Source organism: Neofelis nebulosa, chromosome 15 (assembly GCF_028018385.1).
Source record: "Neofelis nebulosa isolate mNeoNeb1 chromosome 15, mNeoNeb1.pri, whole genome shotgun sequence".
NCBI classification, from domain to species: Eukaryota; Metazoa; Chordata; class Mammalia; order Carnivora; family Felidae; genus Neofelis; species Neofelis nebulosa.
The window spans coordinates 41,407,303-41,477,354 of NC_080796.1; the positions used below are offsets into that span (position 1 = coordinate 41,407,303).

Genomic DNA, 70,052 nt, shown 5'->3' on the forward strand with positions numbered 1-70,052 from the left:
TGGATCCAAAATATGAAACTGGAAAATCAAAATGAACAAAAGTTTTCTTAATCGTCTACGAAAGGTAAACTCGGCCAACTTGTAAACCACAATTCAACTCTTTAACACTTTTATAGAAACGTAATAAAGTTTGAATTACAAGAACCAAATGAAGAATGTACTTTAAAACTCAAAAAAATGTTTAGACCTTTGCCCTTATTTTTTTTTTTTTAATACCAAAGAAGTCTATTTAGCATGGGATGGGGGGGGGGGGCTATTTTAAATTGGTTGATATGACATGGAAGGGTTGGGGCTGGGGTGGGACGATGTCCCATGGTGAGGGTGGCCATAACCTAGAGGTTTATAAAGGGTCTGACAGAGCCTCTCACTCTGGATCTTTCTGTTGCACCCTCCACTATGTGCCATGTAGGTAACTTCTCCTAGCACCAGCTTATGGATGAAGCAGGGGGCAGAGACACCAAGGGGTAGCCAAGAAAGGCTAGAGCTTTGAAGATACTTGATAGCTCACCTCTATATGACTGTGAGGAAACATACGGCAGGGGCCCCAGGACGGACTTGTGTCCAGTGGCCTGCCTGAACCTGAGTTTGTGGGTGGTTGCCGCAAGCTCGTGTGTGCATGAAGTGGTGAGTCTCAACGACCTTGGAAAATAGGAAGGGTAGCCAGTTATCACCCAGTGTCATAGTTGTGGTGCAGACCAGAGAAGAACAGATCCGGTTTCTTAGAAGAAGGGATGGGTCAGCCTCCCTTCCCTACACTCCTATTTTTCCTCTCTGAAGGTAGCCAGCCACTTTGCATGGAGCATGTCTTCATTCTAAACTAGGGCTTCTTGAACTTAGTGTGCGTAAGAATCACGGAAAACGAAAGGAGACAAAAATACAGATTTGAACAGGTACATGCACCCCAGCGTTTATAGCAGCATTATCAACAATAGCCAAACTATGGAGAGAGCCCAAATACCCATCAACTGATAAATGGGCAAAGAAGATATATAAAAATATATGTAATAGAATATTACCTAGCCATCAAAAAGAATGAATTATTGCCATTCGCACCAACGTGCTTGGAGCTGGAGTGTATTATGCTAAGTGAAATAAGTCAGTCAGAGAAAAACAAGTACCGTAGGATTTCACTCATGTGTGGAATTTAAGAAACAAAAGAGATGAACATACGGGAGGGGGAAAAAAGAGAGGGAAACAAACCATAAGAGACCCTTAAGGATAGAGAAACTGAGGGTTGATGGAGGGAGGGTGGGGTGGGGGTGATGGGCTAGGTGGCGTTGGGCGCTAAGGAGGGCATTTGTTATGATGAGCACTGGCTGTTTTATGTAAGTGATGAATCACTGAATTCTGCTGAAACCGATTTTGCACTGTATATTAACTAACTAGTCTTTAAATACAAATTTGAAAAGAAAAAAAAAAAAAGAATTACGGAGAGTACCTATGTAAAGTGCAGATTCCCACACCTTAACCTTCATTCTGTGTAAGCCACGCTTTGAGAAGCTCTGCTCCAGAGCTAGTTAAGAAATTCAGGTGCTAGAAACAAACTCTTTCCTGTCTTCTGGGGCCCAGCTAGGGCAGACAAATGGCATTTGAAGTAACGGAAAGAAACTACTAAGAATGAAGGAAGATCCACACTGACCAAATTGGTTTTCCTATCTAGCAAGGATTATAACTCCACATTTTGTTCACAACCTCTGGGTGTGAAGCAGACCTAGTCTCCGGAGCTGAGAATGTTTTTTTTTTTTGTTTTTTTAAAAAAAATTTTTTTTTTAATGTTTATTTATTTTTGAGACAGAGAGAGACAGAGCATGAACAGGGGAGGGGCAGAGAGAGAGGGAGACACAGAATCTGAAACAGGCTCCAGGCTCTGAGCTGTCAGCACAGAGCCCGACGCGGGGCTCGAACTCACGCACTGCGAGATCGTGACCTGAGCCGAAGTCGGCCGCTTAACCGACTGAGCCACCCAGGCGCCCCATGGAGCTGAGAATGTTGAGGGGGAGTTGAGAGAGGGGTTGGGAGAGGAGCTAACCTCTTTTCTCTATTAATTGGGAGTCCCAAGGACAAAGGCCTGGTTTAAACATGTATTTTTCAGCTTTTTCTGCCCCTAGCTCCAGGCCTTTGAGATCTCACAATGTGGTCAGATCCAAATCACCATTTGCACTTTAAGAGAGATTCATACCCAAATTTGCATCTTAAGCCTTTGGTTTTATTACGTGATGAAAGGCTTTGTTTCGTATTTAAAGAAAAGTTAGCCAACAAGATCGGAATAGAGAGCTTTGAGCTTTGTTTCCAGACCTGGGTCCATTTCTCTCTCCTGTACAAACCAAATAATAGTAAATCAGAGAAGGACCATAAAGATAAGTCTGCTTTCATGATGTTAGGGAGTCTGCAGACAAATAACTCAGGAAAGATCAGAGGGGGCTGGTCTGACCTTCCTTCCTCCCAGCTTGGGCTGTACAGGGTGCATATCATGGGAGAGACCCGACTGGGTGTTAGTAATCCTGTGATTCCATTCAGGATCTCAGAGCATGTTCGCAGACTGTGGCTTCCCTTACCTGCTCCCTGGTGCCATCATCTCCGCCTCCAGCCCCTCTCCCCTCCAGCGTCTTCCTCCCCCATCCAATCCAGTCTGCCGCAAGGCTGACAGCCCAGCTCAGAGTTTCTGCAGTTCAGATTACCAACATCTAGAACAACTAGTGAGGAAGAGGGAGCTCCAGGATCGACAGGTAGTAGAGGGTGGGGTCAGGGGAAGTCCTTTTCCTGATGAAAGAGCTGGACAAAGCCTATAGAGTCTCAGACCCAGAGCTGGAGAGGAGGTGACGGGAGAGAGGGTGTCCCAGATGCCAGGAGAGTCCTTTGTCTTTATGGCGATGGTGACAGGCTCAAAGTACGTGGAAAATTAGGAACGGTCACAGGAAAAACCCCTCCAAATTAACACAGACACATCTTGCAGGGGAACAAAGTGAAAAGAAAATCAACAAGGATGGTTTGGACGGGTGAAATGAGTAATTACGGTTATTTATGTGTCCTGCTCACTCTTCATGCTTCATTAACATGCAGCACAGTCTCTGGTGTGACTGTCATTAAATGCATCAGATTGGGCACGGGCTACGTTTTTACCTGATTAGCAAAATGCTCACATTTGTAAACTAGGGTCCTCACAGTAGAGTCCTTTGGCAAGATGGTTCTCGGCTCAAAAGTTAAAAATAAAGGAAAACAAAAAGGAAAGAAAACACACACACAGGCGCGCGCGCGCGCACACACACACGCACACACACGCACACAGAACTCAGAGGAAACTCGCCCCCCGCCACCGGCCAGGCTGACACAAAGGGGTTAAAAGTTGAGTGGAAGTCGAGCTTGAAGGAGTAAGACGGGGCCTCTATATAAAGTTGAACAAGTATCTGGGGCCCGCACAAACCTCCACCTTTTTTGGCCTCCACGGCGGCAACCCCAGCCCCTGCTAACGTCCTCCGCCTGTGGGACCAAGTGGGGAAGCTCACGGTTGTGGCGGCCAAGGAGAGGGGCCGGCCTTGCCAGGAATATAGAGGGAGGGGAGGGGAAAAAGCCCGATCGCCCACCCCGCTCCCGGGCGGAGGGCGGGGGCAGCGCGTCCCGCGGGCCGAGCGCGTCTCGGGCTGTGCGCATCTCTGCGGAGCGGCGCGGGAAGGATGCTGGTCGGCAGAGGCGCGCGCGCGGGGCGCGGGATGCCGCGGGGCTGGACCGCGCTCTGCCTGCTCAGTCTGCTGCGTGAGTACCGGCCGCGCGCCCGGGCGGCGGGGAGGGTCCCCGCTCTCCCGGAGCCGAGCGCGCAGAGCCCGGGGGCGCGCAGGGAAGGGACCCCCCCGCCCCACACACACAGCTGCCCCAACCCACGCCCCGCGCCCACGGCGGCTCCCGGCTCTGGTGGGACCGGGGCCCCCCTGGGACCGGCGCACCACCTGGGAAGCGCTGGGGTGGACGGGGAGGCAGGGCGGGCGACCCAGCCGCGAGTGTCAACCAGCCCAGGTGTAAACCGGGCGGAGCTCTCTGAGCTTCCCGGTAGTGGAACAGTGCGACTCGTTCGCATTGTCTCTAAAGTACGGCGCTTCGAAGATGCCAGAGGCTGTGGCCAAAGGTCCGGAGCGCAAAGTTGGAGCCAGAGCCAGGAGAGGGGAGGACAGAAGCAGGAAAAGTTTTGCGCCTGGGGGTTGATTGAGAAAGCCCAGGCCGGAGCGGGTGCTGGGAAGAGAGCGCAGGCGCCCACCGACCACCACCACCACCACCACCACCACCACCACCACCACCACCGGCACTGGGCGAGCCCGAATTTAAGGACGGGAGCGAGGCCAACCTGGGACAAGGCCCTAGCTCCAACGCCCAGGAGGCGCCGGAGGCAGGCTGAGTGAGGTGACCAGGGGGTGTGGAATGAACAACAGTACGGGAAAGAATGCTTGCATTTAAGATCTGAAAGCTAAATTACAACTCCCTCTTCCGACACCCACACCCACTCCCCTGGAGAGAAGGTGGCAGCGGATGGGGTCTGTTGTGCGCCCTGCCTCCGTCTCCCCATCGCCACCCCCCTCCCCGACCCGGGCACCAAGTCCAACCTGTTACATTTGGGGGCATTCTTCCTCTTCCCCCTCCAAGTTCTAGAACTAGGGAATATGTCAGCAGGCTCGTGGACACCCTTCCGCTCACCCACACTTGCTCCTACTTCTTAGGATCTTGCTCTCTCACTTTGGTAAAGAAATCATAGACAGTAAGTATTTATTCTTAATTGCTTTCATTTGGGGAGAGCATTCTCTATCTCCTCTCATTGCCTTTAGAGGGTTTTAAACATTGTAAGCTGTTCTCCTTTTTGCTCAAGATTCTGCTTCCAGCCCTCTAGGGCCCCCAGTTCCTTACACGTACTCATCCTACAGGCCACCCACTATGGCCCCACAGAGTGACCTGGGCCTGCCAGCGGGACTCCTTTGCTCTCAGTGTCCTCTGGTGTCAGCGTTGGGCCCACTCAGTTGGAGAGAGACTCCGGGCTTGGGAAAGCTCTAAGTTAGGCTCTGAGTTGACCAGTTCGGCAGCCCCAGACCTGCCCTCTGGGGCAGAGAAAAAGCTGTGACTTCAATGTGGAAACACTAGGATAGGGGAACTCCCCTGGGTGCTAGACGGCACCCTCATAACACAGTGGAGCCGATCAACAGCCGATCAGATGCTTCACTCTCCTTTACACAGCTCGTGATGACCTGGTCCTGGGCCGAGTGAGGCCCACCCTTTTTTTATTTCCTCAGCTGGTCAGTCTCAGTCTCACCTTGGCCCGTAGCAGGGGGTGGGGGGAGCGACTTAACTCCTGCAAAATCTGGGGCAGATATGCTGAGAATCTCACTGTCTCAGCTTTGGGGGTGACAGCTGGGACATGGGTCCCGACTCTCAATCTTGCCAGACTACTTGAGCCAATGTGTAGCCTTTCGTCTTGCCTGAGAACTTTCTAGGGTTTGTTTCTTTCTTTAACACCGGGAGTCATTTTCTGTCCTGGTCTACATTGGGGGATAGATGAGTGAGTGACCGTACCTTGAAAGGCTGACCGAGGGACATTTGCAGGAGTTCCGTGCGATTATTACAAACTTTAGGGCACCGGGGGTCTTCTCGTCATGTACACTGACAGAAGGCTTTGTTCTGGGAAGGTCTTTCTGTGCTCTGTGAGAAGTTGGCGTAAAGATGGGCACGGCGGTCCGACCAAAAGTAGACTCTTTTCGTTGCAGATGAAGCTGCTTTGGGGGGCGACCAGACTCAGAATGAGTCGCCAGATAGCACTCCCCTGCCACCAACAGGTAAGAGAAGCCTTTCAGGTTATTAGGAAGCCCCATTTGTGGGCCTCCGGGTATCTGTCCCCTCCAAGCCCTCCATGGCCTATCTCCTTCCTCCCTCTGTAAGGACACCCCCCCCCCCAAGGCCCGCCCCTTCACATTCCTCTTCTTCCGTCGTGCATGCTGACCCCACACCCATATCCTGTCTGGGGCTACATGTAAGAGGGGAAAAAAGAAAAGGGAAAAGAATTTTATCAGATATTTTCCAGAGGAGAGAGGACTCCACCCTTTGACTCTCTGCCATATGGCGACCGACGAGGAGCAGCCTTGGGGACCTCTGACTAATTCAGTGGTCCCCAGTGGTCCCCCTCGTCGGGCCAGTCCAGCTGGCACAACCTTTGCAAATGCAAGTCTTCCACGGCCTTCCCGTTTGACGGATAAAACACTTCTGGGCATCTTTTTCTTATCCCTTTAGCTCCACCTCCTGGGCCTCCTTGTTCACTTGTCCTCCTGTTCTTCCTACTTTGAGTCTTTGTCTCCAAAAGCTCGGGGCAAGGGAGTGCCAAGCTGCAGCAGATAAACTCGGGCGCAGAGTCTTACAAAAACAAATAAAAAAGGAGGAACAAATTCCACTCCGTATGGTCTCACTGCCTGATTTCCTTTAGACCCTGGGCAGGAGGGCCTGGGCTCACTTTCAGGGCTGGATGGCTATTCGGCTCCACCCTCGGGGGGCCCGGCCTCCCTCTCTCCTTGACTTTGCCTGATCTAACTTAAATGGCCCCCGAGTGTGGAGAATTCAGAAGGTGAAGGTATGGAAACAAGAACAAAAACACCACCCTCCCAAAGAAAATGCTCCAAGTTGCCAGGGCAGAATTTCCTATTTGTCTGGGTCTTGACTTCTCTAATGAGAACATTCTCTTCCCTCCTCGGCTATGAAATAAAAACACATTATCTACAATTTTTAGTCTCCATGGCCCCTGACTTTGCTAAGGAGAAAGATGCGTTCGTCTTGGGAGAGTGAGAGGCCAATGAACGGGGGACGGGCCAAGGTGGACTTCTTAGCACCTGCACTCTGGGACCCACCCCAGGGACCATTCGCTTCCCTTTGGATGTGAAAGAAAAGGCCTTTGGGCTTAGTTGGCTTCGTCTGCTTCTTCCTGGTTTGGCGGGGAAAGACCCCAAAGAACCCACAGCTGGTACCTTTTAGTGGGATGGCATCTCTAGGTAGCGAGTTCTGTTGTTACAGAAAATGCCTTAACGAGTCTCTGGGTGAAAGTAACCTGGACCCCTGGACGGGCCTTGGAGGTACAGGGGCAGACAGGAGGTTAATTGCTGGGCATGGTAGAATACATCGGAACTTTGTGTTTGATGGGCCCGAGACACAGGCTGAGGGAATGCAGAGCCCAGAAGGAGTAGAGAGAGAGGAAGGGAGGTGCCTGGACCATCAGAGAGGCAGTGGTGCCTGAGGGTGGAAAAGACCCAGCGAGGAGAAACTCCTTACGGTGTGGCATGCATGCTTAGCACAGTAATGTCTGGAATTTCAGGCTTATGCCGTTGTCTCTTCCGGGCTGGGCTGTAATCTGGCTCCGTGCTCTCAAACCTTTGATAAACACACACCCGCCTGGTGTTAGTGTGCTTTGCGGGGAATAAAGGAACAAGTCCTCGGCTGGCCTACGGTGAAGCAGAACTACAGTGCCTGAGCACAGGGAGGCACAGAGTTGCAGAAAGGGAGTCAGTGGCGATTAGGGGAATGAAGGAAGAGGTGACTGGGAGAAAAGTGGGCCCCCAGAGAAAGCGCAGGAGACCAGGCTTCCGTGGTAAGTCGATGGGGTCCAAGACAAGGTATTTGAATATTAAAGAGAAGTCAGAGTTCGCTGTTCACTCAGGCCACAGACACTTGGTTTACGCTCACGTCTCAGTGAGCCACGAAACCATAGGAAGGCATCAGCCCAGTTCTTTGTTCTGGTCCAAGATGCCCAGACTCGGGGAGACCTGTAACAAGGATGCTTCCTGAATGTTCCCGGAGAAGATGGGTGGCTCATCACCTCCCAAAGTAGTTCATTCCATTAAAAAAAATAATAGTAACCTCCCCCTATTTTAAGCCTTACTTTGTGTTACAATGAAATTAGCTTTCTTGACTCATCTGATCATTAACTTCTATTCTTAATTAGAATTGGCTAATCTTCAGTGGCTTCTAATCTAATTCTCTTCTTTAAACTACCATGGAATTAATATGATCCTTCTTCAAGACAATCCTTAACGATCTTTCTGGCCCCACTAGATTATAAGCTCCTTGAGGACAGGGATTTATTGAAATTGTAATGACCTTAACCCCAAACCTCAGGAAAGAATCTTCTTTTCTTCTGTGCACGGTCCTTTGCACGTCATGGGTGCTTATGACCAATACGAATGAATACGTGCGTGAAATGAATCTTGAAGAAAGTTACTTATTCTCCCTCCCCAAATTCTTCTTTTCTGGATCAGAGGTTAGCAAACTTTTTCTGTCAAGAGCCACATAGGAAATATTTTAGACTCTGGAAGCCATATGTAGTCTCTTAGGCATATTCTACTCTGTTTAATTATACAACACTTTAAGCATGTAAAAGCCCTTCTTAGCTCACTGGCCGTACAACAGACAGCCCGCGGGTGGATACGGTCCGCCAGCTATTTGCAGACCCCTGATCTAGATGAAATAACTCCGGGCCCTCAACCATATGACTTGGTTTCTAGAGCTCTCCTAATTCTGGTTATCCTTTCACGGACACTCCCTAATGTAACAAACTCCCTCCTAAAATACGGCACTGAATGAGTGTGAACATGCCTGACATGGTCGCCATTCAATCTAAGTGCTTTTTCTGAACGCAGAGGATTGTGCTAAGCACCCTGAGAAAACAAATGTGTATCAGACATGTTTCCGGCACTAAAGAAATTTATAATGTAACTGAGGTGACAAGACCTATACTCAGGAAACAGAGTTTATGATTTTGTGCCAGATACGTGGTGGAGAGACGTGTCTCGGGGTCTCTGAGAAGCAGAAGGAAGGGGGCCCTATACTAAAGATAACTGCTGTTTCTTGAGCGTTTACCAGACAGGCTAACCGCTTTATGCTTCTTATCTCCTTTATTCCTCAAAACAACTAGGAGTTAGGGAATATTTTTATTCCCGTTTTATAGGGAATGTTTAGAGAGTTGAAGAAGCTTCCCCCCAAGCCCTCACAGCTACAACATGGTAGAGAAGCCTCTGAACATGGTCTGACTGCAGAGCCCAAGCTCTTTCTTCGGAGGTTTCCTTCTCTTCTCAGAAACATGGGCTGTGAGTTCGCAGCCGAGTCCAGCAGGCTTCTTCTTCCTGCTACTGTATCCCTGTGGGCTGAGACACCCAAGATTTTCTCGAAGAAACTCCTCTCAGGCAGGGCACCAGAATTGGAAAGGAATGGTGGAACGGGGCTAGCTGGCCAGGAGGAGATCAGGAAACAATACCAGCAAAAACACACACACACACACACACACACACACACACACACACACACACAAGAAAAAAGAAAAAACAAAAACAAAAAAAGAAAAAAGAAAAAGCAAAAAAAACCCACAACTAAACCTAAGGGGGTCTTTGGAAAGCAAGACTGAGCATAGGAGAGCATAAGCATTTAGCTACTTAGGTAGCAGAGCATTCTGGATCTCTGAGGATTTGTAAGCCCTCTTTCAGGATGAAAAGATTCTCCAATTTACTAATTGTAGGTAGGAATCTCTTAAGCATGTATTACATTATGCCTTTGCTTCCTCCGTGTACCCCTCAGAAATAGGACTTTAACTTTCACGACTCAGATGGATATGAAAATAATTTAGTTATGGTGCAGCTCAGTGACTTTGTTAATGCTTACTAAGGTGTATATATTTATTTCCTCCTACTGTAAATGATTCCAGACCAGTGTGTGGGTTTTTTTTTTAACATTTATTTATTTTTTTGAGAGAGAGAGAGAAAGAGTGAGCTGAGAAGGGGCAGAGAGAGAGGGAGACACAGAATCTGAAGCAGGCTCCAGGCTCCGAGCTGTCAGCACAGAGCCTGATGCGGGGCTCGAACCCACGAACCGGGAGATCATGACCTGAGCCAAAGTCTGGTGCTCAACCGACTGAGCCACCCAGGCAGGCATCCCATGACCAGTGTGGGTTTTAATACTCATGTCTGTTTTTCATTTATGTTTCTTCTTTTTTAAACTGTTGTTTCTCCTTGATGTTTGCTTCTACGAGTCTCCAATTTTTAGCTTTAACTAGGATATCAGATAACCAAGCTTGTTAGAACTCGGTGTAAAACAAGAATAATTGCCTCTGAATAAGTACCTGTAAGTTAAATGCAAAACTTTTACTCCATGAATTCTGTGACCTCTGTTTGGCGTTTTTGGCTTCTTATCCTTATTCCGCTAACTTCCTGGTATCTTGTCTCTTCCCTTTGCCCCAAGCTCATGAGTTAGGATCAAATAGTATATCTAGAGTCACATAGGGTACTTAGGGGGACACAGTTAATAAAGGTAGGGTGGAAGGTAAACAACATAAGATGGACTTTTGTTCAATTTTAAATTGTACTGTAAACGCCCTGTTGGGTTGGGGCTAACGGCTGTTTGTCTGGAAGGCTCCAGTCTAGAACGGAATGGAGTGGAGGTTTCGTTGATCGTCTCCTAGAATCGAACTGGGAAGCCGCTATTGCTCCCTTACAGAGTTGGAGAACACAATCAGATCAAGAAAGGTCAGCATTTGATAGTTTAATGCCTTGGATGGGGGCGAGAAGCTAGGATAGACAGAGACACGTGGTCGGTCTCGATTCTTATAAATGTTATTCCTCCAAGGCGCAGTCTCTTCGTGGGAGCTCCAGAAAGGGAGCCCTAGAGACTGTGAAATTGAGACACTTCCTGCCTGCTAGTCCCTACACCGCAGCACCCAGGTTGGATTGGTCTCCAGGTCTTCCACCACCTTGTTCCCTCGCTCTACACCCCCTCACATATCCCGTCACATAGCCTTGCCTTTCTGCCCTCCCTCTTTGACCTGTTTCTCCAGGGTCTCAGAGGCTGCCTTGCTCACAGCGGGCTCAGGGCCATGCATCTGAGGTTGGGGTTTCATTTTCCTGGCAGGTGAATCGTGCTACCTGCTCCTCAGCGTTTGGCCCGGTGGTGGGTGGGAGGTGGCTGCGGCGGCTGGGAGCCCGACCCCAGCGGGTCGGTAGCTGGCCTGGGTCCAGAGTCGCTTCACTTCTCTGGCACAGGCCCTCCGCCCTCCGAGCTAGCAGCAGGTCTCTGCTCACATCTGGAAGAGCTCAGAACTGTTTGTCTGGGTGAAGGAGGCCCTGGGGAGGGGCTTCAAAAGCATGACATCACCTCAGTCAGGCGCAGCTTTCTTTGGAAAGCGCGAAGGGCTGGGTCAGCCTGAGCCAGATAGGATTCCCAGGAACTGATGTGTTGGAAGGAAGAAGAGGAAAGGGTGGGCAGGAAGAATGATGTCAACGGGGAGTTCCAGTGGTGCCTTGGAATGGTACCTGGGGAGGATGATCCTTCAGGTCAGTATCCGCCTGCTCCCGCCACCCGCCCCCTGTGGTGAGTTCATAGCTTAGGGGCCGATTGCTGAGCAGGTCCTGTCTAAGGGCCCGGGAAGACTGGATCTGCTTTCCCACCTATTTCATTTTGATAAACCCACCTCCTGCCTAACCCAAGTTTGGAGCCCATCCTTTTCTCTCCTGAAGTGCGGAGGATGCATCCTGGTTCTTAGCAGTTTCGACTCTCTGACCTTCTTGCTACTTCTACTCAAGAGTCAGCTAAACCTCAGTGGCCCCAGTGTTCCCTGCCCTGAACTACGGCCTCCCCTCTTGGCCAAAACCTTGCGTGATTCAGGTTCTTATCTCTAAAATGCAGGTGGTGCCATCATCTCATCCTCCTGCTCACATGCACATAATGTCAAGATATGATTGTTGTCTTCACCATTTATATCCATCTACTTGCAGCAGGTGGCAAGGGAGGCAGATGTGGGACAGTGAGACTTGTCACTGCTTTTATTTTATTTTTTTTTCAACGTTTTTTATTTATTTTTGGGACAGAGAGAGACAGAGCATGAACAGGGGAGGGGCAGAGAGAGAGGGAGACACAGAATCGGAAACAGGCTCCAGGCTCCGAGCCATCAGCCCAGAGCCCGACGCGGGGCTCGAACTCACGGACCGCGAGATCGTGACCTGGCTGAAGTCGGACGCTTAACCGACTGCGCCACCCAGGCGCCCCTACTTGTCACTGCTTTTAGGGGAAGCATTGAAACTAACGCCTAACTTCCCTCTTGATGCCGAGGGAAAGAAGAGTTGTCACTCTACATTGACATTTACCTGGAGACCTCCCAAAATTACAGCTCTAGATCTCAATCAGGAAAATTGAAAGACAAGCTTTAGGGTGGCCTGGGATCCTCAGGGGCCTTTCCTTGAGGGTGGTACTGTGGGTGCTGAGCTCTGGGTACCAAGTCGATCCTATAGCATTTATGGGGCCCAAGCCAAGAATGGAATAGAGGCCCTCATACCATATGTCTAAATACTTCGAAGTTACAATCAGGCCTGTGGGCTTATAAATGAAATGTCCTCTATCCCCTTACCTTGAAAAACATACTTAATGGCCACCTGGAAGGCCAGGTTTGAATTTGGGACCCTCTCAGTCTCAGAATTCAGTGCCACCGTGTGGCTGAGCAGGAAGAGATGGCCCTTGGCTCCAGCCTGTCCCGCTTCTCTTCTTTTTACCCCCAACCCTGGCTCACTGTAGGGGATCTTGCATGCATGCAAGGGACACACCATCCACATGCTTCATGTGTACACCTTCTCCCTGCCACCTCTTGGCCACCCTTGTGCTTTGGAGGTCCCTACCCTGGTACTGCGGTTCACCCTCAGAAGGATGGACTGCGAGAAAAGACCCCATGAAGATCCTCAAGTGAGAAAAGAGGCATTTGGGCAAGAATTTCTAGGAGTTCTGGTCCCCAGTGTATGATCTAGACGAGAGGGTACATCTCTGTTGGCCCCACAGACGCCTCATGGTTGGGAGCAGGGCAGTGTAGGAGGAAGAATAGAATACAGACTCTAACGTTCAGGGAAGTTTCTCCTTTCTGGACGTAAGGGTGGCATTGATAGGTACCCCCAGGAAACACAGAAGGACAAGGACCCTCATGAAGATCTTCAGAGAATAATTCAATCCAGGAATATTATACTATATCAATTTAAGTTATTTGTCATTAATTCTCCCAAAACAATCCATGTAAGGAAAGACCCTCACTTTAAAGGTTGGTAAACACACACACACACACACACACACGCACACACACTCACACACGCACATTAAACTACATAGTTATTGGAAAAGGCAAAACTAAGCTATCTTCCTACATTTGATGAGAAACCAGGCCTTAAGTTCTCTAGAGCGTCCACTGGTCAGAGGTTCTTAAAAGAAATCATGGGGTCACTTACTGAGTTTCTCAACAAAAGGCAAGGAGGACGGGTTTGCAGGCCATGAGGGAAAGACTAGAGTGTGGGAATGGGGGAGTCTTGGACAGATAGAAGATTTTTAAGGGGGCTGAACAGAGATGGCATGAATCTAGTGGCTCTTCCTAGAGTATATGAATGGAATGGCTGCAGGGTGACAGAAAGAGAGACAGATATGTTAAAAAGGAAATCTTCCCCCATACTTTAGATCTTTGCAATGTTTATTCAGATATAACTTGATATTTTACTATTTTATTTAACATGTTCTAAACATTGCCTCGTAGTCTCATGTGGCTTTAGTTTTTTTATATTTCTTTATTTGCAATGATTCTGGTACGTTAAGCGCATATAGCATTTATCCCATTGAGATTCATTTAGTTGTTTGCGACTTTTCCCTCCTGCAAATGGTACTATGCTGGACACTTGATGCGTACAAGCTTTTCCTTCCTCATCTTCTTAGGGAAAATCTAGTAGTGAGAAATTCTCCTGTCCAGGAGGATAGTCTTGATGTCATGATGTCCTAAGTCTCCAGGATGATTTAGGTTCTGACTTTTCCTCCTTGTTTCTCGATAGCCTCTGGGTTCACAAATACACAAACCGGGACCACTGTTACCACAGCGACAGCCACCTCACATACAAGTTCAACTGTTTCCGCAAATGTGTCCAGCCAGGGAGCCACCACACTAAGTCCTCTTGGAACTACCATGCCATACCCTGTCTCTCAAGACCGCAATGGGACCACAACAGCCATCTCAGGTAAAAAGTGTTTGTCTCGGGCCCCAGAGGTATGTGGCTGGTGCTTGGGTAAAGCATTAGGATGCCTGCAGACCTCTCTTAGCCCTGCCTTCCCCCGCAGATGGAAACACAAGTCCTGCGAAGCATGGTTTGTGCATCATGTTTAGGGTGCCCTGAGGTAGACTCCTGACAATTCCTGTAGTGATGGCTTTCTCAGGCCAACAGTTTGGCTGCTGATCCTGACCAGTAACTCTTCTTGTACCCTCTTTTCATGCTGAGTTCAGCTTAGTGACAAAATAAGGATCAGATGAGGACTCCCTAGACATCTCTGATCTCTCTTCTAAGTGAAAGAAAGTATGTACAGGTTCACACTGGTTTTTGACTTCTTCAGGGTGAGCCAGATTCCAGTTCAGCATCAGAATCCTGAAAGCACCTCTCATACATTCTCAGTGATAGCCATGGTTCCAGTAGCTGGCTTGAAATGAGTTTGGTAAGGGTTAGGATATGAAGTAACTCTTAACTCCCCCGATTCCCTTTTCTGGTTTGAAGTCCAGGTCAGTATTGTTATCTGTAAAGTTTTAATTCAAGACAGTGAACTGAGATGTGTGTAGGGGTGTGTGTGCGCGCGCGCGCGCGTGTGTGTGTGTGTGTGTGTGTGTGTGTGTGTATGAAAACATGCGCATGCAAAACATGTGTTTTGGTCTATTTCAGAGACTACAGTCAACTTCACTTCTACCTCTGAGATCACCCCAGTGCCTGGAACGGGGAACTCTTCTGTCCAGCCACAGACCTCTTTAACTGTCACAGCGTTTTCCACCACAACCAACTTTTCAACTTCAGACATGACTTTGAAGCCCAGCATGCTCCCCGGAAATGTTTCCGATCCCCCATATAACAGCACCATCAGTGTGACATCCTCCACTGAGCCTTATGCATCATTTTCTCCCACCCCAAGTACCATCAAGGTAGGTGAATTGGGCCAAAAGTGGCAGATTGCCCCCTTGCTTCGTATGTATGCAAACCCTCTCCTCCCCTCAACCTCTCCTCATCCCAGCCAGTCAGATTTGGGTCATGTAAGAATTAACATGGAAAATATGCAGCTTAAATATTGCTGGCAAAGATAGAAAGGGGAAGGGAGGAGTGGACACAGGTCGCTGACATATGCTGTGGGTGTTTCATTTCTAGGGAGTTGAAAGTAAAGGGGGATTCTTGGGGGTCCATGCAGTCGGCTGTGGTTCTTTCTAGTACCTCTTGGTCTGGGCTTTGACCAGGGCACCATTTCCCTTTGAGCGTATTTGGAAACCATCCTCTATTTAATGGAGCGACTTGCAAACAATGTTTAGGACCACCACCATTTCCTGTAGATGAGAGTTTGGTGGTATGTCAGGTATAGAGAAGCAGTGAAGAACTGGGCAGACCAAGGATGGTGAGCTCAGCTTTGGCGTCTGTGGCTGTCAACAGTTTGGGGCAGGAAGGGTAGAAAATATGAGGGTGCGTGGTGCCTGGGGGCAGGCTCAAGGGACCTGCCTGGTTTCTGTTTTTAAAGGAACCAGAATAGGAATCTGGAGAGCCCTGGGGACCAGGAGGAAAATGAGTGTCACCAGGATCAGCCTGGCCACCCCCATTACCTTAGTGCTCATATGGCCTCACTGCATGTGTATAATCCACCGCAGGGAGAACAGCCTCAATGGGTAAATTTCGTCCCCTCTTCCATTTCTGCACCATCCAAGCTCATGTTTACCAAGGTTGCAAATAGCTACTTGTTGGCAAGCCCAGGCTGGTAACAAAAGTTTTGATTATCTGATGGGGATGGGTGTAAGAAGGAGGAAGAGACTGACACCAATTTATACATCTAGTCCCCTGCCATTTTTAAATTTCCTTTTTCCTAAAACCTCTTAAGAGAGTACCCCACAGAAATCAACCTGGACAAGAGGTGGGGGTAAACATGAGGGGCAAAGATACTGGCTTATTTACTTTGTTTTTGTTTTACTACAGGGAGAAATCAAATGTTCCAGAGTCAAAGAAGTGAAATTGACCCAAGGTATCTGCCTAGAGCTAAATGAGACCTCCAGCTGCGTAAGTCAAACTCCCCTCCACCTCACCCCTATCCTTTCCTCCTCCCTCTTCTCCCACAATCCCTTCCGAACATCCTTAAGCCCTCTTGGACTGGACCAGACTTCGGTGGGGGTGGAGAGAACTTAATTGGTCAGGCGCTTTCAAATACAGAGTTTTGGGTTTAGGGAGTAAGAGGCCCCATCTGGTGGGCAAAGAAGGCAAGGCAATTTTTTTTTAAATTGAGTTAACTTTTTCCCCTCCTCTGTAGTACATTTAATATATACATGTCAGACTTAAGTTTGCTTTCATGTTAAGAAAGTCCTTAGTGAAATACACACTAGTGACCTAAAGTGCCAGTTTGCTTGTTATTTACATATAACTCTTCAATCCGTTTAGAATTCTTTTGGGCTGTAATGCCACATTTTCCATATAACCGTCTTTCCTCACATTGTTTATTGAATGATCCCCTTTGTTGACTGGAATGCTGTTTTTTAGCTTGTATTAAATTTGTATTTGTCCCAGGGCATATTCTACAGAGATATTTTGTTCAGTTTGTCATTTTTTGCCTATTTTAAGTTTTTTAAAATTATTCTACTTTTATATTATAGTACTCTTAATATCCAGCCATGCAGGTCTTGGCTCACTACACCATAAAAAGTTTATTTTTTGTCTGTTCTTTTAGAAAAACTTTAGAAACATCTTGTCAACATTAAAAAAAGAAATGTTAACATTTTCATTGGAACTGCTCTAAAGTCTGTCTCTATTTTTCTGGTCTTCTCTTGTATCATTCAGCATATTGTCATTTTAGTTTTTAAAAACTAAAAGCTAGTTTGTTTGTTTGTTTGTTTGTTTGTTTTTCCGGTAGGCTTTATGGACTTTTAAAGTTTATTTATAATACAGATTTCCCATTAAATATTCGAATCGATCATTGCTGGTATATTATAAAGTTGAAAACTTCCAACTTTTCAATATACGTTTCCAATATATATTGAAAGTTTTGAAAATTTATCTTAGGTTTAGCCATTTTCTTTAACTTACTTGTTAATTTCAAGAGCTCTTTACTTGATTCTTTTTTGTTTTCAAGGCAAGCTCTCGTGTTATCTGCCACCATCCATTGTTTTTCTCCTCCTTTTTAGTAGTTATGCCTTGTTTAAGTTTCACATCTTATTGCATTGATTAGACCATACAGCTCGGCGTTAACTTTGAATGTTGATAGCAGACGTCCTTGCTTTGTTTCAGTAAATCCAATTTCCTGACAGTTACAGTTTCCTCGACGAAGAATGGAATGACGGGACTCTTCCTATTCACTTGTAGGAAAAAAACATTTCCTTATAAGTTGGGAATCCATTTAAGGGAACTATATGTGTGACGTGTGACATGTACACACACATGGGTAGCCTATAGTCTGTAGAGGGCATTCAGTTATTTATTTTGTCCATTCTGACTGCCCATGTCGTACCTGTGATTATCAGTTGGGTGATTCTGACTCACAGATCTTTTAGAATTATGCCTAAGCTCTTTTTTTAACCCAGGACTTCTAAAAACAATGGGAATTGCAAAGACATAAGTTCGCACAATAGAATAAGTGCACGATGCAAAATAGTGAACTTAAACATGAATATACAATGTACAAGTAATACAGGAATTGCAGAGACAGAGGCTCACACAATAGAACAACTAAGTGCAATTTACAGGCTAGTCAACTTCAACATGAGCATACAAAGTATAAGTAATACTCTGTGTGTTTCTGATAGCTATTTTCAACTCTCCTTATTAAAAAAAACATCGCCAAACCCTTCGTTAATCATAGCTTAAAAAACGACTTTTTTTAAATTTATTTTTATTTTTTTTAGTAATATCCTGGTGAAGCACTTATTTTCCTGTGTATCACACTGGTCTGTGCCAAAATGCTGCTTCTGCGTGCCACTGATTTAGAGCCAATTGCAGGGCAATCTAAGTGTCTGTCCATTGCCCTTCAAGAATCACATTTAACTAGGGTCATCATACAAGACAAGTGCCGGAAACTGACCGCTACTCCAGAAATAACTCTTACTGTGGTTGCTTTCTCTCTGTGGTCTTTACTGTCTCGTCATTCATGCCACAGCTGAGAAGGTCTGCTCTCTCGTCTGAGATCTGGGGAGCATCTGTGAGCAGGGACGTGCAAAGACAGCAGTCCCTCCACTATGCTAAAGAAGGCCTCTGCACCGTTCACGGTGAATCAACTCTCTGGTGACCCCTTGGTCGTGCTACTTTTCCGTGGCTCCTCTGTCACCGTTGATCCCCCGTCTCTTCCTGAGGGTTCCTCCTCCCTAGTCCCCAAGCAACAGTGCCTCCTAAGTCTCCCCAAGGTAATTCCCCCCCCCCCCCCCCCCAGGCAGCAATCCTTGTTCAGAATCTCTAGCCAAAGCTCCGGATTGTGTTTCAGATTCCTTTCCCTTGAGTCCTACTGCGTGCTTATTTGATCATCAATCTGTTCCCAAGGCCGTGAGCGAGTGGTGTGGTGCCTCCTAGTTTTCCTTAGGTTGCATTTGCCCCCGGTGTCAGAGGGCCTTAAGGGACTGGGTCGAACCGTGGGAAACTCAAGCCCTACTCACACCCTAAGGAGAAGCATTAAGGATTTGAATTCCCCTAACGTTATGTCCTTGAATACTTGTGCAATGTCGGCATGCTCCTGCCTCCCGTGCACTCCCGTAACGGAAATACGTGTGCATGTTCTCGTCTATCCAGACACTCACTCTGCACTGGGACGTACTGAGTATCCAACCTTTCAGCTCCCACTGTGTGGATTATTCCGCCTGTCTTCTGTGCCTGCATCCTGCAGGCATTCATTTCTCAACTACTCTCCTTTTGCTCCCCCTCCTTCACCTCTAGGCAGAAATCACCCCTATCAGCCTGGGGGGGGCGGGGAGGGCAACCCCTACCCTCTTCTCAAGCACCTGCTACTCCGTCTTGGAGCCCTCATTTGCAGGACCCGTCAGTCTGAGTCTGACTTTCATTCTCTCGGCTGCAGTGTCAGGGTAATTTAGTTTTTGTGGTTATGGGTTCCCAAATCGTTTCCACAATGTGAGGTTACTTTCTTCTCTTATGCTGTCCCCCCATTTATCCAGGGAAATACACCGAGAAATTTTTTAATGGTGGTAAAAGACACATAACATGAAATGGACCATCATAACCATCTGTAAGTCCGCATATAGTTCAGTGGTATTAAGAACGTTCGCATTGTTGTGCAGTCTCCAGAAGCCTTTTCATCTTCCAGAACTGAAACTCTACACCCATGAAACAACTTCCCATTCCCCCCACCTCCTCGCCCCTGGCAACTACCCTTCTACTTTCTGCCTCTACGATCGGACTACTCCAGGTACCTCATAGGAGTGGAATCATACGGTATTTCTCTTTGTGTGACTGGCTTATATCACGGAGCACAATGTCCTCAAGGTTCATCCGTGTTGTAGCATGTGTTAGGATTTCCTTCCTTTTTAAGGCTGAATCCTGTCTATACCACATTATGCTTATCCCTTCATCCACCAATGAACACTGGGTCGCTTCCATCTTCTGCTGTTGTGACTGATGCCGTTATGAACATGGGTGTACAAATACCTCCTTAGCACTCTGATTTCATTTGGGGGGCGGGGGGCACATACCCGGAATTGGAATTGCTGGATTATATGGTAAATCTATTTTTAAATTTTCGAAGACCCGCCATACTGGTTTCCATAGCAGCGGCACCATTTTGCAACCCACAGGGCACAGGTTCTGACATGTCCACATTCTCACCAGCATTAGCTATGTTCTGGGTTTTTTCATAGTAACCATCCTAATGGGCATGAGGTGATAGCTCGTCGTACTGTTGATTGGCATTTCCTAGTGATTAGTGAATGGTGAGCATCTTTTCATGTGCTTATTGGCCTTTGCATATCCTCTTTGGAGAAATCTCTATTCAAGCCCTTTGCCCACTAGTTTGTTTTTGAGAACTACCTTTCTTTAGAGCCACATGTGTTTACATGCAGAGGTCGTATTTCCTCAGCTAGCTCTCATCGCCCTTATTCTGTCGTATTGACTTCATCTAAGGCAGGCTGCTTCCAGCCTCCAGATCATATCCCCCAGCCCACGCCTTCCTTGCCCTCTGCCCAAACACTAAAAGGTCAGTTTCCATGCAGAAAAAATAACTTACAGATGGAAGACAGATGAAGACCATGTGTCTCCTGGTGAGAGCCTGAGATCTGGAGACAGTCTTACTCCTCGCTCGTGGTCAGCTGCTCACCGGTGGGGTGACTTGTAGCAGAGTCCTTCACTCCAGTCTCTAAATGAAAACAGGGTTTTACCTGCCACGTCAAGGTCACACCAAAATAGATAAAATGAGAAAGAGAGGGAAGGAGGGAGAGAGAATGAAAATTGATCCTAAAAATCTCATCATCAGGAAAAAAATCTTTTTTTCCATTTCTTAAAATTTATCCTGAGGGGCGCCTGGGTGGCTCAGTTGGTCGAGCATCCGGCTTCTCCTCAGATCATGATCTCGTGTTTTGTGAGTTCGAGCCCCACCATCAGGCTCTGTGCTGACAGTTTGGAGCCTGGAGCCTGCTTCGGATTCTCTGTCACCCTCTCTGCCTACCCCTCCCCCATTCACACTCTGTCTGTCTGCCTGTCTCTCTCTCAAAAATAAACAAACATTTTAAAAAGTTTATTTTGAGAGAGGGAGAGCGCGAGCGGGGGAGGGGCGGGGAGAGAAGAATAGAGAGAATCCCAAGCAGACTTGGCTGTCAGGTCAGAGCCCAAAGCGGGCTCAAACTCACGAAACTTGAGATCCTGACCTGAGCCAAAATCAAGAGTCTGACGCTCAACTCACTGAGCCTCCCAGGCGCCCCACATTGGGAAAAAATCTTGAGGATGATTTGGAAAAATACCTGTCCCTCTCTCCCTACTCCAAGTGCTTAATGAACATGCTTCCTTAACATGTTAAGAGTCTTGGCAAAGTTTGAGAATGCTGCTCTAGAAAGGTTAGATGGTTTTATCATTGTAGTTATTATTTTTGCAAAGCAACATGTGTGAGCAGATGTGGTTAGGGGCTAACAAATCTGATTCTCATGAGCAAAATGGCAAAGTCTGTGGCTTCCTCCTGCCCACTCTCCCATGATATCTGCCCACAGCCTCTCTGGGGGGAGGATGTTTATTTCAAGCGTCCGGAGAAGCATTGTGCTTTGTTCAGGATCCACCTGCTCCTCTCCAGCTCAAACACAATTCACTGATGCTGTTGGATTCCAGAGTGGGAGGCTGGCCACTGTTATTCCCTTGAATTTAGTCCAAGAAACTAAGCGAAGGGTGGAGGGACCCTGCGTGGAAGCCAGACCAGTTGGAACTTTGAGCTGAACAACAATTCACTGGGTTCTTCTGTTTGTTTGGTGCTACGTTTAGTGTCGTCTGGGTTCAGAATTATGTAACGTACGCCCATTCTCCCCATTAAGGAGTCGTACTGTCTAGTCAGAGAGAAATGGCAATGACAGTAAGGCAGAAGATGATCAGACACCGAAGTGTGGGTTCTAAGGGCTACGGTATATGGTATATTACTATTATTGATGGTAACAATACCAGCTGCCCTTTGTCGAGTGCCCATTGGGTTCCACACACTTTGTTGGGGGCTCTTCATACAACACCGCTTTAGTCACAGCTCTGTCTTCGACTGAGGAACCTCACGCTCAGACTAGTTGTATGTCTTGCAAAGACTCTAGTCAATCGCAGAGGCAAGGTTGATGCCGGGTCTATGGGAGATAGGGCCAGTCTCACTGGGGAGCTGGGGTCTGAGTTGAGTCTTGAAGGATGGGATTTCCAAGGAAGAGGGCCATGTTCTTCCTTTTCATATAGGCAGGGCTGTGAAGGTCACAGGCTCTCACACACTTGGGCTCCCCATAATGGCACCCTCAATCTGAAGGCCTTTCCTGACCAGCTTCCCCTGCACACATTCTCCCCATTCTTCAAGGCTTACTATGAGGTGTTTCTGATAACCCCCAACCTGATGTATGCTCACCCTCCTTTGAATGTCCATAGAACTTTAGCTGTACCTTCCTCATGGTACTTACCGTGTAACTAGCTCTGTCACTTGTCTCTTTGTGCCTCAGTTTCTTCATCTCTAAAATGGGGAGAATAATAACACCCATCTTGAAGGGTTGTACAAGGTCTAAATGAGTCAATATATGTAAAGCACTTGGAACAGTGCCTGAGACATAGTGACCATCATTGGTTTTCATTGCCACGCATGCAAACTAAGAGCTTTGGCTATGTGGAATTCATAGCTACCCCCCCCCCCCCCCGCCATGATACATGTGCAGAGATTTGCACACAGTGTCTTCCATTCAGGGCTTGGTAAATGTCAGAAGAGCTGAATATGGTTGAAGTGCAGCTTCTTAGGACTCTGCAGGTTGAGGACGTGCCGTTTTGTGTGGTTTGTTTATTTATTTATTTTTATTTTTTTATTTTTAATTTTTTTTTTCAACGTTTTTTATTTATTTTTGGGACAGAGAGAGACAGAGCATGAACGGGGGAGGGGCAGAGAGAGAGGGAGACACAGAATCGGAAACAGGCTCCAGGCTCCGAGCCATCAGCCCAGAGCCCGACGCGGGGCTCGAACTCACGGACCGCGAGATCGTGACCTGAGCTGAAGTCGGACGCTTAACCAACTGCGCCACCCAGGCGCCCCGTGTGGTTTGTTTAGATTGTGCAGGAGCCCTGTCCCTCTGCCTCTCTCAGGAGAGATAGATTTCAACCAGAGACACTCCAGGAGGCCAGAGTTGTCCAGGCGGGGACTTCCCCTCCTCCTCACTCAGAAGGCATGGTGTTTGGGAGGGTGCTCCCAGGGAAGCAACGTAAGGCTCCCCAAAGAGAAAGGAGCCTAGAGAAGAAAGACACTGCTGATCATATCCAGTGGTATCCAGAATGCCCACAGCAAATGCTGTTTTGAAGAGCCAGTTCTTTCCAGAGACAGAGCCTCTATCCAAGTACTTCCTCGGAGACCTTTTCTTTTCTTTGCTTTTTAAATGCTTATTTATTTTTGAGAACGAGAGAGACAGAGTGTGAGTGGGGGGCAGGGCGAAGAGAGAGGGAGACCCAGAAGCCGAAGCAGGCTCCAGGCTCTGAGCACAGAGCCCAACGTGGGCTCGAACTCACAAACTGTGAGATCATGACCTGAGCAGAAGTCGGACTCTTAACCGACTGAGCCACCCAGTAGGCCCCCTTAGAGACCTTTTCTTGAGAGTTGAAGCAGCAGTGGCCTGAGAATGCATTTTTCTGTGCCCTTGGTTCTTGAGGGGCTTCTGAGGCTACCTCTGTGACCTGAAGGTTAGCTAGCCCTGCTCTTCTGGCCTCCTCCAAGCCCATTGAGTTCCACCCAGCTCCCTTCAAGTCCAGCTGATAGAAGAAAGCTGGGGCCTGAGGCCAACCCTGACCTTGCCGTGTGCAGAAGCAAAGGATCCTGGGTTTTCCTGCCGTGGGCCACAGCAGTAGGAAAATACCCAGGCTGCTTTCCAAGCTGGGAGGCCCACAAGGAGCAGTCCTGCCCCACAAACAGGAAGCTGTCTCCTCCACGGAGGCTCAGTTCGGATGCCCCTCACACGCCCCAGCAGTTTTCCCCGAACAGGAAAGTTGTCGGAGCCGTTCAGGCATTTCCTCCTCACCATCTGCCATCCGGACAGAGGAGAGAGTCTTGGTTTCGGTTCCTTTCCTGTGCAGGGGAGGCCGCTCTGATTGGAAGCTGCTGGAACACATCCTGGGAGGTGTGAGAACAGGGTGTTGGAAGGGCACAGCCAGTGTTTCCAATTCATCTCTGTCCCAGGACTCAATTGGCAAGCAATCATGAGAGCTTATCTCCTGGGGCCAAGTTCCTGAGTCCTAGGGACCAGACAGCAACTGGAACCATCTGTGGACCTCATGTAAAACTGGTTTCCATGCTTTTAGTGGGGAAAGGGGGATGGTAGACTGGACAAAAACACCATTTCAGTTTCAACCATGCTCCTCGTGAGCCCCATTGGGGGGTAAAGACGGAAGGGCCCAAGGATGCCACTGGGTCTATAGCCATAGACTTGTTCTCTACTCCCTTCCCTTGGCTTTTCCTCCAACACTTGGGGCTTTTATAATCTTGAAACAAAGGATTTTTGTTTCCATCAGTAATACACTATTAATATTTGCTGTTTGAATTTAATTTGAAATAGTGTATGTGTCCATGGGCAATCCTTAAATAAGACAGTGTTTCCTGAATTTCTGCTCCGGTCCTCTTACAGACCCACCCAGGACACTGATAGATGTTTCGGGATGGGGAAATTTTTGAGTTTTTTTCTTATTGTGTTTTGGCACATCTGTAGTTCACCGGATTTTTTTTTTTTACCAGTTAAATTTTTTAGGAAAAAAGGATCCTTCTTGTTTAGAGAGTCATAGTGTGACTTTCATCAGGATTACTACCTGAGACTCTGGATGCAGCTCAGGGTATATGAATAATTTCGTCTTCTGTTCCCCATTTCTCTCTATGTTGCCAGGAGGAATTTAAGAAGGATAATGGAGAGGAACTGACTCAAGTCCTGTGTGAGAAGGAGCAGGCTGACACTGTGGCCAGCATGTGTTCCCTGCTCCTGGCCCAGTCTGAAGTGAAGCCTCACTGCCTGCTGCTGCTCTTGGCCAACAGAACAGGTAAGGGGTGCATCTGTCTTGGGGTCTAGGGAGGGAGTGGGGCTGAGGTTAGACAATCCTGGGTAGAAATCTGGTATCTTAGCTCAAAGAGCACAGGTGCTGGGGAGAAGACCCGGGCTGACTTTGGGAGATGGAGCACCCTGGGCATCAGAGCATCATCTAGAACATCACAGGAGGGCACAGGAGGATGAGCTCTTTCCGCTTCTAGATTCAGCAATCCCTGTTTCTCATTCTAGAACTTTCCAGTAAGCTCCGTCTTCTGAAAAAGCACCAGCCTGACCTGAAAAGGGTAAGTTCTCTAAGATGATGGGAATTCTCAAAGGGAAAATTGGGTCAGGGGAGTCACTGGAGTGGAAGAGAAAGTACTTATCTTTTCTAGACTTGTCCTTCCTACTTCTCCGTCCTTCTCCAACAGTCCTTACCTGTCTGAGCTTGAACCAAAATTTTATGGTTTTAAAAGATGTCAGTCTTAAGTCCTTTTTAGAAAAATCCCTGAGGTCCAAGACTTCCTGTGTTCGTCCGCTGTTGGGTCTAGCGTGGGCTGGGTTTCTCTTCTAGAACTCACATCCCACAAGTGACAGGCTGTCTTTTCTGTCTTCCCTTCAAGCTTGGGATCAAAGCCTTCTCTGAACAAGATGTTGGGAGCCACCAGGTCTATTCCCGCAAGACCCTGATTGCCCTGGTCACCTCAGGGATCCTACTGGCTGTCTTGGGCACCACTGGCTATTTCCTGATGAAGCGCCGCAGTTGGAGCCCCACAGGAGAAAGGCTGGTCAGTTTGGGGGTCCAGGGCAAAGGAAATGAGGAAGATAGTGGTCTTCTGGGGAGGTCCATAAATGTCCTGGAGTGGGGAGGAGACATACCAGGAAAGGTACTTCCGTGCTTTTACCCGTGGACGTGCAGAATGCACATTACCATGTCCATGGACAAGTCTGAATAATATATAGCAGATTGGAAAGGAGGCACTAACTGGGGCCAGCCCACCTGCTCACTGTGGCAGCAGATGGCTCATGTCATCCGTTTATGATTTTGCCCAGGATAGTTCAGCTGGGTATACCAGAACAGGCTGCTAAATCAATCACACTTATTGACATGTATATTAAATGTCCGTGGGTGCCACTTAGCTCACCAGAAGGGCCCTTATGGAAGGAAAATCTACTGTTGGAGTGTTCTGGATGAGGGAGGACAAGGCTGGGGTTTGACTCTTGGCTTCTGGCCTGCTACCCACTCTGGGGAGGGCATTCCATCCTGGGAACTGCCTGGTGTCTGGCGGGAGCTGGTTATGGAGCTGCGGTGGCACGGTGTTGTGCCTCTCCTCTGTCCTTTCTCCTCTAGGAGCTGGAACCCTGACTGCTCTTCAGGAAGAAAGGAGTCTGCACATGCAGCTGCAACCCCCTTCTCTCCCTCCCACCTCATCTCCCCCCACCCCTGCCTCACTCCCCTGCTTACCAGATAATGCTCCTTTATTTATACACTGTCTAGGGCGAAGACCCTTATTACACGGAGAACGGTGGAGGCCAGGGCTATAGCTCAGGCCCTGGGGCCTCCCCTGAGGCTCAGGGAAAGGCCAGTGTGAACCGAGGGGCTCAGGAGAACGGGACCGGCCAGGCCACATCCAGAAACGGCCATTCAGCAAGACAACACGTGGTGGCTGATACCGAATTGTGACTCGGCTGGGCGGGGCAAGGCTGGGCAGTGTCTGGGGAAGGGGCCCCTCCCTGCATCTGACCACACGCTGCCTCCAAGCTGGAGGCACCATCGATTGCATTCTACCCTTTCCTGCTGCACACATCCTCGGAGGCTGTTCCTGGGGCCCGGTACTGCACCGGGCCAAAGGGTTCTCTCCACCTTGGTGGAGGGAAGATAACCCCTGCCATTTACATGTTCAGCTCGCTAAGCCCAGAATCGGGTCGACTCTGAGTAAAGGTGTGGGGGGAGGGGAGGCCAAAGTGCAGAGAAGCTACCAGGGTTGGGGGGTGGGAGGTGATGATCTTGCATCACTCACACGTGGGCTTCTGTCCTCTCCCTCCTCTCTGCCATATTAAAGGAACTACCAGGGGAAACATGGGGCCTTTTCTGGGCTACAATTTCCTCCCAGGAGGCTTTGCCTTTTCCTGTTTCTTCCTCAGATCTGTCTTCTCTACATCAGGGAAACCAAAGCAACCCAGTGCGCCTGCTCCCTTGTAATGATGCAGCCAGAAAGACTTGTTATCCTAAACCGTCCCCCTTATGCCCTGGCCAAGGCACTGTGGATTCAGGCACCGGCTTCCCTCATGCTTTCCGGTTTCCCCTGAGCTCCACACCTCCCTCCACATCTGCATACAGAAGCCTGCTTCGTTTTCTGGCTGAGCCTGGAACGAGGCTCCAAGTTTTGAACAACGTCTTGTGTGTGTGTTTGGGAGACAGGATTAGGGGGAAATGGGTCCATGCATTCCTTCCTGTGGGGGCAAGTGGGAGAGAGCGAACGGCTCAGTCCTTGTCTCTCTGGGGCTCATGGAGCCTCGTCTTGAGCCTCTGTTTCTCCCTGTGGGTCAGAGTGGTCAGGATCATGGGACCAGACCTTTGAGCCAAGCCTCTTGACTTGTGCATCTCTGAGGAAGCGCCTTGCTCAGAGGCTAGGTCCTGGCCTTATCCTCTGATCTCAATGGCTTCTTCCTTCCTCCCCCTGACTCCTGGGTTGAGCTGTGGACTCAGTCTCCCAGCAGACTCCTTTCGATCTCTGTCTCCCTCACTCCAATCCTCTCACTGCTCCGCACCTCCATGTAGTCAGGGCCCCTTGACATCTCCAGAGAACCTTCACCACAAGCCGCCTCCTCTGTAGGTGACCCAGGTTCTCATTTGCATTTTTCGGTTTTTTTTTCCAGAGGGGTAAGCAGGGATCCTGGTTTCAGTGACGGTTGGAAATCGAATTTTCCAGAGAGAGGAAGATTGGGTGGGTTTTATTTCTGAATAAAAAAATGGTGTGTGTAAATACTGTAATTAAAGTGATACTGAGACACATCTGTTCTGTGTCACTGTCCCAGCCAGTTGTGTCTGAATGCCCCAGCGGTCTCCCCGTCAGACCTCAGACCTGGCCAGACTGTGCAGTGATACGGTGGAGAGGGGCTAGCCAGGAAAGAGGTGGGCCCATCGTGGGGACACAGGTAAAACCCAGGGTGCTGCCCTTTGGCCAAGTCTCCCTCTCTGGGGGAAGCTCACAGGAAATCTGGATGCGTCTAGTCACAGAAAGACAGACCGGGATGCAGCAGGGGCCTTGAGGATGGAGGGTGGTGTGCCAAGGACATAGGCGCTGGAGGCCTCGTGGCCTTTCTGAGAAGTGGCACGTTTGGGTCACCGTATGCAGAATGTGCATAACCGGGTGAAGGAGCCCCATGCACGCCTTACTGCCACACCACGTCCTGCCCAGAGCTGGGAGCAGAACAGTGAAGGCTGGGGCGGGCAACTTCTGGCTGCCAGCTCCGGGAGGGAGTGGTTTCTATCTTCAGTGTGAAATCACCAGCCTAACTGCCAAAAACGTCCGTAAGGGCACCCCCAGCTCCCAGGCCCCCCACCCCCACCATAGGAAGTGGGGGAGGGACCGCTGCCAAACACTGCCCAGGAGCTTCAGGAAACGCTCCTGAGTGTATCAACAGTAGCAGAGGCAGTTGGGGCCGAACAAAGGATCCTTCCCTTCTTATCTGGCCAAAGCCAGACCTTTCCCTTTAGCACTCCCCCACCCCCTCTTCCCTCTTGCTTTTCTCCAACTGCTGGAACCAGAGGTTCCTCTGCAGGACTCAGGGAAAAGGAGGGGGGGCGGGGAGGAGGGGGGCGGGAAACAAGGGATGAGATCTAGAGCTTTCCCTAGGAGGTGATGGCTGATTCTGGGAAGGGGTGGAGGAAAGGGAAGATGGTAATCTGGGAAGAGAAGGCAGATCGGCCTCCATCTAGTTACATCGTGCCATGAGAGCGACCAGATGAGGGGTCTGGCAGGTTGAAGATGTCAGGGAGACAGTGTGCCGTCTCCTGGGAAACATGAGAGAAGAAAAGGCACCTGGACCTTTTGAAACAGGTTTAGCCTCAGGCCCAGCAACTTACAGTAGTATTTTACCCTGAGTCTGTCAGCCAATGTAGGCTTTGAGAGGTAGAGGGCTGTGTGTGTGTGTGTGTGTGTGTGTGTGTATTTAGGGGGTTGCTTTGCAGCTGGTTCTCTTTGGTGGCTGGACAGCATGCCCCGAAGGATTCATTGCATTCTTAAAACCTCAGACTTCCCCACCTTTGGCCTGAACACCCTGGTGCGGCAATGGCTCCACCTGCTGGCCATGATGGGCACCTACCACTCAGCTGTTCATTTGTTTCCATGGTGGGGTTCTCTCTTGGCTGCTCTACCCTTAAACAGCCTAGTCCAGTAGATCTCGTATATGAAGCTCATACAACTATAAGAGGTCACTGCTGAAGACGACTTTACAGATGCGTTCAACTTAACTCCCCTATGTCAACTTAAAGACAAAATAAGGCCCAGAGAGGAGGGGTAGCTTGCCCAGATCCCCTGGAATTCAGATGTCCTGAATCCGAAGCTCTTCCCTTCATCCTACCATCCCACTGTTCCACCAGGGCTTCAAGGTTCCTCCACTTGGATGTCATGAAGCTGGCAAGGGCCAGTCTCAGGATAGGTCTGGGGCTTCCAGAGTCTTTCATCAACAGGTGCTGTTCCAGGCCTGGCCAGCCAAGCAGGTCCCGGGGCCTTGAGACAAAGGAGAGACTGAAGAGCCCAGGAAACTGTGAGGCACAGCTCCCCGCTGCTGTGCCCACAGTCAGCCCCAGAGAACGAACTCTGGAGTATCACATAGTCCGTTGTGGAAAGCATGCCCAGAAGTGTCTTCTCCTGGTCGCACCTAAGTGGATAAGTCGGATTGTCCTCTAGGTGTAGACTCATGGGTCATCCGCATTGCATCCCCTCTAGGTAGGTCAGCCAACCCCAGTAGCAAGCAAGCGATCCTGTGCAACAGGACGCTGCTTCTGTCCCTGAAGACCCCATCCAACGAGTTCACTGTCAGCATTCAGTCATTCTGGAAGTCTCATGGAGCACCTGCTATGTACCCACGCTGTGCCAGTGGCTGCGGATAGAGCAGTGAACAGATCCTTATGGAGCTTCCAATTCTGGTGGAGAAGAAAGACGATAAGCAAACATATTTATCTAAGCAAATAAAGACATACGTTTTCAGGTTGTATCAAGAGCCATAAAATACAATGATGGAGAGTGACGGCTGATACTTTGCATGTATGGTGAATACTCCCAAGGAGGGGAGAATTGAGAGTGTAGCTCACCTGAATGGAGCGAGGGGGAGATGACGCCACGCAGGGGAAATGGCAAATGCAAAGCTCTGTGGGGCAAACCTTGGCAAGTTCGAGAAGTCGCAGATAAGCGAGGGCAAGAAGGCCACTGAGGCTGCGTCAGAGTGAGAGCAAGCAAGATCCGCAGGCCAGACCACATCAGGCCTCTTGGGGCCTCAGTAAGGAGTCTGGATTTTATCCGGAGATCAGGAAACCACTGGGGAGTTTTGAGCAGAGAAGTAACGATGATCTGGTCTATGCTTTTCAAGGATCAAGCTGGTCGCTGATTAGAGAATGGGGGTAGAGAGGCAAGAGGGTGGAAGGGAGGAGGGCAGGTGGGGAATAGCCACCGTATCCAGAGGAACGATCGCGGCCAGGAGCAGGGTGAGAACAGCGGAAACAAAGCAGAATTCCAAAGAGGTCTTGAAGGTCCAGCTACCAGGACTTGTCACCTCCGTGGAGTCCTTCAAATACCAAATTTTAAATAGTGTATTTTATTTAATATTCACAGACACTCTATGAAGTAAGTCCTATTATCCCGGAAAACAAAACTGAGTTTTCAGGGGGCTGTGCTCGATGCTCCACGGGCAGGAGCAAAGATGGGTAAGCTGTGAATTTATTTGAACCCACAGATGTTTCAGTCTTGAGAACAATACTGTAAATGCATTAAAACAAACAAAAACAACAAAATGCAAGGCAGCCGGTGAGAAAGAACACAAGGAAAGAGTGAGTGAAGTATTGTGTATCCAGGGGCGGGCGGACTCCTTCCGGCAGGGAGAGAGACTGGGGACGGTGGGTCCTGGGAAGATGGCACCTGAGTGGGGTAGTAAAAGTGGATACAATTTTGGTAGCAGAAACGGGTGAGGACCTTCGAGGCTGGAAGGGCATCCATAGGTACCTGCAGAGATAGGCATGTGGGGAAGTAAAAGGTCCTTTCAAAACACTGTGCTTCCCAGTACAGCAGACAAGTTGGAGGTATTAAGGGAAGCCAAGTATCAAAAAGGTGTGTGTCATTGAATGCCAGGCCACAGAGCTTAATCGTATTCATTGGAAAAGAGAGTACCACGGAAAAGTTCCCATGTATTCATCGACCTATTCATCTATTCGACAAACCTTTTTATTTATTTTTTTTTGAGTGTTTATTATAAACCGGGTACTATGCCAGGCACCTGGGATAAGACACAGTCTCTTCTGTCAAAGTCTTCTCACTGGCGGACATGGGAGGGACAGATGACAGAACAATTCGTGCTGAACCTAAGTGATATGGTGAAGGACGCTTTGAGTGGAAGGGGCATGGAAACCATGGAAGGCTTCCCAGAAGAGGTGACATCTGGGACAACTTAGTTTTAAAAGAGGACTCTAGAGATCAGTGTTCCAGGAAGAGGAAGGAGCCTTGGCCCAGGTGCAAAGTGAGGATGGTCATTCCAGAAATAACAAGGGGTTCTTTTAAGGCCCAAGCAGAGAACAAACACGATTCTTCTTCGTATCTTCTATTTCTGTGCGGAGACTTTCTATTTGTTCTTTTATTTCAAGCATGTTATAATTGCTCATCGAGGCATTTTTATGATAGATGTTTTAAAATCCTTGTCAGATAATTCCAAACTCTCTGTCGTCTCAGTATCGGCGTCTGTTAATTACCTTTTCGCCTTCAAGTTGAGATTTCTGGTCCTTGGTATCGCAAGTGATCTCAAGTTGTATCCTGGACGTTTTGGGTACTATGTTACAAAACTCCAGATCTTATTTCAGTGTCCTGTTTGGTGCTGGTCTGGTGGGGGGATTCCTCGTTACCAGGCGGGGGCGGGAGTCCCGGCCCTCCATTCAGCTGTTGACACCGGTTGGGGTGGGTGCCCCATTCCTGTTGGATAGAATGGAAGTTCAGGCCCCCTATTATCCTTGTGTTAACACTACCCTGGTGACATGTCATTCTAGGAGTCCCGAGGGCCCCAGCCTTCGTCAGTTTACCTTTCAGAGTCTTCTTAGGTTTTTTTGTTTTTTTGGTTTTTTTGTTTTTTTTTTTTAACATTTATTCATTTTTGAGAGACAGAGCGCCACTGGGGGAGGGGCAGAGAGAGAGGGAGACACGGAATCCGAAGCGGGCTCCAGGCTCGGAGCTGTCAGCACAGAGCCCGATGCGGGGCTCGAACTCACGGACCGCGAGATCATGACCTGAGCCGGAGTCGGACGCTTCACCGACTGAGCCACCGGGCGCCCCACTTCTTATGTTTTCTATACAACATCCAGAATTTTTAGAAGCGCTCAGCCAGAGGAATAGGAAGCGGTACGTCTACTTTCATCTTGTCTGGAACTGGAAGTTCGTGCCAAAAGTATGAAGAAGTCAATCACTGGCCATGAGGCCTGCGTGGTAGGGGAAGTTGTAGATGAGCTTCTCAGAGCCCTCTTACCCCCTTAAAAGTTCTTGAGGACTCCAAAAAGCTTTGAATTTTGAGCGTTACATCTATCAATAATCACTGTCCCAGAAGCTAAAACCGGGAAATTTTGAAATTATTCAGTAATTCATTTAAAAGTGGTAATTTTCTCATTGTGTGAGTATATAAGTAACCTACATTTTAATGAAAAATAATGCATTTTCAAAAATAAAAGCACTTCGGGAGAAGAGGGGCACTGTTTTGCATTTTGGCACCTCTCTTCAATATCTGGCTTAAGAGAAGCTTCCTGATTCTCTTTCATGTTTCTGTATTCAATATGTTGTCATATTACACGTCATGTGGCCTCTGGAACACGGAGGTGTCTACACTTCAGAGAGGAGAAAAGTGAAAAAGGGCAAATCACATTTTACTATTATCAGAGAAAATCGTTTCAACCCTAGAGACCCCTGGGAAATGTTTCAAGGTCCCTCAGGGGACCCTGGATTGCACTTCGAGAATTGCACTCTTTCCACGGCTGTGGCTGCTGAGCCCAGGAAACAGGGCTGGTATGAATGAGGAACAGAACTTTTCATTTTATTTCACTTTAATGAATTCAAATTTTAAAACTGAAACAGCATAATTTTTTGTTAAATATAATCTTACTGTTTTGGTAAGAATACATTTCACTTTAACCCTCGAAAAGTTAGCATGTGAATTGAGACGTGCCGTACATATGAAACACCAGCCAGATTTTGAAGACTTTTGAAGAAAAGTGAAGGTGAGGGGCCTCTCATTAATAATTTGTTCACATTGGGTTTGTGTTGCTCTGGCAATTGTTTTGAATACAGTGGGTTAAGTAAAATGTATTGGCAAGGTTGATTTCATTTGTGTGTTTTAGGGTTTTTTGCTGCTGTTGTTGCTCTTTTAGGGGTTTGTTTGCTACTTTTACTTTAAAAAATATTTATTTATTTATTTATTTATTTATTTATTTTGAGAGAGAGAGAGAGAGAGACTGGGGGTGGGGGAGGGACAAAGAGAGTGAGAAAGAATCTTAGGCAGGCTCTGCACTGTCAGTGCAGATCCCGACGCGGGCCTTGAACCTGAGAACCGTGAGATCATGACCCGAGCTGAAACCAAGGGTTGGATGCTTAACTGACCGAGCCACCCAGGTGCCCCTGTTTGTTTTTTTTTTTTTAATGTGGCTACTATCAATTTAAAGCTACACGTGTAGCTCGTAGTATCAATTTAAAGCTACACGTGTAGCTCATAGTAGGTTTCCACCTGGCAGTGCTGCTCTAGCTGAACCTGGGCAACGAAAGCTTTCTGTGCCATGTGAAGTTTATTCTTTATTGCCAAGGTAACGTGGAGCCATCGAAAGGTCCCAGGTAGCGCAGAGGCAGCCGCAGCAGATTTGCATTTTAGAAAGTTCGCTTTGGCAGCAGTGTGGCCTGTGGGTTGAAGGAGGAAGCAGCTAGGAGGTGATTTTACTGCTGAGGATAAGGGAAGCTTGGGGTCTGGAGAAATATACTGGAAAGACAAAATCAACTGGTATCGGTTCTCGGGTGTAGTGACGACACTGTGGGTCATACAGGAGAGTATCTTTATTCTTAGGAGATGCCTGCAGAACTATTTAAGGATGAAGTGTCCTATTAGCCACAATCAACTTTTAAGTCCTGTATATCCACATGGAAACATCGCACACATACACACAGTGCATATTTGTGAGAGCCTGGGGAGGAAAGGCAAGTGGCATGTTAGTATTATTATGAAAAATATATGTAGATGGCGAAGGGAGGTGGGGAGAGAAGGCAAATGCGTTATAAAACGTGAGTCACTGTGACTCTCAAAGTGATCTAGTAAACAAGGGATCATTTTAATTTTTTTTTAAATTTTTTTTAACGTTTATTTATTTTTGAGACAGAGAGAGACAGAGCATGAACGGGGGAGGGTCAGAGAGAGGGAGACACAGAACCGGAAGCAGGCTCCAGGCTCTGAGCCATTAGCCCAGAGCCCGACGTGGGGCTCGAACTCACGGACCGCGAGATCGTGACCTGAGCTGAAGTCGGACGCTTAACCGACTGAGCCACCCAGGCGCCCCAATCATTTTACTTTTTTTTAATCTTTCTGTATGTTTGAAATTGTCCAAAATGAAGATATGGGGGGAAATGAAAAAAAAAAAAAAAAGCCCTTAATGCATTGATTGGATGTGAGAGCAAGGGGAAAAGAGCAGGCAAGAATGATTTTCTGGTTTCTTGATTGACAATGGAGTGGACAAGGTTGTCATTCTTTTTTTTTTTTTTAAGTTTATTTAATTATTTTGAGAGAGAGAGGGAGAGAGAGAGCATGTGTAGGGGAGGGGCAGAGAGAGACGGAGAGAGAGAATCCCACGCAGGCTCCATGTTGTCATCGCAGAGCCTGACGTGGGACTCGAACCCACGAACCACGAGATCGTGGCCTGAGCTGAAATCAAGAGTCAGATGTTTAACCGACTGAGCCACCCAGGCGCCTCAGTGGTTGTCATTCTTGAGATGGAAGCACAGAGAATACACAGGACTGTGGAAGGTCAGGATGAATCCAGTGTGGAATGTGTGCGCTTCAAGGTGCCTTGGGGACCCAACGGGCAGGGTACAAGCTTAAGTTTCTGAGAGGCAACGGTTCTAGAGATGCAGACCTGCATGATTTGGAATCTGGACAGTAATTGAAGGTTTCTGAGAGCAGTATAGTATCTAGGGTGTGTGGGGTGGGGAAATAGAAGAGAAAGAAGTGTGAGGACAGAACCCCAAGGGGACGCTAATGTTTAAGGGTCTGCAAAGGAGAATGGTGTTGTAGACAGCCTCCATGATGCCCCCCAGGATGGCCTCCTCATATTTGTACCACCATTGGTCTGTGTGACACAGTCAGAAATGATGGTATGTCACTCCTGATATTAGGTTCTAAAAGACACTGTGGCTTTCATTCGGGCTCATTCTTCTTGAATCGCTTGCTTTGGAGGAGGCCATCTGTCATGTCACGAGCAGTGCTGTGCAGAAGTCCACGTGGCAAAGAACTGAAACCACCTGCCAACAGCCATGTGGAGCTGGGAAGAGCTTGGAAGAAAATCTTCACGAGTGAATGAATGAATGAATGGATGGATGGATGGATGAGACTGAAGTCTCTTGAGAAACCCTGAACCAGAACAACCCAACTAAGCAGTTCCATACGACTAAACTGCTCCCAAACTCCCGCCCCTAAGAAACTACGTGAGATAATCAGTGCTATTTTGAGCGGCTAAATTGGGGGTGATTTGTTACGCAACAACTGACAGCCAGCACTGAGGTCTCAGCGGAAACTCAGAAGAGTGGTCAAAGAGATAGGAAAACTTTGAGACTAGGCTAACATGAAGCCAGGGAAGAGAATCTTACATGGAGGAAGGTCTGGGATACAGTATCCAAATGCCACCACGTGGAAGAGAAATGGACATTTCAGCAAAGGGGTGGTTGGCAATCTTGGTGAAAGCAATCAGTAGGGTGTAGGAGGGCAGAAACCAGATGATAGTAGACTACAGAGTAAATAATAATAAACGCTATGATCTTTCCATTGTCACATTTAATTGGGGGGGGACCCTAGTGACAAGTATCATAATCCCCATTTCAGGGATGAGAAAGCCAATGTCACACTGCTGCTATGTGGTAAAAATCTGTCCCCCCACCCCTACACAAGGGAACTATTCAAGAATTCTGTCTAACTATATTCATTACCGTCTCTGGAAAGAGTTCTGCTAAACTCCATTTTGGTAACCTCATTCCATTGGTGGTTGTGTTCTTACATGCTTTATAATTTCCGTGCCCCCGGATGGCTGCCCAGCTGGGACAGAGGCTCCTTCTAGTTCTGCCTAAATTAGCCTTCCTGCCTTAGGTAAATCCTTGAGAAAAGAACTGACATATTAAAATGAGTGAAAAGCCATTCTTCCATTCCTTCCATCATTACTCTTTTGAGTTCTTTGAAAGAGCCTCAGCTACCGGGCCAGCCTTCTGAGATACGGATGGGCTACCCACGTGATGTTTTATATCTGAAGTTGGCACTCCACAAGCAGAAGAAAGTCTGCCTTATCTTCCCAGGGAGGGGGGCCCCTACCCAAGGTTGAATAAAGCACAGCATCAACGAATGAAGCAATCAGAGTAATCACTCAGCAGTGATTAATAGCAATAACTCCCAGGTCTCACACATGAAGCTATAGATATGTAGCTATTTCTAGCCCCAACTCTGTTCTAATGTCTTTGACCTTCAGTCAATCAGTTCACTTTCCTGTGACCCATACCACCTCCGCCACTGAAACGTTTCCTGAACAAGGTTTGCCTTGTGAGAAGAACCCACCTCAGACCTGCTCGAGCTTTATTAAGTGACCGTGTGGTGTCTTGGTCAGTCTCCCTGGCTTTGGACTCAGGCAGGCTCCACTGGGATTCCAGTATCTGTGTGATTGCAAGTGGGTTTCACTTTTAACTTTTATTATTTCCAGGTTTCTCATCTGGGAGAAAAAAAAAAAAAAGAGGGATGATAATATTTACCTCATAGCATTCCCCTAAGTATAGTAGGGAGAAAAAAATTGTCTGTAAAAATATGACCGCCCAACTTCCTCGTTCTAGTGTGGGGCAGGAACCACCTCAGAGGTGCTTGGGTCATTTGTTGAGGGAAATGCTTTGGTAAACCTGTGTGGCCAAGAAAAGCAGCTAAGCTCCCTCATGTTCACCCATCTCCACAGTTCCTTCTCCAACCCCGATTGAGAATAGCCCAGAATGCAGAGATTTGCTCAAGAGAGATAAATTACAGGACACCTGGGTGGCTCAGTTGGTTAAGTGTTTGATTCTTCAAGTCAGCTCAGGTCTTGATCTCAGGTCTTGGTCTCAGGGTCATGAGTTCAAGTCCCACATTGGGGTCCATGCTGAGCGTGAAGCCTACTTAAAAACAGAGAGAAGCAGAGAGCTGAATTTATTTGTGTAATAAAGTAGTAAGAAACTTGTGTTTCCAGGGAGAGGTGGGGAACAGTAGAGAGAAAGAAAGAGAAGGGGAAAATGGCAGCCAGGTGGGAGGGCACCATGTGAGGGAGATGGGGAGCGTTGGTGTGGAGATTTCCAGCTCTTGCTTGTTCTAAGTGGTGTTACAACCATCATGTCTTGCTTCCGACCTCCGGTAGAAGTCTTCCACACAAAATGGCCCTATGTTCTAAGGGTTTCGGGGATAGAAGGAAGGAAGGAGCTCAGCTTGCTATGAGTGAGAGTGATGCGTCAAGCGAAAGACATGGGCAGGAGGCAGCTACAAGAGGTTGAATTCAGCCAGAACAGGAATTCATAAGGAAAAGTGACCATGAAAATCTCAGCCCATCTCTCAAGAATCCTTGGAAATTTGGGGGCAGAACACAGACATTCCACAAAATTGGGTATGGGGACTGGGCTACGTCAAAAATACATGATCCAAGAAGGCTGGTAAAAATCAGAATACATAAGGATCAAATGAGAGAAGGTCCATAAAGCATAATTAGCTCAGAGCCCAGCTTGTGATAAGCACTGAACTACAGGTAGCTTCTTGTTATGATTTAGTGCGCAATTTCCTTCTTTCTTCACCCCTTTGAACTTCAAGGGCTCACAATCTACTTGAAAATTACGATTTAGTCATTCATTCATTCTGCAAACATTTATCAAATTCCTTCTGTATATCAGGTAAGTTAAATCATCTCAGGTAGCAGCGATGATCACAGCTAATGTTATGCAAGGCTCACTATGCGCCATGCGCTGTGCCAAAGGCCTTACCTGACGCGTGTCATGTGTTCCGCACGACAGTCCTAGGGAAGAACGCTCCCACTTTACAAATGACACACTGAGGCACAGTAAAGTTAAGTGGCTTGCTCAGATCATATAGCTAGCCAGTGTGTGGGGGGGGGGAGGCGCGGAGCCAAGGCTTGAACCCAGGCAGCCAGATTTCAGTGGACTATTTTAAGCTCTACGCTGTTTCTTTTTAATGTTTATTTATTTATTTTGAGAGAGAGAGAGAGAGAGAGTGCAAAGGAGGGGCAGAGAGAGAATCCCAAGCAGTGTCCGCACTGTCAGCACAGAGCCTGACACGGGGCTCAATGCCACAAACCGTGAGAAGATGATCTGAGTCGAAACCAAGAGTCAGATGCTTCACCCACTGAACCACCCAGGCGCCCCTCCATGCTGTTTTTAAATGCAGTCGACCTGGGTGAGTTATGGCCTACGGAAGGGGGCGGGTGGAGATCACGAGGTAAGGGTCCTGGGGAGATAAGCCTACAAGTACTGGCAGGATTTTCTTGCCTCCTTTCTCCTCACCCCTTCTACTCCCTTTCTAGCTCTCAGCTCTCCAGATGGGGGTGGCATCAGGATCCTCACACTTTTCGTGGGTTCGGAGCTGCTCATCAGCTCTGCGTTGTTCCCACCGTTAGCAAAGGGAAGGAGGAAAAGAAAGAGAAGGAAAAGACCCATTAAAGCAACCAATAGATAATTAGGAGCAGACTATTTTGCCATAATGCAGCACAACAGCAATAAATAAATCAATCACTTGGGGGGTGGGGAATGACTCGCCTATAATCAGCTATTAAAGGCTTGTACCGCTAATTAGTCTATTAATTAGAACTGTTCTCGCCCTTCCACACGTTATCAGCCTGCCAAGGCAAAGAAAACTCAGCCCCAGGGGCAGGAGATAAGAGAAGTAAGAAAGACGGAAGTACCAGATTCAAACAGCTGGGCAAGTCTGTGTTTTAAAAGCACAGCTTAGTGCCCGGGGCAAATCCACCTGCTAGTAAGAAAAGAACGTTTATCAAAAACCAAAGGGCTGTTGTCTTTGTTGAGCAGAAAGGGAAGAAACGATTTAATCTTTAAAGAGAAAAACCACCATAACCACACAAGGGGATCTGTGAAGGGCAGCTCCACTGGGTGTTCCCTGGGGCACTGGACACAGTGAGAAACACACTTGCTTAGCGCAAAGGCAGCGTTAACGGAGGCTCAGGAGCACGGCCCTCTATCCCCTGATGCTCAAGTGTACTCATCTTGGGGAACTAACACATGTTGAGTGCCTACTATGTGCCAGGCACACCCCTTCTGTGCTTTATGCTTGCAACATCTTGTTTGCTGATTTCATTGACGTTCTTAGAATGCCCTACGGTTATTTCTAGGAGTTCTCAGAAAGAAGCCTCATTGGAGCCCTCACAGCTGTGGTCACCAAAAGACGGTTGTTCGGCTCTTCCTCTCCTGTTCTGACTCTCAGTGGTCTGTGCCCCCTGCCCATCCAGAGCCTGAAGAAGCCTCTCATCCATCACTGACTCAAAGGGCCTAGGGACTGACAAGGTCTTCTTCAACAGTTCATACAGGCTCTGAGCCTCACAGCTCTCTCCGTGTCCCCAGGAGGGGCGCAGTGGGGAGGACTGTGGCCTTCATACTGCTCCCCTCTCTTTTCCAGCGTCTCTGCTCCCCTCCGCCCTCCCCTGGTTACCAAACTGACATCCCCATGCACTCAAATGAAAAATAGCAGACACAGAGCGGGGTGTTGGAGGCAGGTGTCTCCACTGGCAACAGCCCACCGGCAGCTGCTAGGTTATCTTGTTTCATCCTTACAAAAGCCGTGTGACAGGCTATTACCAATCCCATTTTGCAGAGCGGGGAAACTGTGGCTCGGAGAGGTTAAGTCACGCGGCCAGTCTTCCCGAGGCAGTGACAAAGCACTTAGCGAGACTTCAGTAAATATTTGCACCGCAGACAGAATTGGAAACATGGAGGTGATGGAAGGTTTCCAGCTTTGGGGGGACCTCAGAACTCTCAGGGGTCCAACTATGTGGTAAAGGGGAGCTGTCAATTGGGACAACCCTCTAGAGTGGCAGAAGGGCCAGAGATGGAGAGTACGGGGTCAGCCTCAAGGTCAATTGCTCCCTACCCCCACTCCTTCCTGCCCTAATACTTGTTGTATAGCTCACTTTCTACCGGCAACCCTCCCTAAGAAACCCTTTCAGAAACGGTAAGCGGTGACACTGTCCTGCCTGATCCTCAGGATGTCAATAGGTCTGTGTCCCAACAGTGCTTTCTGCTTTGTGGGTGAGAGGGAGGGGCAGTGGTGACGGATGTGTGGAGAGAGCCTGGGCTTAGGAGCAAGTGACCAGCGTCTATGCCCTGACAACTAGCTAGGTGACCTTAGGCAAATTGCTTTACATTATCCACCTTCAGTTTCCTCATATGCAAAATAGGAAATGTCAGCTGCCTACCCCCAAATGTTATTGCGAGGATCCAGTGCAGTAATACAACACTACTATTATATATACAGAGAGAACTTCACAATTACAGAGTGCTTTCATATATATCTCTGCCAACCTTTAGATCCTCAACACCCTCAGGATTATTATCCCTAGTTTTCAGTTGAGGAAATCAAAGACACAGAAGGATTGAAATTCACTTGAAAACAGTGAGCGGTGCTATTATTCAAAAGCAGAATGCCTGGCCCTACCACGTCTGACTTTCAGACCACGCAGCACCACGGCATTTGCCCTAGAGTCTCTCCTCTGGGGTATGTGTCATGTTCAAAGCTTTCATTCATTCAATAAATATGTGTTGCCTTTCTACATAGAGTCAGGTAGCGAGGACACTTTGCAGAGCTCCTAGTGCGGCAGAGAAGGCAGACCTCATATGTGTGAGGAACAATACTGTGTGAGAAGGAGAGCGATATAGGAGGAGAGGTGATATAGGAGGAGACCTTAAGGAAATCTGAAGAGTGAGTAGGGCATAGCCTCATAAAAATCCAGGGAAGGGCATTCTCAGCTCAAGGTGGGAAAGGGCATGGTGTTTGGGACTACTGAAGCATAAAAGGTAAGAGGGAAAGTGATGAGAGAGAGACTGGAAAGTCAGCTGAGTCCAGATTTTGAATGCTTAGCAAGCGAGTAGAGGAGTTTGGACTTTATCCTTAGGATAATGTGGAGCTACCTAAGGCTTTAAGCAGGGAAACGATTGGGAACCTAGGAAGATTTTTCTCGCTGGGATGTGGACGCTAGATCTGAGCTGGGCAAGCCTGGAGGCAGGTAGACCAGCTAGACGGGGACACATGCAGAAATTCAGGCAAGAAATAATGCTGGTCTGAGCTCCAGATGGGATCATAGGATGGAGAGAAGGGCAATCTTTGAAATAGATTTAGCAATCAAAACCAAGAAGTGGTGATTGATGGGGAATGTGCATGGAGAGAGGCAAGTGAGAGGAAAGAGTCAAGGATGGCATTAGCTTGTGTGACTGGTGAATGGTGGTGTCCTTGTTGGAAAAGGGGACATTAGGGGCAGAATATCTGCTTTCTATCAGGTATATTCTGCATGAACTTGTATCCCAACTTTGCCAAGAACCTTTAAATTATGGCTGTCTTGTCCAGAGGATGAGGAATGGGTGAAAAGATCCTGCCAACTTGAGAATTCCATTGGCCAGGCACTGAGGTGTGCACATGGCATATGTTGATGGTGCAGCCTCAGGAGGTGGAACGGCATCCCGTTCCTCTGGAGTGACAGGATTCATCTCCCTGGGTTTCCTGTGGGCCTTCTAGTCTTTCAACCCAACTTCCTTTTCTTTGGTTTTTAAGAGCTGTTTGTCAAGGGCAGACCGTATAAGGCATATTAGTAGTTGCCAAGGGGGAAACTGATCTTAAAAGAGTTTACTATCTAGAAGGACCAAGAAGACAACTAACTACGAAAATAACTACAGATCCATCCGTGTGGATAGTATTAATGGCCATAAATGTCATAAAGAACATGCTCCCAGAAAGCCATTCCTTCTGAATGGGGGAAATCAGGGGAAAAGGTATCCGAGTTGCTCTTAAAGGAAAGATGGAATTTCTATAGGCAGAAATGTGAGATTGGGGGGCAAAGGAGATATTCTAAAGGAGGAAACAGCATGGTCAAAGATGGCAGCGGGTGCAGGTAATCACCAGCTGGGAATCCTGCTGTCTTAGGGTATCTGCAGAGACGGTTCTTAAACTGATGCTCAGGGCATTTTGAGAAGTCTGCGAATGCCCTGACTATCCCAAATTGCGTATGTATGCACATGGACTATTCTGGAGAGAGGGCCCACACCTCTCCTCCAATTCTCGGAAGGGGCTGGATCTGAGAAAAGTTTAGAAAACAGCACTCTAATTCTCCCGAATTAGAATTCACAGGTGGGCTGGAGGCGTGTGTGTGTGTGTGTGTGTGTGTGTGTGTGTGTGTGTGTGTGTGAAACAAGCACGGTTGGGAATGACCGGTGCATACCTGGGATCTCTCTATAGGCCCAAGGAGGCCTTGGAATGCTAGCCTCACGAGCTTCCTGCCCTTTGCCACCCCCCGATTTCCCACCCCCATTTTACAAGAGCAGTCACCACTGGCACCAGGGTCTCCACTGCCCTAGGAGAAATAAAGGAGGCAAGGACCGAGGAGCAGGGGAGGAAGAATTCGGGAATCATGCAAAAACTCTGAATCGCCTTTGGAGAGAGGGTGGGAAGGGAGTCATTCCGCCCTAAATCTGGAGACAGTCAGTGGGCCCGGCAGGTCCCCCCCACCCCCCGCCCCCTCCACCGCCCCACAGCAAGGCTTCGGTCAAATTCTGGGAATTTCCCAACCCGTCGGCAGGGCTGCGGCAGATTTTCCCGGACGCGAGCGTGCCGTGCCCGCCGCGGCCGCTGGGTGGCGCGGCGCCGGGCACCGAGCGTGGGAAGCGCGGGCGCGCGGGCGGGCTGAGCTCACACTCCCGGGAAGCGGCCGCGGCGGAGCCGGGGTCCGCAGCGGCTGCGCATCGCGCGCCTCCCGCCGGGCGCTCGGGGGCTGCGAGGTGGACTGAGCGGTCCCCCGAGAGGGAGGAGGCCGGCCGGAGGTGAGAGCGGGACCCCGTCAGGGTGTCGGGGAGTGGAGGAGGTGGGGGGGGGGGGGAGTCACAGCGCGCCAGGCCTGCGGACGCTGTCCGAGGGCCCCGGGGCAGGGAGGGGGTCCCCGGGGGCGATGCCGGGCGAGGGGGGGTGGTTGGCTGGCCGTGCTCGGCTCGCGCCCCACCCCCGCTGCGGCGCGGCCTCCGGGTGCTGCTGCCCTGGCCGCGTGGGTAGGAGCGGATCGCGGCCCGAGCAGCCCCGGTCGGCCCCCGGGCTCTGGGGCCAGGGCTGGCTGGGCGGGGGAGGTGGCGGAGCAGCCCCCTGGCCCCGGCGCGGCAGCCCCTGCCCGCTCCCACCTTGCGTTTCTCCGCTCCGCAGTGGGCGTGGTGCCCCTTTGCTGCAGAGGGGGCGCCCGGAGTTGAGGAAGGCAGTGGGGGAGGGAGAGCGCAGAGACAGGTGGTTGAGGGGGCGAGGGCTGGTGCGCCGAGGCTCGTGATATTAATGCGTATTTCTTTCTCCCCCCTTCCTCAGGGGGCGCGGAGGTGCGTGTGGAGGAGGCGGCGGGAAGGCCAGAGGCATGGCTCGGGAGAGAGGGCAGGCTGCCGGAGGTGCCACTGGGCTCTGGCTCCGATCAGCCCCCCCCACCCCCACCCCCCAAATTAATAAAGTGGGTGAGGTGGTGAGGGTGGAGGAGTTTGACGAACACCTGGCCCCGAACTGCCCCGAACTGCCCCCAGCCGCCGCCTGGCTCCCGCGTGCATATCCGGGAGCCGCATACTCCGAGCACTCTGCAGAGGCCGGGGTGGTGGGGGGTTTGGTGAGAAAGCCCTCGGTTGAAGGAGCTGCAGCAACTGAGTCAGCTCCAGAGATAGGGGTTTTGGGGGGCGGGAGGTGAGGGGAAGTCTCCAGACCTTCAGCCCGTGTTCATAAGTGGTGGGAGGTGGGGTCTGTAGGGAAACAGGGTAATGTCCTTAGGACTCCCCCCCCCCCCCCGCCCCAACCCCCTCCAGCTTTGTTCAGAGCCACAGACCAAAATTCCGGATTCGGCGTTTGCCACATGTGCTTATTTCTTTTTTCTTTCCCTTTCGGTTTATTTTGTTTTGTTTTTGTTTTTTTGTTGTTGTTGTTGTTTTGTTTTTGGGGGGTTTTTTGTTTTTTGGTTTTTTTTTTTTTTTTTTTTTTTTTTTTTTTTTAGAGGAACTGCAAATGACAGAGCAGAGGGACGGCTGGCCCAGCCAATCCTGGAGCTGCTGCAGCACTTGTTCCCCAAACAAACACGTTCTGGTGCAAGGACAGAGAGGAGGGGGCTGCTGGCTCACGCGCCCCGCTGCCCCTCCGGGGACCACAGCCCCCTTGCTGCTCCCGTGTGGGAAGGACAGCCCGGCACCTTGGGCCACACGGACGGAGGCTGCCCTGGGCCAGGGTGAGTGATGATGGTGCTCCAGCCCCTCCCTGCTGCCCAGCGTGGGAAGAAGAATGCAGAGCCAGGCAAGTCTCTCTCTGTGTCCTCTGGGGTGGAAGGAGCGGGTATAGACAGGGCCGGGGCAGCCAGCTTTGGCATTGGTGGTGAAAGCCTTTACCTCCAGCCCCTTGGGTTTGGTTCCACCCCTGGCCTGTCCCTGGCACTCAACAACTGTGGCTATGTGCTTATTGGTGCCACCATGTTATATAACGCTTATATAATCTCCCAGGGCAAGCGCTGTGTCTCCGCTCTCGGGTCACGCCGACACTGTGTCCCTGTGGGAGGCAGGATCTGTGGAAGCTTTGGGGTGGACCTTCTCCTCAACTTGGCTCCTCCTCCGGATCCCCGGCGTAGGAGGGAGGGATGGGAGAACCGGACCCATCCACACCAGCTTCCTCTGGGGCTCAGAAAGAGGAGTTGGCCAGGCGGCCTCCTCACCTTCTTGCTTCTCTAGGCCCCCTTGTCCAGAGAACTGTCTGGTGGAGTGGATGCCCTTCTTGCGTTTTGAGGTCAGCATCGGTTCTTGGGGCCCCCTGGCATGGCCGATGGGTGTGGTGAGATGACCCCTGGGATGTGACAGAAGAATACGTGGTACATAGGGTTGGAGAGAGAGAGGCAGAGATTAACTGTGCTTTGGGGTTTACGAGCAGAAGTGATTAGAAGGATGGTAGTGGCCTTAGGAGAAATTTGGAGCAGGCCTAGGAGCTGGGGGATGGTCAGGGAAGGGTGTACGGGGAAGTGGATCAGACGGCAAAGATAAACATGGTGTTCTTTTACTGTACTCTCCACTGGGCTGTCCCTGGTTACCAGGGCAACAGAAGCAGTGATGAAAATCATGCCTTTCGTTCAGTGGAAAAATCTAGCTCCTCCTCCCGCCTCTTCCTTCTCTAATCGCCTGCGACCCATTGGGAGGTTGATGGCTCCAGGGATCAGAGACCCCAGTGTATCCCCATCAGGCCCCCCATTCCCCAGTGTTTTAATCATCTTGCCCCTTCCAGCATCCCTTATCTCCCCCAGAGCTCGGCAGTTGCGCAGGAGTTGGAGTGGAAGGAGGGGGAAGGGCACGGACGTCATTGCAGGGCAGGGCGGGCAGAGCGTGGGCAGAGACGTGGATGCAGGAATGACTGGCGCACGAGGAGGGTCGGGCACTGATCAGCTAGATGGCGCTTGTTTCTGGGGTGGTAGGACCTGGGGGTGGGAATAGTGGGTGAGGGCCCGCAGAGCCTAGCAGCCTAGGCTTCCCATAAATAGGGAATAGAAGGGCCTCAAGGTCTTTTTGGGGGTCTCAGCTCCCGATGAAAACCAGGGTTCATTCATTTAGCAGGAACTGGGTTCCTACCACGTTCGGTAAGGTTCTGGGAGCTGGGAAGACAGGACTGGCCCTTGACCTTGGAGAAATTGCAGTGGATAGGAGGAAGGTGGGTATATAGGGGAAGATCAGCCTGGCTTTGTTACAAGCCTGGAATCTGGGACTCCAGGCGAGGAGACTGGTGGTGTTCCAGACTGGAAGTGATGGATTAGGGTGGAGCCTGAGGGAATGCAGAGGGAAGAGTCTTTCAGAGAGCCACTTTGGCTTGTGGCTAGGTCGTGGGGAAGAGAAGGTGCTAAAATTTTGAGCCTTAGCGATTGACAGAAAAACCCGGATTCAGACTTCTTTACAGGAACATCGTGTTTGATCTGATGTTAGGCGACCTGCCTTCAAGACCACGGCCGTCCAAATTGAAATGTTTAGGGTCAGGCAAATAGAGTTTGCAGTGGAAGCCAATTCTGGGAAGAGAACTTATAGGAAATTGCATTACCAAGCCTCGAAGGTGTAGGTCGCTGAGAACGTATGCAGGGAGAGTGAGCCCAGGGCCCTGGGCATCAGCCTAGAATTGGGCGAGGCTGTATATCTTGTACCTGTTTATGATCCCAGCGCCCGCCCAGACTGCTGGACCTGTTTCTGCTAATGAGCACACACGTCTTCTATCAAACCACACCCCTTTTTGAAGTTCAGGTTTCTGTTTAAGTTTTCTTCTCCCTAGTAACTATGTCCAGGAGGCTATGTCCTGGAAAGATAGGTATGTACACTTACTTCTCCACTCGTTCTCCTTGACCTTTGCTGTGCCATTCACTTATAGATTGCTGAGAGGCCCCAAGTTGTGCCTGCTATAGCCACGAGCCATCGGTCTTTAATTAGCCTCCACCAGCAAGACTGTTCTGGTTCCTTCCCAGTCATCACTCTAGAGGAGTAAGAGCACTGCACAGAGCGCCAGGAGGCTTCTGCCAGCTACGTGGTCTCGGGTGAGGCACTTCCGTTTCCAGGACTTAGTGTCTAGTCTGAGCGGTCTGGTTTCTTCCATGTCCAAAGCCTTCGGATTTGACATCCAAAGCTTTCTCCACCTCTGCCCAGGTTTCTGGTGCCGGGCAGGCGTTTTGACCGAGCTGCGCAGATTTCTCTGATGCTTTGTGGGAAGGAGTAGCAGAAATGGAGGCCGGCTCTCTAGGGTAAACCCCTGTCTCCAAAGTGGGTGGGCGCCCTCCAGAGGCAGTGTGGCCCTTGTCCCTCTTGGGAATGTGGAAATGCGGGAAGAGCAGGTTTTCCCAGTCACCAAGCAGTTGGCAGGCTACAGCCCATAGGTCAGATGCCTGCTTTTGTAAATAAAGTTTTATTGGAACCCAGACGTGCCCATTGTTTATGTATCGTCTATGGCTGCTTTCCCGCTAGGTTGGTATAGTTGAGTGGTGCAACGAAAACCGTATGACCCGCAGTCCCGAAATACACTGTCCTGCCCTCTACGAAAAACTGTGCCGTAGACCAACAAAGTGCTTAGATCTCCACTGAGATGCTTAACTGTGGCCGTTTCAGAGTCCTATGGTTCTTGAAGATTCTGCATCGGGCCTTACTGTGTTATCCCATGAGAGGATGATATGGCAGTTGAGACAGTAGATTACTGGAATCAACCCAAAGATAGCCACCCTGTATCTGGGAAATCCCTTTCATTTTCATATTTCATATTTCCCTCGATGCCTTTGATTTGTGACTTCCAGCCTCACAGCCCCTTTTAGTGCCAGGGCCCTTAGAGATGCATTTGCAGAGAGATCCTGCAGCCGAGCCTAGTTTGTCTGCCTGAGCCTGGCACTCATCCACTCTGTCAGAACAAGGCCCTCTGGCTTGGGGTTCGTAGGGTGTGCATCTGCGCTGGCTTGGGTCCGGAATTAGCATTCACGGCTCTTGCGGCCAACACTTACGGTGTCCTCTTGTGTCCAGGTTTCCACCCTTTTGACCCGGTCCTCAAACCAGAGTCTTGGTGAAATTCTTGGTTGGGAACAGGACAAGCCACCCCCTTCCCCCCTCCCTACTACAGGACAGCCGCACAGCAGTTGCATCACTGCTGGTCTGTGTTGGGATAGGAAGTGAGACACTCTCGTGGCCAGAGGAAACCACGTCCTGGGGACGGCGTTGGGGGGTGGGGGTGACTGAGGTTTATTCCCATTGCAGCTGGAAGGGAGGAGGCTGGCAGTGGGAGGAGGGAGCAGACAACCCAGAATAGCAAGCCAGAAGCTGAGCACACTCAGAGCTGCTTTTAGCCGGTACTGGTAAGCCTGGCCCTAGGAGTCTTCCTTCACACCTCCCTCCGCACATTGTCCCCAGACGCTGGCTCTCTGACTGTTCTCATCCCCCCAAGAAAGAAAAAAGAAAGGGTCCTCGTCAAAAGCCCTCTCTAAATACCTTTCATTTGTAGAGCTTAGGGTGACCCTGTCCTGCTTGGACTTGACCCGATATTGACACTGGTGCACTGACTTGGGGAAATATTTGTTCACCAGATATTTATTAAGGGTCTGTTACGCGTGGGGCACTGTATGAAGCTCAGAGGCTGCCAAGGCAAAGAAAGAATTCACAGTCTGGTCTGAAAGGCACAGGGACCGTTGAACCCATTTCAATATGATCTGCACTGGAATCTAGGCTTCTAGAGAGCGTATCCGGATCTCTCTTGTTCGTTGCCGTCATCCTGGCGTGGGGTACCGTGCTTGACACACTTGTAGGTGTGCACGTGCTTAATTGGTTGACCCGTCCTGGTTTGGTGCGTCCCGGAAGTGTGCGGGAGGTATCTGAGTAGGCAAGTGGAGGAAGAGGGGAGCTCACGGCAGCAAGCGTGGCCGGTTTGGGGGAAGACGGGATGTTCCAGGGCCTCCTGGTGGTGTGGGTGCAGTTAAAGAAAGAGGGAACGCCCTGTGGGAATGGGAATCCTTGGGCCTCAGGGGACCATGGGAAGGGAGGAGAATGACCTAGGACAAGGTGGCAGGACAGCGGCAGCCCACACCATCGGAGAAAGCAGAGGGCCGGGCGGGGGGGGGGGCGGGGGTGGGTAGCAGGGAAGGGTAAGACTGGGGAGGGAGAGTGGGAACTGTGAGAGAAAGCAGAGCTGAAGCAGGTGAGTCCCAGATGCACACGATGGCAGTGACAGAAAAGACACGTCTCAGCCCCATTCTGTGGCTCTTCAAAAGACCGTGTCCGGGTACGACCCCCATGATACCACATTTCTCTGCAGTGGGGCAGATGTGGGGAAATTAGCTGTAGTTTGAGATGATGGTTACCCTCTAAAATTCTTACCATGGAAATTGCACATGTATGTGAAGATACAGTTAGTGTGAGAACATCCCACGTTCCTGTCACTCAGCTTTAACACGTAATCAACATGTAGCCTGATTTTATTTGTATCCCACCCACCTATTCTTTATCTTTTTGTTGTTGTTGTTTTGTTTTTACAGCAGATCCCAAACATCATGTTCCATCCATAAATTCTCCAGTGTGGCTCTCTTAAAGCATAACCCAGTCGTCGTATCCCCCTGAAATATCACTGGTTTCCCCCCCACCCCCACCCCCAGCCCGTGTTTACGTTTCCCTGCCGGTCTCAGGTTTTTAACAGTTTTGTTTGAATCCAGTTCCAAACAAGATCCACACATCTCATTTAGTTGATGATTAATCTCACGTTGTGTGTTAATAAAGATTATGGGCATGCTTAAAATAATTTATGTTTTGCAGTTCTGCCTTTTAGATTTATTTAGCTGCCCTGCTCTGTCTCCCTTCAGCTGCCATCAACAGCTTTCCTGAGTTCTGTTGAACCGTGTTGTGATTCCTGAGCGTACTTCATTATTCTTCTTGTCTTTTTGTCTTTGTGGTTTAATATAACTAGTCATTTATTCCCTCCTTCAGTAAGTGCTTCTGGACAGCCTGCTTCGTGCCAGGCGCTCTGCTGGTCTCTGAGCATGCAGCTGTGGAAAGAGAGCGTCCTGGGAGCTTACAGTCCAACCACATGAGAGCGGTTTGGGTCCACCTGTTGTCTCTTGCCCCACGTGTTCACCCCAGCTGAGTTGGGTGACCACGAGGTCACTTGTGTGCTGTCAGATCTGCTGTGTTCTAGGGCTTGGTATTCGTGTTCTTGTGTGGTCACTTATGTGGCTGATAAGAAGTGCTTCTAGAACTATCCAAGAAGTCGGGTATGTTTCCTGTGGGAGGCATCTTTCATAGCCACGTGACCGGGAGTCTAGGAGTATCGCCGACGGACTTGGCGTGGATCCGTGAACACTTGTGGCCTTGAGTCTTTATCTCTAAGCAAGTTAAAATGGAGAGGCTGCTTTCCCTGGGGGGTGGTAGAGAGGCCGAATGAAACATCTGGAAGGTGCTCTGAAATGTCGAAGGGCTCAGCAGACACCAAGTGGTGCCGACACGTTCTTTGAGCAGGTTGGCTGTTTCTGTGACTCTGTGAAGGTCAGGCTGCTTGGGGACTTTCGTCCAGTCTGATGAGGTCACCTGCCTAGGTAGGTTCACTTTCCCAGTTTTCTCTTCTTTGCCGCACAGTCGAGTCCTGGCTAGCCTTGCTGCCTGAGTAGCAGACTGTGATGCTACTGTTCGGGTCTGTCTTGCTAATAAAGCTATTAACTTATGTGCATCTCTCTGTGTAAATAATAATCAGACCTGTGTTGGGTCCCTGTGACCCTCTGATTTTGAGAATGGTCTGTGATTCTTGTATTTTTTTCTTCCATTTGCAGTTTGGATGCAGCTACGCTGCGGTTCACGAATTAGCATCTGAGCCTTTAAAAAAAAATCTTCGTTAATAAATTAAATGTATTCCCAGATATAAAGACTAGTATTCTTTCACCTCTCCTAGATATTTTGTCGTATACTTAAGATAATAGTATAGAGTATATTAAATATACCATGATATATATAATTCCTGTCACTGAAGGATTCATAGGTTAGAGTTTGAGAATACTTTTTTATTATTTCCAATTAAGCAGTCTTTAATTATTTTGATCGTATGGCTATGTTGGTTAAAATTTTTGAACGGATCGCTGTGTGTGTGTGTTTATAATTTCTATACAGTATGCCGTTGCCATACTAATACATTATATATGTTATAAAATACAAAATAAAAAGAATTTTTTTAATGTTTATTTTGAGAGAGAGAGAGAGAAAGAGGGGAACACAGAATCCGAAGCAGGCTTCAGGCTCGGAGCTGTCCGTACAGAGCCCAAGGCAGGGCTCGAACTCACGAACTGTGAGATCATGCCCTGAGCCAAAGCTGGATGCTCAACCGACTGAGCCACCCAGACGCCCCCAAAATAAAAAGAATTAAAGGAAGTTGTGCTGCAGTGTATTCTCTGCCTTCCTCCAGCATGAGCCATTCCTGGTCCTGGTGGAGGGCAGCTCACACTCCGTCCCCACCCCTTCACACATTCAGGGCATTACTGCTCTCGCAGAGCTTCCCTCTCCCCCTGGCATTGCCAGTTGTGCGCCCTTTCTACTGGATTGCTTCCATGTGCTGTTCTTTCTGTCTTCTTTGACTCCAACCCTTCCTGTTCCTGCCCCTTTCTCTGTCCCCAGAGAGTCTTTGGTCCTTGCAGTCTTCACTTCCTCTCTTGATTCCCCCCAACTCTGGGTGAAAGTGGTCTTGACGAAGCCAGCCGTGACCACCATGTTTCTAAATCTAGCCCTGGCTTCTTTGTCTCAGTCCTAGTAGCTCTGGCAGTTGGGCACATCTGGTCGGACCCTTTCCCTCGAAGCGCTTTCTTCCCTTGTCTCCCAGGCCATGAATCTCTGGTTTTGTGCCTGTCTCATTGGCTATTCTTTTGTGGCATCTCTTCTCTTGACCTCGAAACATGTGCCCCTTCCTCTCTATCTTCTCTGTTTCTCTCTGTCACCCTCTCCCAACCCATGGCTTGAAATACAATCTGCATGAATGATTTCTAGAATTTGCTTCAAAGTAATCCTGGGAGATAGACAAGATTGACCATGAGTTGTTAACAGCTAGATCTGGGTGATGTGTACCTAGGGGTTCCTTGTACTGTTCCTTCTGGGTGTTTTTTTTTTGTTTGTTTGTTTGGAATTTTCCATGATAAAAAGTTTAAAAAATCTATAGGCTAGTGACCCCCCCCCCCCATTATTTGTCTGAAGCCCAGCCCTTCTCCTGAAGTATAGAGCTGTGTGTGTATCCACCTGCCTACTTAACCTTTTAACTTGGATGTTAATAGGCATTTCATGCTTACAAGTCCAAAACTGAACTCCTGATTTTCCCACTCAAATATATTCTTCCTGTGGTTTCCCGTCTTGGTTATGGGAATGCCGTCCTTCCAGTGGCTCATGCAGAATACCTATGGTCATGCTTGACTTAGCTCTTTCTCGTACATTTCTCACTCAGTCCATCAGCAACTCCTGTTGACTCTACCTGCAAATATATCTAGAATGTGACCCATGAGAACTGCTTCTACTGTCTTCGCTGTTGTGCAAGCCACCATCATTTGTCACCTGTTTCTTCTTTGCCCCTTACAGGCTATATAATCCTCAGTAGGCAGAAGGATCCCATGATACAGAAGCCACATCATGCCCTGCCAAACTCCCAACTGCGCAGTAGCTCCTTGTCTTGCTCAGCGAAAGCCGTGGTTGTTGGTGTGGTGTAGAGGACCCCGTAGCTTATAAACACTGCCCAACAGAAATATGATGTGAGTTACGCACGGGAGCCACACGTGTAATTTGACATTTTCTGGTAGCTAAGTTGGAAAAGGAAAAGGAAACAGGTGAAATTCATTTTAATAATTAACCCGCGGGGCGCCTGACTGGCTCAGTCGGTTAAACGTCCGACTTTGGCTCGGGTCATCATATCGCCGTTCATGAGTTCGAGTCCCGCGTCAGGCTCTGTGCTGACAGCTCCGAGCCTGGGGCCTGCTTCGGATTCTGTGTCTAAACTTTCTCTCTGCCCCTCCCCCACTCGCACTCTCTCTCTCTCTGTCAAAAATGAATAAACGTTAAAAAAAAATTAAAACAGAATTAATTAACCCGGTGTGTCAAAAATACTTGCACTTCTGGTAGATATTACAGGGTTATTCGCACGAAGTCACGCTCATGGCACATCTCAGTTTGGATTAGCTCTGTTTCTTGGGCTCCACAGCCTCCCGCGGCGAGTGGCTCCCGTGTTGGAAATGCACGCCTCCGTGATCTTCTGTGTCCTTATCTCCTACTGGCTCTTCCTTCTTTGACTTTGTTCTGGCCGCACTGGCCTCTTTGCGGCCCCTCAGATAAGCTAGGCATTTCCTGTTCTAGGTCCTTCTATTTGGGACGCTTTTTCCCAGATAGCCCTGCGGCAGAGTCTTACTTCCTTTGGGCCTGTGACCAGATAGCCCCCTTGCGGTGCCCACTCCGCACCCACACGTTTGTTGGTGCCTCCTGTATCCCTACCCTCCAGTGTTTTCTCCCGAGCGCCATCACCACTTAACACACTGTAATATTTCTGTTACTTCGTGTATTTTCCCTCTCTCCCTGCTGGAATCTGAGCTCCACGAGAGCAGGGACTTTTGTCACTTTCGTTCACTGCTGTATTTCCACAGCATGGAACAGTGCCTGGCACGTGTCAGAGATAGGTGGATGTGGTTGAAGAATTAAACGGGATGAATGATCAAGGAGGATTCTTTTTTAGCAAGCACCGTTCGGTTGAGTGCACGTCACCGTGTGGTGTCATATGTTTGCAGCGTAGCAGTTTGAAGGCCTAGTTGAAGTCAGGGTATTTTGAAAGAGACCCCTTTATAAAGAGGCGATCATGGGTGCAACTTATAACATAAATGGATTCAAGACCCCTGAAACGCTGCATTTCATTCATTTCCTTGGGTCATTTTAAACCCAGCTTGAACATCCTGTTGCAAGGGTGTGCGTAGGTACGGCATTTTGGAGATGACGTCCTTACCTTGAACGCGGTAACGTCGTCACATAATGGTGGAAACGATTTCCAAACGCCTGCTTTTAAGATGTTCTTTCTGTGACGGAAGTCTCTTTCAAAAAGTAAAGGTTTTCTTACCCAGTTTTTAAATGTCACCTTTACCTTGAAGGGACAGATTAAATACTTGTTTAAAAACATTCATTAAGTGGCATTCTACCGACAGGCGCTCCCTGCAGAAGAGGTCAGCAGATTTCGGAGCTGTGATGTTTTCTGCTTGAAAAAAACATACGTGTGATTCCTCTTTAAGTTGAGCGCCTCTTTCAGGGACTCTGCCGTGAGATAAGCAGTGACCGTGTGGTCAGATGATTTGTAGCCCTCACCCTCTCATTACAGAGGGCTGTTATTTGTTGTATGGAGGATGGTACCCTTAAATTTGCTTCCCCAGGTACATGTAAACTGTATGAAAGTACACAGTCAGCTGGGGGTACCACTGCCCATCCTTTTGTGTTCGGATCTCCTACTCAGGCACAGGATGCCCCCTGGACCTTAAGTGACGGTGACCACCGGACACACAAATTGAAAGAATTCACTGGTGTCGATTCACACGTCAAATAACAATAAGATTTAACTCCCTATTTTCAAATAAAAGGAAATACAGACATCCTACTCATTTCTTCTTCGTCCTGATGGATCTTGTACTTGCCTCATCCAACACGGTTGTTGGATTGTTGGTTCTTCTGTATTAACCTTGTCTCTATAACTCGCATCCAGTTGAGGACTGGGTCTCCTCTTTTCTGTTGCTCCTGGTACCTAACAGGGCTGGGTTTCACCAGTGTCTATGGACTGAACGGTGTTGGGGAATAGATCATTCTCTGACCTCGGCACCTTTGTTGGACGGCAAAGTCCGGTATCCAGATGTCTTTGGTAGCTGCTACAGCCATTTCTTGAACAGTATCAAAGGCATTGGTGGCATTACGGAGAACAGCAGTGTAGTGTTGATGCTTGATGAGTCTTGATGCCTCGTCTGGTTCTGACAGGTAGCAAAAGTGGCAGCTGCGTGAGGCACCGCCGTGCTGTGCGGTAGATGGCTGTGCTCAGGTGCTGCTCTGGAAGTGGGCTGGCAGAGGTTGCTGGAAAAGATGGCCAGGGTAGCTGGAGTAGCCAGCTGTCTTCTTAAAGCGTGGTGATACATCTTTAAAGCATCGTGGGATGTCTTCCTTCAGCTCACCTAGATGCTGAAAATGTCTGTGCAGGTCTGCTCTTCATCCGTGTTGACAGTCTAGGAGGTATGTCAGCTGGATGTGTTCGCTTGGAGTTGACTTTCCGACTGCTGTGACCAGAAACACAATTTAAAAGATGAGTGGCTGGAAGGAGAGCCACAGACCGTCTCAAGAACAGAGGCCCTGTGTATTTTCTGCTGCGTGGGCCACCTCTCGTGTTCCCTGGACCCCACGTTGGCGAGCAAGGCTTGTCCCCGGCGGACCGGTCTTTGCTGCTTAGATAACGCACTACTCCATCGGCATCTGTTCATTGATGCACATCTGTACAGGGCCTCCTGGGTGAAAGAGTCTACCGTTCCGAATGGAGTGGGGTGGGAATGGGACAGGAAGGAATATGCCAGCGTGAATGGGACAGGGTCTCTGTCCTCAGGGAGCTAATGGTTAGTGAAGGTGCCAGGCACCCATGCTAAAAATACAAGACGAGCATAAAAGGGATGTGAACGGAGTACAAGAAGGGGGTTTATTAGCCAGAGGGGGGCGGTTGGGAATTGGAAGATGTCTCTTGGAGCATGAGGAAGAAGATCTTGTCCATCTTGCTCTTAGCTGAATCCTCGGAGGTGCTTCGTTCCTATCAGGTGCTCAGTAATTACGTATGTGTTAATCGTTGGGTATTGAAGGAGTAGGCCTTCACCCGAAGAGGCAATGCAAAGGCCCGGGGGTCAAGGAAGAAATGACTGCTTGGGAGAAAGTAGTTGATGTGCTCTGAGGAGGTGTATGTGGCAGAAAGTGGGCCTCCGTATTGCAGAGTTAAGGGCAGTCTCCGGAGGGCCTCTGCCAACTTCCTAGGAATTTGGCGGTGGTGGTTCTTAAGCTCTTTTGCACCAGTACTCATTGGGAGTTGCGTGCAAATGAGTCTCTTTCCCCAAGAAAAAAAAAATATCATAACAGCACGTGGTCTGGCATATGCCGTCAGAGAACTCACAGATCCGTGCTGTCAGCCGGGGGTCTGTCCAGGCTCTTGCTGAGATCTCATCATGGGTAGGAGGCACTTGTTTTTCCCTTGATGCACACATTCCAGGTTTTCAGGGCACCGACGGGCGGCAGGCCTAGTCGTGACCCCGATGAGCTCAGGGAAGCCGTGGAGAAGAGGGGAGAGGTCTCTCTGTGCACTGACGTAAATGGAGAGATCCAGCGTTTGTTCCATTTAGCAGAGGACAACAAGAAGTGTACCTGGGAAAAAAATCGGGGGAGAAAATGAACCCTTATAACTTACTAATTTGGACTATGGGATGCTTATGCTAACTTTTTTTCTGTGACGCGGTTTCCAACGCCGACACCCGGCCAAGCAGTAATTACAGATATAGAGAGGCAGTGTTTGCATTTTTTGGGAACAGCGATTGCGGAAGGGAGTCATTATAGAGTTTCATGTTACCATGGTACAGGGTCCAAAGAGCTCCTTAGCTGTCCCGATCCATCCGAGAGCTGCCTGGAGGAGGAGGTGGCGAGATTTCACGGGCTGCTTGAAAAAGCTGAAAGACTGGGCGGAGGGTAGTTTGAAATTGGATTGTTCTGTTCTCCTTGTCATGAAAAAATTCCTGTAAAGAGAGTATCTGTGTACCTTCAGTTAAAAAATAAATTAATCAGACTTCCCGTCTGCCAGGAGTTTGTAGTGTATCTGATACACAGATAGGATATTTGGAGATTTGAAAACCCCGACGTGGGGTGGGCAGCACGGTGTTGACTTTTCTGCCTGTGCGTGTCGTAGGAAGTTCGTCCCGTGGAGGTGCGGTGAGGCCGTGCTTCGTTCTGGTGAACAAGGTTGATTGAAGACCAGCCCTGTGCGTGGCCATGCTTGATGCCGGCCAGCAACAGAAGGAGCCATCGGAGGTGGAAGGGGAGCACCCTTGAGCTCCCGCATCCAGAGCAAAGCAAGGAGCAGGGTCGGGGACCCTTGGGAACAGCCATTGCTCGATGCAAGCTCTTCCTCCCCTCTACTCCCCCCTTCCTCCCCATTCATGTGCTTAGCGGGATTTTGCTTTGTGAAGAGGTTAGTCTTATGAGTGAGTTTTACGTTTTTGGGGGGCTCCTGGGTGGCTCAGTTGGTTAAGCGTCTCACTCTTGATTTCGGCTCAGGTCACGAACCCAGGGTCGTGGGATCGAGCCCCGAATCGGGCTCCCTTGAGCGTGGAGCCTGCTTAAGATTTTTCTCTCTTTCTCTCTCTACCCCTCTCCCCTGCTCACACTCTCTGTCTAAAATACAGTACAATACAATACGATATTTTTTTCAAGGAGAAGAGGCCCTCCTGTTTTTCCCAGAGTTGTGTTCAGTCTTCAAGTCCAGACACTTTAATGGGGAGTAAAATCAGTTTAATGGGTTGAGACCAACGTTTTTTTTTTTTTTTTTTAAAGGTCATAATAGAAAATATTAGATTGCATGGAATGTGGTAAAGAGGAGCTTGATTTTGTGAAGGTTTGTTTCAGTTTTATACATTTCATATTTATGTATAAGTACATAGTATTATATGCTTACATATCTGTGTCTCAGAAAGGTCACATGTAGTGTACAGGGTCACCTTGTAAACTTTATTTCTTGCTGTGGGTCAGGGTCCAAAAAGTTCGAGAAATGGTCCTGGAGGGATTTCTCAGCTCTTAGGGTAGACAGTAGGTTCCAGCCGCTTCCCTGGAGGCCATCTCTATGGTGACAGATGTGTGAGAGGGCTTTTTTTTTTTTTTTTTTTAAAGAGCAGCAGATTCAGGCTCCCACAGTGTGATCCGGGCTTGTCTGTGGCTGCTCGCCACCCCTGCCCCCACTCTCCTGTGCCCAGTGTTTCCTGCCGCGGGGTGGGGTGGGAGGGGCAGGGAAACCTCACCAGGGGATGGGAGCAGAGGTCACCCCGCCTCTGTTTCACCAGGTATCATTCCCTGGAGTGCAGCGTATTCAGCCCCCTGCCTCTTCTCTGTCTCTTGACTTTCTTAGCTATGTCCACACCAAGGTTAGGGCAGGGAGAAGGCCATCTGAAAATGCTGTTCTGCCCTATGGTTCATTGGGTGGGGATGTTAGAGTTCACACGATCTGGGGGAGATTCTGGCACAGTGGAATGAGCCAGCCCAGCTCAGTGATTTCACTTGGATTTGTTGATTCTCTGCCTCCATCTTTCCTCCAAAGGAGAGGAGTCTTTCCTGGATTCTAGCTGCCTCTCCTTCCACCAGCTGTGCCAACCGGCCTGCGGAGTGCTGACCCACTTGTCGTACCTCAAATAGAGGTTTAAATTAGGACCTTTAATCTGTAAGAGGCTTACTGCCTGTTGGGTGGCCAGCTGCTCTAGACTCCCATGGGGCAGAGCTGGGCTTTGCCTGGCTGTTGTTGTGTTTCAGGAATCAGGGGGTTGATGACTTCATGTCAGGAATAACCAGACATATAGACTCACTTGTCAAAGGCCAGGGAAGCAGGGTCTTTGGGAAACAGAGCTGTTTTCCCAATATCCCTTTTGCCGTCAGCACTCACACAGGCCCTGGGGGTGAGCGGGTGGGTTCTCTTGGGATGGAATGCTGTAGTGGTATATCCTTGTAATGATAGAGTGGAAAGCCCAGAATTCCATGGGGTTTGGGTGCTGACCTTGCTTCTCCTGGCTACTCAGCCTGGATGTGCAATTAGTTCTGCTGGCTCTACCTGTGTTTCCATTCCACAAATATTTATTAATCAAGAGTCGTGTGCCCAGGGTGGTGCTAGGTGCCGTTGGGAACACACAGAAGCATGAGAATTGGAGCTTCCCCCAAATTGCTCATTGTCTTTTGGAGGAGACCAGACTAGTATATATCAAAATGTTCGTTCGTCTGCCAGGCAGATACTTACTTGGCTGGAAGCTGTTCAGGGGAACAGATTATTGAGTTCCAAAGTAAACGGCATGGGGGATGTATTTTTGGAGACCTGAGCAGGGAGAGAACACCAGGGTGGGCAGAGCTGGGCCCTGAGTGGGGAGATTAAGAAGGATGGGAGAGGAGAGGACATTGAAGGTAGGTAGGAGCAGCGAGAATAGGCCAGGGGACTGGGTGGTCCTCTTCCAAAGGGCAGGTGCCTGTGGAGCCCCCCAGTTCTGGAAACAGCCCCAGTTTGGGGCCTAGGCACCCTTATTCTTTGGATAACATTGAGACAGCTCTAGGGTTTCCTCTCTTTTCTCCCCCTCTTTATCATTATAACAACGAGAAGAATGATTCCTAGCATTTATTGAGCATTTATTGCATACCACTGTTCTGTATGCTTTTCCGTGGATGTTCTCATTAAGTCTGCCCAGTAACACTCTGACGTAGGTGTTAACGTATTATTACGTGCATTTTACAGCGGATGGCACTAAGGCATAGAAAGGTTGAATAACTTGCCACGTCATGTGGCAAGGAAATGGTTAGGTCAGGAGTCCCCCCAGGGCAGCCTGAAGGCAGAAACCTGTACTCTTAACCCGCTGGTTCCTGAACTTGTCTGAACATTGGAATCGCCGGGGGATCTTTTAAAATTTCCAAAGCCCGGGCCAATTACATTACACCCTAGGCCAATGACATCAGTCTCTGGGTGAGGGGGGGCTCGGGCATCAGTACTTTTTGAAGCTTCCCAGGTGATTCCAATGTGCCACCAGGTTTAGAAACCATTATGTTAACCTCTGAATTTTTTGGAGGGGGGGCCTTGAATGTTTGATTGAATCCATTTTTTATCTCCAAGACAGGGGGGCCTTCCCTCCAGGCCTGTCTGAAGCTCACCCATGGTTCTTGAGAGAGTGACTCCAGCATGTCTTCTGAGGGAGCAGGACCCGTCGCAGCCCACGGCATCTGGGACCCCACCTAGGTGGGCTGGAGTGGGCAGAGGGAGGGGTGTTCTCCTGGAGGGGTGCCTCTTCTCTCGGAGGGCCGTCTTGGGGCAGAGACACTGTCAGAGCCCTGGAGATCTTCAACTGTGGTTTCTCACGTCTTCTGCTCCCATGGGCCCCTGACTTCAGCGGGGAAGGGCGAGGGTCACTTGAGGGCAGATCTCTTCTCGACGAGTCCCGCTCCTCTCCGCCTGTCCCCGGGTGAACCTGAAATGGACACGAGGAACGGAGTCGTTTGGGTGGCTGGGAACAGCACTAAATTTAGCAAAAGTGTAGCTGGTGGGGGGCTGGCCTGTAGTGAGCCAAACGCAGCCCGAGTGGACCAGATTTATAGTCAGCAACGCAGCCAGCGTCGTCTCTGCTTGGGCAAGTCTGTGGTTATACAGGATCTTCCCGTGTCTAGAGCCCGGAAGCTTGTCAGCCTGTCCTGCAGGATCTCCCTGACTCTGCCCCCAGGAGGCTTGGCTCCACCCCCGCTGCCCCTGGGGATCTGGCTCCTTCGTCCTTCCCTCACGTGTCTGGAATTCTCACTTGAGTACGTTAGCCGTGGCCTGAAAATTCTTCCATGCCTCTTGGCAACCTTGATTCCCAAGGCCCTGGAGGGCAGACATGAACTTTGGTGGATTTCTCTTAGGGCAGGGCATCTGGCATGTTAGGATACCTTTTGGTCAAGGTTGTGGAATGGAGCAAAGAGTTCATTCACGTGGTCAGTTGAACAAGGTTTTAAGGGTCTGAGAGGCCCACTGTCTCCACTTAAAGTGAATCACGATGTGGAGTGACCGTGGGTGGGCTGAAAGGCTCGTTAATAGTTGGGGATTTCTTTGGGTGCCTCATTTTCTGCCCTGTTGGGGCCCATTTCTGGAAGGAGGTGGGTTTCATGGAATTGGAGAGTGGGGGTCTGCCGGTGACAGGTTATCTTCCCCTCCTGGATCTCCTTCTTCCACTTCTCAGATCTCATGGTGGCAGCTTGCCTGGGAGAACCGCTGTTGCCTCAGTGCCCTGGCTTTGATTAATGACAAGGCTACATTTTCCCAGCCCTTTCCAAAGTGGACAGTTACACTTTGGCCAGGGCTGGGGTCTTGTCTGCGTGACATGATTTGTTAGCCTAAAGCATCGGTTCTCAACCAGGGGCATTTCCCCAGGGGACTTTTGGCCAAGTCTAGGGACATGTTTGGTTGTCACGACGGAGGAGAAGGAGGTATGTTATTGGGGTCTAGTGGAGAGAGGCCAGGGATACTGCTAAATGTTGAGGGCAGTCCTCCCCACCACAAAGAATTATCCAGTCCAGAATGTCAATACTGCTGAGGCTGAGAAACCCTGGTATCCGGGGGACAGTCTTATAGGCCCTTAGAGGCCATTTCTTCCAGATCTGTGCTTCTGTTGGAAATGACGAGACCAAGAGCTGTCTGGCCACCACCTTCTCCCTTTGTCCTCCAGGTCCATTCCCCCTCCCCTTAGCATTTACAGTTACATACTCTCATGTGTTCATATATATTCCTGTATATGAAGAATTCTTATATGCATTGTGTTCAGGAGGTTTCCAGGGAGTTGCTTAAACCTTCTATGGTACAGATTCTCATAGAATCCCACCATTAAAGCGCTCATGTACCCTAGGTCAGTCTTATAGGCAGCATGATGCAGTTATGTCCCTGGTGCACCTAAATCAGCTATGGTGTTGGCATGTTTCGATGCTGATATCTTTGAGATGAACTTTCAGTGCAGCAGAGAAGCCCTTCCAAGCAAACCTCCTGTGGAAGGACAGGGTCTAGCCTGCCTTGCAGATCGGAGTTGTGCTTGCTAAGTCCTCTTAAACGCAGGAAACATGCTTCTGGCCTTGGAGAACATGATGTTGCTTCCCAGATAAAATGTCCCAACCTGTTGCTAGATAGCCTCAGCTGCCGAGCACATTGCTCGTCTGCCAGCACCCTTCTCCTGCAGCCAGCAAGGCTGCTTTAAGGCCAGGACAGGCCAGGAAATGCGATGTCTTCCCAAATGAGGACCTGGAGGGAGGATGGCTGTGCGTGGATTCTGGAATACGCTGGCTTTTTACGTTTCAGGACAAGCCTCAAGGTTCTTCTCATGTGACTTCGGTACTGACTCTATAGCTGTGATGTCAGAGAGCAAAGGTGTGAATGGAGCTTTTATAGTTTTGGGGTGGTGGGGGGTGGGTAAGAGAAGAGGCGGGGAGTGTGGTGGCAGGGCAGAAGCCGGGGGAAGATGGACAGATACTTCCCTGGATGCATTTGGCACCCTCGCTCCCAGGTCACTCAGTGTTCTCTGTGCTCTGACACGCGCTCTCAATTTCCATGTGTTCTAGTGAGACCAATATATTTTTAGATGACCCCAAGCCAAACAGTTAGGAAGGTAATTCTTCCAAAGGGAGTAAATACAAATGATGTTGGGGTTACCTGTTTTCTGTTTTAACTTGGAGTTTGCGGTCTCTCTCGGTTGGTGGAAATCCCTGGGAGATGGATTATATGGCAGATCCTGATGTTCTTGGAATTCAGGTTCACTGCTTCCCTTATTCTCAGATACAGGACTAAGGTGATAACTGTGGGCTCGGGAACTAGGTTCTAGATTACTGCTAGTTTAGTAGGCAGCCAGGGCAGTCGAAACCAAAAGCCTCCAAAGTCCCGGTCAGTGATGGTAAACATCTGAATGCAATGAGCAAATGCATGTGTGTATATTTAGAAAGTCCCACCCTGTCGAGAAAGAACCTCCGGGTAAGCCCGGATTGCTCATCCCAGCCACAGGTCTGAGCACACCCAGGGTCACATCCTCTTATTCCATGATCAGCTGAAGTCACTTCCTTATGTACCCAAGGCTGCCCACACCCAGCCAGTATTTCCTGCACTGGGTCAGGAAGTGCCGATCACCGATCACCCCTTTCATAACTTCTTGGTAGCTTGTAGTCAGCTACCAGCATAACTGAGCCGCCTTCCATCGTGGCTAGCATCTTGCGTCCTGATCCTGTGCTTGTCTTTGGGCCCTTGGCTTCTGCTTGGACTAGCTGGCTTCTAGGCCCAGACCGACTTCAGTTGTCCGGTAGCCCCTGGAAATTTAAGCCCTGGGTTGCCTATCTGGAGCTGTATTGTCTCCCCAGTCTTCTCGATTTTCACTCCCTTCCCCCCCCCACCCCCACCCCCACCCCCCGGCCCCTACCCCTTCTGTCTTATTAAAAAAATCTTATTCCTCATAAAAATTACTCCATTTTTCAACATGTATCCGTAAAACCCAAATACATTCTCAAACTCTGTCTCATAGAACATAAAACTTGATAACTTAATTTGGAGTTTTAAAAACATGTCAATTTTATATGCCTTCAAAGTTTTGTAGAGTAACCTCTACCATTTACTAAAAGGCAATAAGAACGCGATCAGAAATGTATGTGTGTCTTTCATATTTCATGAGTGGATAGTAGACACAAAAATCTATTGATGCTGGGGAAACAAGCCATTTTTCTTAGGGTTTTTGTTTTTTAGTCTTTCTCATGAACTGTTTTTTTGTCTATTTTTGCATGACATATACATTCAGAAAGGTGAACAGATCCTAAGATTTTAGCACAAAGTGTTTATAGCCTATAACCAACATGCAGGCCAAGCAAAGAAATAGAATATTACTAGACACCTCCCTCCTCTCCCCAAAAACTCCTTGTGCTTCTTTCCAGCTCCCTTCCAAGGGTACATGCTATTTTGACTACTAAAATGACAGATTAGTTTGGTCTGCTTTTCAACTTTACAGACGTGGACATTCTCTTTTGTGTCTGGCTTCTTTCACCCGTCACTTTGTTTGTGACATTCATCCATGTTGTATGCTATTGCTGCTTTCCATCCTGCTGGCTGTGTAGTATTCCATTTTATTGATAGACCACAATTTAGTATCATTATGTGGCTGATGATGTTTGGACAGCGTGGGCGTAGACCCTGGAGACGAACCGCTGGATCATAGTTTTAGTAGATTGTGCCAACGCAGTTGTAACAATTGTACTCCCACTGGCAACATAGGCAAGTTCTGGCTGCTCTATGTCTCTGTCAATATCTGGTATTATCTTCCTTTTCCATTGCACTCAGCCTGGTGGGCGTGAAGTAGTATTGTACTCTGCTCTGAATTTGCATTTTCATGATACTGGCCATTTGGATATCCTCTTGAGAAGGGCCTGTTCAGGTCTTTTGCCCTTTTCCTATTGGGTTGCCTGTCTTTTTCTCATTGGTTTGTAGGAAGCTCTTCATATGTTGTTGGATATTTGTATTGCAGCTGTCTTCTCCCTTCAGTAGCTTTTGGTGTCCATATCTTTAGTGATATCCCCAAGGTTAACCCATATGAAAACATTGGGATTATAGATAGTACTTTGTACGTGGATCTTTTATTCTTTGTTAGTGATGCTCAGCTTGCAGCTTCATTCTGTCACTACTGACCTAGAAAGGCACTGTTGGAATATTGGTCGTGTAGGGTGGGACAGGGACTCTTGAAATTCTTGGCATACCGAGGTGCTGGCACCTTTGGGGCCCCATAAAAATACAAATTGTAATATCCAAGTGCTTGCCATGTGCCATATGCCATTCTAAGCATTTTACATAGACTATCTCATTTATTTCTCAGACATGCTTATCAGTTAGTTACTATTATTACTCCTCATTTTTTAGTGGGGAAACTGAGGCCCAGAGAGGTTTTTTTTTGTTTTGTTTTGTTTTTGTTTTTGTAATTAACGAAGGTCACATAAATAAGACTCTGGTTGCAGAGCTCATGCTCCATAACCGTTGTACTACATAGAAGGCTGCACTTCCAAAAATCAGTGTGTTATTAGCATGCCTGGAAGAGTGCCTGGCACATAGTAAGTGCTCAGTAAATACCCGCCGAGTGAAAGAATTCGACAGTGGTGAGTCGAAGTCTTCATTGAGTGGGGAAGTTTGTCCTGGCACTGGATATGTCGGCCTGAGAAGTTGTGTTCCATCCTGCTGTATGTCTTGCCTGGAGTGGTGCCTGTTGTGGTGTAGACATCACAGTGGGCATTTGTGGAGTGAATGACTCAATCACAGACAGACTGCAGCCTCTGCTTAGCAGAAGAGATGAACTCAGAGAACACCGCGGGGACCAGGGCCGAGGCAGACACATCACGGGGGGCTATGGTGACGGTCCAGGGAGAATCGAGAGCCTGGCCAGCAGCGCCCTGGTTGTGCGGCCACAGGGCAGCCCGGTGTGTGGACACAGAAGCAGGGTCCAGTGTCAGCAGGCGAGGCTGTCCCAGTTACAGGCAGTGAGGTCAGAAGAGGTCCCAGCAGCAGTGCAGGGCTGACAGGACGCAAGGTCAGGTAATCCAAAGTCACAAGGTTGTAAGCAGTAAAAGTTCAGGCTGGCAGGAAAGAGAGCCAGGGAGCGCTTGGAGGGAGTCATCTCCCGGGCTGGGTTCCCCTCCTGAATGAGGCCTTTCTTCTCAGGCTGCAGAATGCCTGCGAGGAATACACCAGACCTCGGGGCAGGGTGAACCAGAGACTTCTCCTGTGCTGGAGCCAGCAGCAGCCTTCGTGAATGTGTTGTCAAACTCTTTATTTAGCGGGCGAGGAAATTAAAGCTTAAAAATGTGAGGTTATTTGGAGCCGGTGGTAGAGCCTGCATTGGAACCAGGCACTACAGAGTTTCTCTGTTTCCTCATGCCGTCCTCAAACATTAACATGTGGTGGAAACTGTGATACCGGGAGGACGGAAAGGCGAGAGCCTTAAAGAAGGATGATGGCATATGGGGAAGAAGGGGGGGGTCAAGCGCCTGCAGGACAAACCTGGAGGGGCGGCACAAGTGGCAGAATTTGGGGAGGGAAGCTGCGCGCGTGACGATCGCCATCTTGACTCCAGAACGTAAGTTCCACGAGGGTAGGGTCTTTTCTGTTTTTACTGAAGTGCAATTTACAGAGGGGTGCGAGGAGGACGAGGACTTTTTTTTTTTTCTTGTGACAAATAACGTCTTGTGACTTAACCATCTTCACCATCGTTAAGCGTACAGCTCAGGGCATTAAGTACATTCATGGTGTTGAGCAGCCATCGCTGCCGTCCATCTCCGGAGCTGTGTTCACCCTGCGAAGCTGAAACCCTGCACCCATTAACACTACCTCCCCTTTCCCCCTCTACCCAGCCCTGGCAGCCACCATGGCTCTGACCACGCTAGGCATCTCGGATAAGTGGAATTCTCCAGCGTTGTCCTTTTTGGGACTGGCGTTTTTCAGTTGACGTGATGTCTTCAGGTCTATTCGTGTTGTAGCACACACCAGAATTTCCTTCCTTTTAGAAGCTGAATAATGTTCTCTTGTGTGGATATACTCCATTTTAACTATTCATGCATTCATCAGTGGATACTTCGGGCACGAACTTTTACATGGTTTGCTGATCAATGACCAGACTGAGTCCTGGCTTTGTAGGCACTCAACAGAGAATTATTGAATGAATTTTAGTTATGTTGAACATGAAGTGACAGTGGATATTCAAGTAGACTGTCCAGCAGGTGTCCTATGATAACTCAGGTCTAAATGGAAGGGGACAGGGAGGTGGTGGGGACCGGGGTGGGGGGCGGCTGGGTGGCTCAGTTGGTTAAGCATCAGACTCTTGATTTTGGCTCAGGTCATAATCTCACGGGTTGTGAGACTGTGCCCTGCATTGGGCCCCCTGCTGAGTGTGGAGCCTGCTTAAGATTCTCTCTCCCCGCCCCCCTCTCTGCCCCTCCCCTGCTTGTCTACACTCTCTCTCTCAAAAAAAAAAAAAAAAAAAAAAAAAAAAAATTAAAAATAAATAAATAAAGGGGAAGGGAGCGATGAAGCCAGTAGCGAAGTTACTCCCAGGGCACAGGGCCTGAGCCACAGGAGCAGGGGCCTGGCCTCCGGACAGGTGGGAGCAAAGCCAAGAAAGATGCAGGAAAGGGGGTCTCAGGGTAGTGGCATGTACTTAAAAACAAGATAGCAGTTTTAAGAAGGGGGTACTAAGTAACATCCAAGTCAAGAGGATGAGGTATGAGGAAGGAATGCTGGAATCGGCCCACAGTGATGAAACCAACACTTGAGCTCAGCTCTGCCTGACATCACTTCGGAAAGAAATCCGTAGAGTGTTGGTGGTGGTACCGGCCAGAATGTGCGATCAGGGGAAACACACCTGAGATAGCCAGAGCTATTAAGTGCTGAGGCACCAGCCCTGGCAACAGGTGAAGCAGCGGTAGAGAAAGATTGAGGGAACACAGATCATTCTTGAACTTGCCTGTGGCCTTGGAGTGTGGTTGGGGGCTCTGTGCTGTAAAGAGGAGAGAGCAGGGCACCCGAGTGGAGGAAGCAGTGAGGGAAAAGAGCTTGGGGGACAGAATGTGGGTGTGCATGGGGATGATAAGGAGACCAGACCAGTGAGGCAGAGGATTTGCAGGGGAACATGGGAAAGATGGTTGGCACATCCATTATCTTCTCCCTTTTATTTATTTTATTTTATTTTTTAATGTTGATTTATTTTTGAGACAGAGAGAGACAGAGCATGAATGGGGGAGGGGCAGAGAGAGAGGGAGACACAGAATCAGAAGCAGGCTCCAGGCTCTGGGCCATCAGCCCAGAGCCCGAAACGGGGCTCGAACTCACGGACCGTGAGATCGTGACCTGAGCCGAAGTCGGACACTTCACCGACTGAGCCACCCAGGCGCCCCATCTTCTCCCTTTTAAAGTTGATTGAGAGATGGTGATTGGGAAGCCTGAGTAATCTACATCTGAAGTAACTCAGCAGTCTTATTTATAGTTACTGGACACCAGAGAATCCCCAGGACAACCCCGTTGCCCTGTAAGTATAGTAGAATATTCTATCACCGGCCCTGGTGGTTATGAAGATTCGGTTGCATCTGACAGACACAGCTGGCTCAAAACGAGTGTGGCTATTTCTGAGTTGTGTGGTAGAGAATCAGAGCCCTCATTCTGTGTAACCCGTATTCGCCGGGCCCCAGCTGAGAGGCACACCTGGTGCTCGATGCTGGGCTAGAAAGACAGAAAGGCTGTGGTCTAAAAAGGAGGAGTTGAGCCCGGACCGTTCTAGATTTACCTGAGTCTTCAAGACTTTCCTTCCCGCAGAACCTGAAGAGATGTTGGACTGAAGGCCGAGAAAGTGAATGGTACGTCTGCCACCATCTCACTCTCAGAAGCCTCTAGAAAATGCCAGGCTGCCCACGCACTGCCCCAGGGCCAGGCAGAAGTCTGTACTCTCATACGTACCCCTTCTGAAAAAGCAGTTTGGTGAATTCTTATGTACACCCACAGGGTTGGCCCTAGATCTTAAGGAAATATTCAGAAATGGCTTTTAAAGATAATACCCAGATAACTGCCCCCCCTCTTCGCCCCCCAAATCCGTGCTGCCTGGAAGCTATTTATCTCAAGGAAAACGCCCGGAGCATCCCCACAGGGTATAAATGAAGCATGTGGACCGTGAATCCTCCGTGCAGGGAACCAGTCAGATGCCGCCCCCCAGTGCAGGAACCACGGCAGGGAATGTGGGGCGGGCGTGCTAACGTCCTTGCCTGCTTCTGAGTCCCAGGGTTTTCCTGAGCGAGCTGACGAGCAAGAAACATCACACTGCCTGCCTCCAGCTCTCTCTGAAATGCTGGAAAGGAAACCAGGACCCTCAAGGAGGCTTTGGATCCCTTTAGGCTCGTGCCTGTGTCATCTGGTACCGTGTCTACTCCAGCCCACGTCGGGTTCTCTTAGCGTAGGGCCCATCTAGTCTCACCCGGCACCTCGGAGCCTAGGTTTCAGGGAGTCTTACCTACAGACACACAAAAAATAGTAAGAGCTAAATGTATCGAGTCTTTACCGTGTCCCAAGCCCTGTCCTAAGTGTTTCCTGTTCATTAACTTGTTTAAACCTTAAGGTGACTCTGTGGGATAATTGTCGTTTGACGGACGAGGAAACCGAGTCACGGAGACGTACAGTATCTTTCCTGAGATCAGGTCGGCTAGCTAATACCAGGTGGAGGCAGAAATCAAAACACATGTGCCTGCAGAGCTGGTGACTCTTCAGAGAAGACAGCCCCAGTGGGACCTGTGGGAGCCACCAGAGGCCAGAACAGGGAGGTCATTTGTTGACCAGTCAGACTCCTGGATCCGGTCTCTCCCTGTTGGAGCCGGCTGCCCCTGTTGCTTCAGGGAGGGGACTGCTGCCTTGTTGTATTACCCAAGTTTGCCAGGAGGATTAGCCTCTTCCTCATGTCAAAACAAGCCAAGCAGGAAAAAAACCAACAAACAACTCATGACTTTGAGCAGAAAGAGCCCCACAGCTTCCCCAGCAGGAGGGGAGACCTCCACCGCGGAGGCCCCGAATGTTTCTGGTTACGTCCCGGTCATCGGCCTATGCTCCTGAGAGGGACCCCGAGACCCCTCGTTTTGCAGCTTCGGGCCCTGAGGCCCGACCCGTTTGGCGGCCAGTGTCTGTAGCAGCCCGCCTTCTCTCCGCTGTCCCCCCCGTCATACCGCGGGGGCTGTGACAGTGTCGTGGACGGCTCACCAGCAGCACAGCCACCTGTGGTCTATGCTCGGCCCTGCCACGAGCTAGCTAAAAAAAAATTTTTTTTTTTTATCGCAGTGGAACATTTTCTTCAAATCAAACGTTACTGATAGGGGCAGAATATGAAACCGTTAAAAGCAGAGGTATACATTTTCAAGAAAGAAACAAGGGGAGAGAAACCTTAGGCCAGTCAGACTTCTTTACAAATTATCCCCCGCGCCTGCCCGGTTTTGCTTCCCTTGCCTTTTCTCACATCATTCCTTTCCCTCGGGTTGCCCTTGCTCCTTCCATTTTTACTGGGAAGTTTTGGATTTTTCAGATTCCCTTTCAGCTTCTCCCTCCTTCGTGGAGCCTCTCTCTCTCTTCCAGGTGGGAAGCACCCACTTCTGGGGTGTCTCTTTGGGAAGTGGAGGGCGGGTGCTGGGCACTGGCCCTCCTCGTACTGGGCTCTGTCCAGTACTGCGGTCACCACTGATGGCCCTGCCGGCCTCACCGCCCACCCCAGCCTCCCTGCCGGGGACGCCCCATGTCCATGGACGTTTGTCTCTCAGGGTGATTTCGAGTAAGTTTT

At 49.2% G+C, this 70,052-nt stretch overlaps 2 protein-coding genes across 4 annotated transcripts; both read left to right on the forward strand.

Annotated features, from left to right (window-relative positions):
- Positions 1–3,641: 3,641 nt before the first annotated feature.
- CD34 (CD34 molecule) lies at positions 3,642–27,728 on the forward strand. Of its 3 annotated transcripts, none has more exons than XM_058702422.1 (9): positions 3,642–3,750; positions 5,739–5,807; positions 13,845–14,027; positions 14,718–14,971; positions 16,002–16,082; positions 24,578–24,728; positions 24,965–25,017; positions 25,336–25,500; positions 26,211–27,728. In XM_058702422.1, exons 1-9 carry the CDS (start codon positions 3,672–3,674, stop codon positions 26,394–26,396), a joined length of 1,221 nt encoding a protein of 406 aa, XP_058558405.1. In that variant the 5' UTR covers positions 3,642–3,671; the 3' UTR covers positions 26,397–27,728. The 3 variants fall into 3 exon arrangements, with proteins under 3 accessions (XP_058558405.1, XP_058558407.1, XP_058558406.1); XM_058702424.1 differs by lacking the exon at positions 26,211–27,728 and adding an exon at positions 26,064–26,204; XM_058702423.1 differs by lacking the exon at positions 5,739–5,807 and having other exon boundaries at positions 3,644–3,750.
- A 14,588-nt stretch (positions 27,729–42,316) lies between these two features.
- LOC131495551 (uncharacterized) lies at positions 42,317–47,372 on the forward strand. Its single transcript, XM_058700557.1, has 7 exons — positions 42,317–42,332; positions 43,017–43,257; positions 44,445–44,672; positions 46,033–46,129; positions 46,627–46,707; positions 46,832–46,994; positions 47,104–47,372. Exons 1-6 carry the CDS (start codon positions 42,317–42,319, stop codon positions 46,943–46,945), a joined length of 777 nt encoding a protein of 258 aa, XP_058556540.1. The 3' UTR covers positions 46,946–46,994; positions 47,104–47,372.
- The last annotated feature ends 22,680 nt before the right edge of the window (positions 47,373–70,052 follow it).

Coding starts and splice junctions, on each gene's coding strand:
- CD34 (XM_058702422.1), top strand. CDS start 3,672: ATGCTGGTCGGCAGAGGCGCGCGCGCGGGGCGCGGGATGCCGCGGGGC. Junction 3,751..5,738: donor CTGCCTGCTCAGTCTGCTGC/GTGAGTACCGGC, acceptor TTTTCGTTGCAG/ATGAAGCTGCTTTGGGGGGC. Junction 14,972..16,001: donor CCACCCCAAGTACCATCAAG/GTAGGTGAATTG, acceptor GTTTTACTACAG/GGAGAAATCAAATGTTCCAG.
- LOC131495551 (XM_058700557.1), top strand. Junction 43,258..44,444: donor AGGGAGGAGGCCGGCCGGAG/GTGAGAGCGGGA, acceptor TTTTTTTTTTAG/AGGAACTGCAAATGACAGAG. Junction 46,708..46,831: donor CACCCCTTTTTGAAGTTCAG/GTTTCTGTTTAA, acceptor ATTCACTTATAG/ATTGCTGAGAGGCCCCAAGT.